This window comes from Magnolia sinica, chromosome 19 (genome assembly GCF_029962835.1).
Source record: "Magnolia sinica isolate HGM2019 chromosome 19, MsV1, whole genome shotgun sequence".
In the NCBI taxonomy this organism is placed as follows: Eukaryota; Viridiplantae; Streptophyta; class Magnoliopsida; order Magnoliales; family Magnoliaceae; genus Magnolia; species Magnolia sinica.
The window spans coordinates 57,024,379-57,096,467 of NC_080591.1; the positions used below are offsets into that span (position 1 = coordinate 57,024,379).

Sequence of the window (72,089 nt, forward strand, 5' to 3'; positions counted from 1 at the left end):
ACTTATAGATGCGAAAACCCTTGTTTTCTCAAAATCGCAACCTATCTCTAGAACAAGCCCCTCGATACCCTAATCCTGTTTTAAACCTATATATATATATAGGAAACAAATCACGCAATTATGTAAAATTATGTGCACTGTCGATCTAAGAATCAATTGATCAAGAAACCCTTGATCGATCGAGCCTCTACATCTTCAATCAATTGAACATGCTCAAAAGTGTCCAGAGAGTTTACATGATTTTTTTTTAATTTTTTCGATCGCTCGAACCCCCAAGGTTGATCGATCGAACATGTCCAAAAACGTCTAGAGACTAATCTGTCTAATCGAGGGTTCACTTGATTGATCAAGCAGGCTGTTCGGTTGATCAAACTCCTCTGTTTCTACACAGATTGAAGACATCCAAGCAACATGTGACATGTGTAGGATCTACCTACGTGGATGGTGTGTGTTCCCTTGACCCCCTCAAGGGTTGGCATGTAGAGCTCCCACCTCTCCTTCATCTCAGATAAATTCGGGAGATACTTCCAAGGATAAAAGATCATTATTGACAAAACCGTGTGTTAGTGCTAGGATGTCAAACAAACATAGGTTGTTAAATTTCATGAGACAAAAGCACTTCAAGATCGGCTTAATGTTCAAGAATATATCAAGCTCAAGATCAGATAATGTTCAAGAGAAAAAGATCGGCACAACTTCTCAAAGAAATCGTCGTCCGAATTCAAGACAAAGTCCAAGACAAAACCCAAGACAAAGTTCAAGACAAAGTACAAGTCAAAGTGACTCAGATGTTTGATATATCTCAGGTAGTATAACCCTAGAAAGACCTTAGGACTAAGTGCTTTCAAAAATCTTTATCATAAGTTTTTACATGTGTTTTTGCTTGAAATTCGACCAACCTAACTTCTGGTTCGGCCAACCTAAGCTTCCTCGGCCAGCCCAACTTGAAGCCAGAAGCAAATAACAACTTTTATTAGAAATTCGACTACCCCAAGTTGAAATTCGGCTAGCCCGAGAAAGTTCGAGTGAAATTCTAGCAACACCATCTTTTGGAATTCGAGAGAATTCGGTCAACTAAACTTGACCTTGGGCCAGCCACGCAATCCGAAATCCGTTAAATAGAATCCAATGAACTTGGGTTAGTCGAAGCCTATCTGGGGCTAGCCGAAGTTCTAACTTCTTTGCCTATAAATTGAGTCTTTCTCTCATTCCGAATTACACAAAAAATTATTATCATAATTCTTCTACAAGAGAAAGAGAAACTCAAGTCCTCGACAAACTATTTGTTGGTATTTATAATTTATTTTAATAGCTTATTCAATTCCCTTTATTCTCAAATCTTTTAAGCTTTAATCTAAGAGAGTAAATTATATTCATCTTTAATATCTAAGAGAATTGAATTAAGTAGCATTTGATTTTTCATAATTAAAATCTATAGAACCCTAGACTCTTTTTATCTAATTGAACACTTCGTCATCTACGTTCAAGAAAGAAGTCCTTCTGCTACGAGCTTCTGATTCGTATTCTACATTTGAAGATAAGTATACCTTCTAAAACTCTGCTTAGATTTTTCTAAGATATCTTGTGAAAATCTCAGTTGAGGTTTTGTTTAAGATAGCCTGTGAAAATCTTATTTGAGTTTTTATTGTGATAGCCCGTGAAAATCATAAGGAATTGTATCAGGTTATTGAGGTGACCCTATGAAAACCTTTTTATAGTGAAGGCCAAAATTACGAGGGTAAGAATTTTGGAAGTAGAGTGGGTGTGACTATTTTTAAGTACCGAACCACTATAACTCCTTTTTCCATGTGGCGAATGCTTTATTGTTTTTTGGTGATTGGATGTAATTTATTTCATTTCAGTAGTGAATGTTGTAATCATTTTTATATACTCTTGCAAGTTTGAAAGATTGATTTCAAAAGTTATTCGTGAAATGAGGTTGTCCTGCCTAATATTTTAGGTGAAGGTTATCATATGAATTATTTGGAATTAAGATTTCAATACTCAAGCAATTGAGATCTTTGTAATATTTACATATTCCACATTTATTTCGATTATTTGGCATTGTCCTATTCACCCCCCTCTAGGACATTGCTAGCTCTCTATTTCACAATGGTTTCTCAACAACTTAAATTAGGTAAACCCCATCATTTAGATTTATGTTTTATCTTATAAAAACTTAGGTATATCTAAATTAGGATCCATGGGGCTTAATATTATAATATAGTTTTGTAAAGTTTTAATTTTATCATGTTTCCTCAAATCCTAACAAAAGTATTATCAAAGTAGTTTTGTTCTTAGATATTGTTCAGTTTTTTTTAATCACGTTAATGAGCATATCTTTTATTATTATTATTTTTTTTAATTATTTTTTATTTTTTAAATGAGAGATATATTCATACCAAAATGGACTTTACATGAACTAGACAGCATTCAGGCTCCCACACAAAAACAAGGGAGCCTATCATATGACTAAGTGACAAAACTAGCCCACTGACCAACCCTTACGGATTCTCTCTAACAGCCCCTAACCCAGTTTTATCCAATAAAATTAACCCTCTGATTTCTCTTGGGAGATTGGCCAAAACAAAATAAGCCAAGTTGCCTTGAGAGGCACTACCTAACCGATCCAATCCATCAACCGGGCCATTTACCTCCCTAGGAATGTGACAAAAGGAAAAGGATCCACCGATTCTAAGCTCATCAATCCTCTTACTCCAATGATCCCAAACCCAACTAGGATGAGATTCCCTATTCACAAGATCCACCACAAATCTCAAATCAGATTCCACCACGATCCTGGAGAGCCTCAAACTCCTACACATGAAGAGGCCATACCATATGGAACGTAATTTCGCTCTGTTGCTTGAGACCACCTTGAACCCCACCGAGAAGCCAAAGATGAGGTCTCCGCCTGAGTTCCTGCAAATCCCACCACCATCGGATGGGCCTAGGTTGCCTCTCGCTGACCCGTCAATATTCAGCATGGCCCAACCAACCTACGGCTCGATCCACCTCACCACCTCGAACACCCCACAAACCCCCCCCCCCCCCCCCCATGGAATTTCTAGCCCTCCAAATCTCCCAAATTATGAGGTTGGGCACCAACTTTCTATACTCTACGATATTGTTTCCACCCAACACTACTAGCCACCATTGTTTAAGCCTAGCTTCAATCGAATGGGCCAGAAGGGCCGGGATCCCAAATGAGTCACCGAAAAATTTCCAAACCTTAGAGGCGAGCACTCCGTGGAGGAAGAGGTGGTCTAGATCTTCAATTTTAGGGCAGCGGCCAGGCTCTTCAATGCAGCAAACGCACATAGAGGCCAACTTCACACCTTCAGATTGGATACGCTCATCCACAGCAAAAGCCCCATGAAGCAATCTCCAGAGGAAAGTGGCTATCTTAGGGGGAAGGTTGCCTTGCCAAACTCCATTAGCCCAGCTCCTCCTCTGAGCACCAGATCTACAAACATCCCACGCAGATTTTATTGAGAAACAGCCGGACAGATCCCACGGCCAGAAACAACGGTCCTGATCGCTTTGACCAACCAAATCATAGAATCCTTTGCGAGGATCGTCCATATAATGTTTTAGTGCCAAATAGATACATGAATTGAAAAGATCCAATACAATCAAATTAATGCATCATCTATGATTAACATTGAATCCATGATTAATTAGGATATATGGAGGTTGTTTTACAAGTTTTTCCTTTTATGGATAATACGTTATGTAACAGTGATTCATGGGTTTGAATGGTTTGCCCGTGCTGATTTGATAGTTTAAATTGAAGGTTGCGTGTTTGTACAATTATAAAGACATGATCATGCTCGATCTTTTTATTTATTTTTTCATGATAAAAAATTACATAATATTCACTTTTATTGGAGAATTTATCTTCTATAGCCTATTAGACGGCCTGAATTACTTGAGACGCATGGAACGTCTATATTACATGTGTGATGCTCACATACAGTCCATTGTGTTTTAAGGGCTGCATATATCCAAGCACGCTAGATTGTATGTGGGGTCCAAGGGATTGTAGTTATGGCCCACACAATCATGAGATCTAGACTATTTAAGGCAGTGGCTCACTTTATTTATTTATTTTTATCATCATCAAGGATCCATTGGACTGATGTATAATTAATTGGGAGCGTCCAGCGCGTTGTAGAGTAAATCTGATGTGGTCGTCCTATCTATATAGCATGCGAATCGCTAGAAAATTGGACCATTTTGATTAACCAATATTGATCAGGCCATATCTCACTAATCATATCGGAAGCGGATTGCGTACAATCAGTTAGTGTCGACAACTCGACTGCTTTATGAGATGGATTGGTTGCATTTGATGATATACGTCTAGATCTGAATCGGATTCTACAAGAATTATTTATATTATTTTCAGCGAATCTCATTCGTTTGAGACCAGATTAGGCTGAACTTGAATACTAGCCCAATAAAGTATGCCGAAGACATTTAATGGCTCAGATCTACCAAGGGTCGAATCTAGGAGATCTGATAAAACAGTTCATGGTTCTCGCACTGCGACATCCAAGCTGCCCATTATTTCCAAGTTTGTTTTGGAGATGATATGTGTGGTTCTATTTGTTCTTGCACTTGGGTGAGGCTCAAGCCAAGGTTTTTCTTTAGGGCCTGACTTGCATTGATCTTGGTTCGGACCAACCGCCTATGGACAGCCAACTATTCACACACGTGACAAATATCTCCAAGATTTTGAAAATCTCTTATTTTTAAATTTCTCACTATTTTATCATGGAATGATTTTATTTTTAATGTAAAAACATTTAGAAGTTAAAATAAATTAATTTATAAATATATGTTTGTATTTTATATTTGCATTAAAATTAATAATTATTTTTTAATGTTGTATTTTCAGTGAATTTTATCCAATAATATCTTGGGAAAAACGTTAAAATATGAAATTCTCTTGAGAAAATGGCAATAAGGAGATTTGGCACTGCGGTTAGGAACTACACACTGATTTGTTTGTGATACAAACCTATTTTAGGGTTACAGTTGTTCCATCTGGGAGATTTTGGTGCATGGGTCGTCTACATTGGGGGCCCATCATACCAATGGTTTGGATCACTTGACCAAGGGCTCCACTTGTAGAAAGTCCCAATCTAACCGTACAAACATTTGGCCTGAGGAAGGTATGATTCATCTTTTGCAAAATAGGTCGCACCCAAAAGGCCGCATGGTACACGTGTAATAGATCCTAGCTGTTTTCCAGGTGGGCCCCGCTAGAAATCCATTATCCAACTAGTTCACTAATCAGGTCGGCCTACTCAACTAGAAATGTACTGCTAAAAGTACTAGTAACCGTCCACATTCAACAAACATGTGCAGTCCAACTGATCGTGGTTCAGGTCTGACTTGAAAGTTAGGATATTCACTGAATGGGTGGGCCACCTGATGGACGTCCTAGATCTCCCATACATGCACCCAATTGTCACATCTCATGCAACTTTAAATAGAGCAATGGATTTTTATAGGATAGGGTGCCAACCACCTGACCAGTAAAAATGTAATGGACAATTAAAATGAAAATTAGTTTATGGTCCGAATAAAGAAACTGATGTCAAACAGATAGTAGATCAGGACCATCCAATCAATATAAAGTTGTGGTTATGGACCAGATCAGAGTAGGTACCATGATTTGGACGACCTAATTTGAATTATCGATATGAAACGTTCCACTCAGCCAGAGAATCAAATAACTCCTTGAATTAACATACAAAATGTAGATCCTAGCTGTTTTCCAGGTGGGCCCCGCTAGAAATCCATTATCCAACTAGTTCACTAATCAGGTCGGCCTACTCAACTAGAAATGTACTGCTAAAAGTACTAGTAACCGTCCACATTCAACAAACATGTGCAGTCCAACTGATCGTGGTTCAGGTCTGACTTGAAAGTTAGGATATTCACTGAATGGGTGGGCCACCTGATGGACGTCCTAGATCTCCCATACATGCACCCAATTGTCACATCTCATGCAACTTTAAATAGAGCAATGGATTTTTATAGGATAGGGTGCCAACCACCTGACCAGTAAAAATGTAATGGACAATTAAAATGAAAATTAGTTTATGGTCCGAATAAAGAAACTGATGTCAAACAGATAGTAGATCAGGACCATCCAATCAATATAAAGTTGTGGTTATGGACCAGATCAGAGTAGGTACCATGATTTGGACGACCTAATTTGAATTATCGATATGAAACGTTCCACTCAGCCAGAGAATCAAATAACTCCTTGAATTAACATACAAAATGCTAACTTTCCTTTCATTAAACAAATTGCCAATGGAGTGACATTGTTAGTGCTATTCAAACATGCAACTTTCAAGCATGTCCTTACCATCCGACGGCCCAGATTGACTCATTCTAGTAAGGGTGCTTGAGATACACCATAAAAAAACGGAATCATAATCACCTAGCAACAGTTTTCATTACTTTCCCTCCAAAAATAAAAATAGCAATAAAAGATAAGGGCAGATTTGGTTGAACCAAATATCATGATATTTCATGAAATAGGGTGCAACCAAACACATCCTTAAACCAAAAAAAAACAAAAAAAAACAAAAAACAAAAAACAAAAAACAAAAAACACTGACAGGATCCCCAGAGTAAATGTCTTAACTACCAATGATCACTCAAAACAGAGCCACGAAGGGCGTGTTTGGTTGTACCAAATATCAATATATTTCGTAATTTATCAGTCTTTATCAATCTAATTTAGTGCAAATTTTCATATTTCATGAAAACAAAATGCAAAACACCCTATCCAAGGTCCCCATAGAAAATAACTGTCATAACTACCATCTTCGGCTTGAAGAAGATGGCTCAGAACAGCCTCTTCCTCGACCCCGATAAGTTGGTGATGCTGGAAGCTGAGAAGTGGATCTCCAGTTATCACTCCTGTCGGCCCTCGAGCCATTTCCTGATTCGTTGAAACCACCATTTCTAACCTGAATGCCTCTAACGGGCACCGAAGTCTGACTGAAACTCTGTTCTTCAAAAGACCCATTTCCTCTGCCTCGGACTCGACCATGCAAATCAATGTCAGGTGGAGTATCCTGCTGCCGGCTTCCACTCCCGTGGGTGCACATAGCATTTCTAGGTCGCCCAAAACTGCCGCTTCTCTCTTCAATTCCCCTAGAAGTCTCTGAACTCCAACCGAAATTCGAATTTTCCAAAGACCCTTTTCCTCTGCTGTCATTCCTACCTGACCCTGCCACTTTCCATGTCTCTCGATCCGACGATGGGTCAGATGAACTGGGTTTTCCAATGTTTACTGTTTCCATCGCATACCTTTGCTGATTTTGCAATCTGCAAAGTTTTCAAACAAGTTAAAACCGATATAACTGAATTTCCAATTTCATTATTTCTTGCAAAAGCATCATTTTGAGAAAGAAAATTCACCTATTTTTCCTCGATTGACCACCATTATATTCATGCCAAAGCATTCTTTGTTTTATATCTGCTTCAGTGATTGTCTGGACCAGACAATTTTAGTCCAGTGAAATTTATACAGATGAATTAGATATGAGCAAAATGAAACTACATTAGATAAGAATCCCAAAATCGAGTAAACATATGGTAATTATGGGCTGTGGGGCCCTCTGTAATGTGCAAGTACTATCAGACTATTGGAACAATAAAATTAAGAAGGAAAAAGAAGAAAGAACGATAGAATTTGAGAAAAGAAGAAGAAATACAGGTGCCAGCGCAATGGAGAGCCATTGCACCGCGCGCAACAGAAAAAGTTATAATATCTGACAAAGATCTATTGCGCGGAGCACGGTGTGTATTTTGCACTCACGCAATGAGGGATAGTTGCGCGGAAATGGGGTTTCGCACGTGTGATTGCCTATAAATACCCCTTCCCCCTCTTTATTTGGTTCGAGCACAAACTCCAGAGCTCAAGGACTAGCAGAAATCCAAGATTCTTCCCAGGTATTCCGTGAGGAGAAAGAAGAAGGAAGAGGTGCCTGGAGACATCTATTGCGCCGCGCGCAATGAAGAACCATTAGTCCATTGTGCGGCGCGCAACAGATCTGTTATGCTTGCGTGCGCAATAAAGTTCCAAAGATCGATTCAAAGCTTCTTTCAAACGGCGATTTCTTGATAGTTCTTTCAGAAAGTTGATCAATCCAAGGGTTTTTGGATTAAAGAAAAGACAGAGGACTTCTGAAGAATTACTGAATCTGCACAATGATTCTTTCGTTAAGAGGAGTGCATTCGAAGCTGGAATGCTGGCGAAATTGATATTTGAATTATAACATTTCATTATAATTGTACATTCTATTTCTACCTTGGAATCAAGGGAAAAAATGAGGATGTAAACAAACTTCTGAATCAATAAAATATTTAATGATGATAGTTCTTTACTTTTCCTTTGTTATTATTGAATAAATTCTCCAATCGAGGTACTTTCATTTCTTGTCAAAACACTGACCCATTCATTAGATGCACCCCCAAATGTTACCCAGTTCCCAAAATATAGCTTGATCCATTACTCAGGTGGGTACCAGAGAAGAATGGGGGAGATTGGGGAGGGGGATGCCCACCACAGAAACTTCCAGATAGAATTTGGGGTCTGCTGTGGCGGTGTATACGTCATCCAACCAATTAATTAGGTATATGAATATGATGTCTTATTCTGCAATTTAGACTACATATATTGAGAAATGTGAAGGCGACCATTAAGAAAGATGTGCTTCATGAATACGATGTACCAATAAAGCTTAGAGGTTATTGTGATACAGGCGGACACCCATCCACATATTCAACTTCAGGTTTCTATTTCAGCCTTGGTTTGGAAAGCACGTCATGGTGAAGCAAGAAGCAAACTAATGTTGCGTTTTCTGCTATAAAGGCTGAATATCGATTCGCGATGCTAGCTACATGTGCAAGTGTGTGATTGATATAACTATTGAGAGACTTTGGAGAAAAAGACTACTATCACATTCCCATCAAGAATGGCAATGTTAACTCGATCATGCTGGAATTAAATCTGACATTTCATGCCCATACGAAGGATGTGGTGGTCCTTACCACTTTATTCATTAAAAGGTCATGAGCAAAGAGGTGAGTTGATGTATAGTCTCTATAGTTGGCCGAGTGCAGAATATATTCATCAAAGAACTCAGTGCAGATAAGTTTGATTTCTTCAAAAGAAGTTTAGGAATTATATATGCAACTCGAACTTAACAATGAGTGGGAATGTTGAGAATCCTTGGTAAGTCATAATTTTATTTGGTTACTTAGTTATTAACCATACTTCAATTGAGTCAAATTAAGAAAGTGGTTAAGAAGTTTCCTTCTTAGAGTTGTGGTTTCAATTGGATTGAGAAATGAGAACCATCTTACATATAAAGGCCTATCATAGTACATATACAACAGGATGTTAGAAAGCTCTCTCTCTCTCTCTCTCTCTCTCTCTCTCTCTCTCTCTCTCTCTTATCTACACCCTCCCCTCCTATCTCTTTCTTTATTCTCCATGGATGCCAAGACCCTTCTCTTCATAGCGTTGCCTATGTGATTTTCTACATGGTAAACCTCAATGCACTTTGTTCTCTCAAGGAACTCCTAGTAACATCTCTCTCACAAGACCCACTACCTAAGCAAGTTTCAGATCCATCCAAAGAATTGTTTCTACTGTACGTTTCAATAGATGTTCTCATTTTCATAAGAAAAGGAATGTATGTCGGATAAATGCTTATGAGAGATAATGTTAGGTATGTAAACGAAGCAAAAACAATGAAAGCTTTGAGGAAAATGATTCTCCTTTTCTTTTCTGTATTTGAGACAACCTTGAAGGGTTGAATATATAGAGTTCTACAACAACTATACAAAGTAAAATGATAAATACAAAATCTTCTATTTATACATTGTCTATTTATAGAATCGGCTATACAAGGCAAGGCATGTGGCCTGTCTAACATCCCCCCTTAAACTAATGCGGGTCATCGACAAGTAACAGTTTGCTAACTAAAAATGAGTGGCGTGCAGAAGTAAGGGACTTCGTGAGAATGTCGGCAATCTGATCATGCGAAGCGACATGTGGTAGCGAAATAAGCCAAGACTGAAACTTCTCGCGGATGAAGTGACAGTCAATTTCAATATGCTTTGTCTGTTCATGGAAAACTGGATTAGAGGCAATCTGAATGACACTCAGATCATCTACATGGAGTGGAGTAGGATCTTGTAGATGAACGCCCAAGTCAAAAAGAAGTCCACGTAACTAGATAATCTCACTACAAGCTGCTGACATTGCTCTATACTTGGCCTCCGTGCTTGATTTGGAAACAGTAGCCTGCTTCTTACACTTCCAAGAGATGAGAGAAGTGCCAAGAAAAACATAGTAGCCAGTGGTAGATCTGCGGAAGAGAGTACAATCGGCCCAGTTAGCATCTGAATAAGCACGAAGATCCAGAGAGGCCGTAAAGGAGAAGAACAGAGATCGATCCAGAGTTCCACGTAGGTACCGTAAGATGCGCAATACTGCAGTCGTATGAAGAGTTCGAGAAGCAGAAACAAATTGGCTGACAACTTGGACCGCGTAGGCAATATCAGGACGAGTCATTATTAAGTAAACCAGACTCCCAACCAAACGGCGGTATAATGTAGGATCTGCAAGGAGTTCACCATCGTCACGGTCATATTGAACATTAGTTTCAAGGAAGTTTGAACTGTCTTCTGATCCGTTAAGGAGGCCAAGGCGAGAAGATCTTTAGTATATTTATGCTGGCTGACCAGGATTCCACATATAGAATGCAAAAATTCAAGTCCAAGAAAGTATGTTAGATGACCCAAGTCCTTCATCTTGAAGGATGACTTCAGAACGTCCTTTAATGCCAAAATGCCAGTATCATCGCTACCAGTCAGAAGTAGGTCATCAACATAAACGAGAACAATGACAATTCCATGCTCAGAGGTGCGTAAGAATAAGGATAGATCATGACCACTTTGAGTAAAGCCAGCTCCTATAACAACATCATGAAAACGTTGGAACCATGCCCGAGGGGCCTGTTTGAGACCGTATAGAGCTTTCTTCAGGCGACAGACTTTATCGGCGGGGATTAAAGAACCAGGAGGAGGTTTCAAATATACTGTTTCTTGGAGGTCTCCATGAAGAAAAACATTTTTCACGTCCATCTAAGTGAGTGGCCAAGAGCGAACTGATGATACATCGTTTCCGTGTTCCTATTTGTATCCCTGAGCGACAAGCTGAGCTTTGTATCGATCTAATGATCCGTCAGATTTGAGCTTCACAAAATAAATCCATTTACTGCCAATTAATTGGTGGTCAGGAGGTTGAGTAACAATGTCCCGCGTATGGTTATCATCCAATGCTACAAGTTCTTCTGCCATAGCCTTCTTCCAACGATCATGACTAGCTGCTTGATGGTATAAAGTGGGAATAGATACAGTATCCAGGGTAGTATTCATGGCAGACATAGAGTATATCAAGCGATCAGGCTGTCGATGTTCACGAGTGGAACGACGTACCAAGATAGGATCTGGATCGGTTACAGGTACAGTAGGGAGAGTAGTAGGTGATGGATCCGTACGTGGTCGTCATGAATAAAACTGCAATGGACAAGGAGGTGGACTCGACGCAACCGGAATGTCAAGAAAACTAGTAAGAGCAGGAGATTCTAGTGTGGGCGAAGGAGGACCAGATGAATGGAAAGCAATATGCTCAAGAAAAACAACATGTCGTGATACTCGTACACGACGAGAGACCGAGTCATAGCAACGAAAACTCTTCTGAGTTTCTCCAAATCCCAAATACATACATTTTACTGATTTTGGGAAAAGTTTGTTACGTTCACGTGATGCCAGATGAACATAACATACACAACCAAAAACACGAAATGTGGAATATGTAGGAAGAGAACCGGTGAGAACAAAGTAGGGAGATTTACTATTCAAAACTGTGGTTAACAACCGATTAATCAAGTAGACTGAATGCATCAGAGCTTCCGCCCAGAAGGAATGAGGAACACTCATAGTTGTCATTAAGGTATTGGCAATTTCAACAATATGGTGATTTTTGCATTCAGCCACCCCATTCTGTTGTGGAGTATCAGAACAAGTGGTCTGATGAATAATCCCATAACTCTGAAGATATGTACGAAAATTTGTGGAGAGAGACTCTCCTCCTGAGTCAGAGCGGAGAATTTGAATTTTTACTTGAAATTGAGTGTCTACCATAGAATGAAATATTTTGAATTTTTCAAACACCTGTGACTTAGAGTGCAAAAAGTAAATCCAGGTGTAACGAGTGAAATCATCAATGAATATAACATAATATCGTAGTCCAGAAAGACATAATTGAGAAAGGACCCCAGACATCCGTATGCACCAATTCAAATATAGATGATGATTTTGTAGTACTTAGAGGAAAGGGAATACATTTACTTTTTGAAAGGCATCAGAAAGAACAAGAATAATCTAAATCACTTTTATTAAGATAAATATTCCCTAACATGCTAGAAGAAAAGAGCTGAATCAAACGATCAGAATGTGGATGACCCAGGCGAAAGTGCCAGAGTTTCCACATTTTATTTGCCGAACAAATATCTGAGGAAGAAGGAAGAAGAAACAACGAGCTAGAGTAACGGATGGGTGAAAGTCCAACACGTACAAACATCCATGTCGCCTAACCTTCCCAAGTACCTTCTCCGTTGCCAAATCCTGCACAAAACAACAATTTGGAAGAAAGATGACCAAACAGTTGTTGGATGTAAGTTGACCAACAAAAATTAAATTTGAGGAGAATTTAGGGACATGAAACACATCACGAAGGGTAAACTAGTGATAGTCAGAAGGAGAGAAAGTTAAGGAACCAACGGACTGTATGAGTAGTTTAGTGCCATATGCAGTACAAATAGCCTGATTGCCAGTGTAGGGACGAGTATTGCAGAGATGTGAGACATCACTAGTCATATGGTTTGAAGCACCGGAATCGAAGAACCATGCAGAAGATGAGGTGATACCTGACATACCGGCTGCAGAAAGGGCCTGCACGATCTGCTGGAGCATCGCAGGATTTAAAGGTGAGGAAAGACCTTCAATAGAACCAGTTGATGCACCATCACTAACAGAAGGCTTGGAAGAAATAGTCGCAGAAGTAGCAGAAAGAGCATGACCACGGCCACGACCTCGACCACCACGTCCACGGCCTAATGAGGATGCGTAGGCACGTGAACAACAGTCCTGAATACCATGACTAGTCCTTCGACAATACGTGCACCAATCTTTGCACTGAGCGACGACATGTCCTACTTTGTTACAGCCGCGACAAATTAAAGTAGTGGAACCACGATTTGGTCCAGAGGTGGATACAGTAAGTGTCAGGTCAGATGGTCCCTGAGATATCCCCTGAGAGAGGATCTGCAGTCGTTGTTCCTCAGCTAATAAATCATTAATAACCGAATTCAGTGAAGGAGTTGGGATACAGTTCAGAAGAGCAGCCCTGCAATGCTCAAATTCCGGACGCAGTTTCATAAGAAACTGTCTAACTTGCGCACTCTCGCGCATTGTGTGGAATATTTTAAAGTCATTTGGGAATTCTGGATCCATCATAGCCATCTCTATCCAAATTGTAACCATTTTAGAGTAGAAAGTTTGAATACTTTTGTCACCCTGAGTAAGGTGAACCAAATCTTGTTCCCGGTATAACCGAGCCGCATTACTCTGTTGATATATTGTCTGAAGATGATCCCACATAGCCTTAACAGTGCGATGTGGCGTGAGGCCAACAGCTATTGATCGATTGACCGAATCAAGAATCCAGGTAATAATCCGTCTATTTTTCATTTCCCAATCAGCCATTTTGTCGGCATCGGTGGAAGCGGGGATAGTAACAGATCCATCAATTACTCCCCACAAACCTCGACCCTTGAGAAAACTTTGAAAGTGGATGGCCCATAGATTGTAGTTGGTGCCATCGAAACTACATCGTGGGGCCTCTGTACGGTAGTCTTTATCCATAGATAGGACGAGATAAAAAAACGATGCTAAAGAAGAAAGTACCTTGTAGCCACAGACCAGAACAGCAACTAGCAAAAGAGCAATAGACCGACAGATCAGGACGTGCAGATGATGCAACAGATCAGGGTATGTTACAGGAGATGATGCAGATGCAGCAGGATAAGAAGAGGGAGTAGGGATTGGATGTAGCAAAAGATAATGCAGTAGGTGCATGCGCAGGGACTTGTAGTAGGGGATGATCGGACGAGCAAGGACGAGCTTCGTGAGGGCTGGATCTGACAGATGGTGGTGCCGGTGATGAAGAAGATGCCGGATTAGGATCGGTATTGCTCTGATACCATGTAAACAAAGCAAAAACAATAAAGGCTTTGAGGAAAATGATTCTCCTTTTCTTTTCTGTATTTGAGACAACTCTGAAGGGTTGAACTTATAGAGTTCTACAATGACTATACAAGGTAAAATGATAAATACAAAATCTTCTATTTATACATTGTCTATCTATAGAATCGGCTATACAAGGCAAGGCATGTGGCTTGTCCAACAAGGTAGGCAGCGCTAGCTGAATTGCGGCATTGGGAAATCACACAAATTTAGACAAGACTGAATCCACCATGACCTTAAGTCTAAGTATTAGTCAAAGCTAGTGCATGATCAAGTTGATCTAATCTGGGCATGATGGTGTTCCAGACAAGAGACTACATGCATCCTCCAATGAAAGTCCTCAACCAAGCCTAAAAAACAAGAACCTACATTCGGTGAAGAAAATGTCTATGAGAGAAAATGTTAGGTAGACAGCTTGGCTAGCTGAATTGTGGCATGGGGAAATCAAACACCGGTTTGGACAAGATTGAGTCCCACCATGACCTCAAGTCTAAGGATTAGTCAAAGCTAGAGCATTATCAAGTCGATTTGATCTAGGCATGATAGGTGTCCTAGACCAAAGACAACATGCAATCCTCCAATGAAAGTCCTTAACCAAGCCTAAAACAAAGAACCTGAATTCAGTGAACACTTACACTCGTAAGTATGGTAGAGCCAAGGCATATCTAATCCGATGGTGGAGACCTTCCATCCCAACTCATCGTTGGTTCCTTCATACAGGATGACTAATGAACCTTTCATAGATTGTACAAATCCGCTACTATGGTAAGGAATTTAAGGTACCATGAAACACAACTCTCCCTTGGCTACTGGTCGTTGTCCAAACTCATCCTCCCCTAAGACAACTAGAGGAATCCCTCACAATAACCCACAAAATAATAGATAGATTAGGTTTCCCAGCCTGATTTAATCATGTTTGTGATGCAGGTTGTATTCACGAGCTTGGACTGGAAAAGGGTACTAAAAGCATGGATTTAACGGTCTGAAGGCACCAAGGCAAGCGACGGACCCTAGGAGACCAAGATCGACAGATTTGCACACCAAGGATCCAAGAAAATCGAGAAATTGAAGCTCAAGTGGCATGAAAAGTGTCCAGAATGCAAGATCATAGGGTTCCCACCATCTGATCAGTTTGAAACTTCATGTGGCCTGAGGACCATAAAGTAACCGTACACGTCAAATTTCAGCCATTGGATCTCTCTGGAAGTGGCCCAACGGATAAATCAGTCCCTTTAATCATTATGTGGGGCCCGCCTGATATCTGGATATGCTTCAAAATTGGTCTAGACAGTCTAAATGATATAACAGAATGGATGGACGGAACGGATTTTTCACGAACATCTCCGTGAGACCCTTGTGTACAATTTGTGTGCACGGTGCACAAGTGCACCGGCCGTGCACTGATGTCCGGTCAAACCATGGACTGACCCGCAGTCCGTTTTCTTTTAAGAAACAGCGTCCGACGCTATTTGCGCCGGGAGATCGTTGTGGGCCCCACTCGCTCCTCAGTTCGACGATCCAAACCGTCCACTTGTCGTGGGAGATGGCCAAGAACAACGCCTAGGTGTCCTTTTTCCACCATGCAAGCATCTTCACGATCCCAGCCGCTCAAACGCAGGAATGGACGGTGGGAATGAAGATCGCATGGGCCACACCGAATCTAACATAAAACCAGCCGAATCTAACTGGTTTTTCAACGGAAATCTAATGGTCGGCGTGGATTTATCCATCACCGTCAATCTTGGACCCCCCTGCCATCACAGCGCGTAAACCGGCGACTCTGTTCGCAACAGGAGGCTGCGGTCGTCTCTGGTGGGCCACCATCATCAAACCTCTCGTTGATCCAAGCCATTCGGATGGAGCAGGAGCGGAAACCGACCGTGCAAAGGAATTTTCTCGGAGATATCCGCGGTAAAGCATCACCGAACACGTTCTTCTTCCGGCTGCGAATCTTTACTGCGTAGGCTCTTTCTGCGTAAACCGAGAGTCCGGCTCCGTTGCAAACGGACTGCGAAGAAGAATTCGGGGCTCGACTCAGCTATCAGGGCCGGAATCCTATAAAGGAAGGGGAGGAGCAAGGCAAGAGGGAAGGGGAGGAAAACGGGGATCAAAAGGGAGGACGACTGGAGTGTGAAGAGGAGCAGCTACGTTTCGGGTTTGGTTTTGGTTTGCCAGGAAGAAAGGAAGAAACGTGAAGACGTTTCTTCTGCTGGAGTGGACGTGAGAGCTGGCAGCGTGGAGACTCTTTTGAAGGGGTGCTCGGTTCTGTTTTTTTCTTCTTCTTGTCCTTTTTATTTCTATTTTTTTTTTTAAGATTTAGCCCATATCATGTGTGGCTAAACCTCTTAGCTAGGGCTAAGAGGTGAAGCCTGTAGCGAGATGGGAGACACTACCTCATGCGTTTAATTTGAATTTCTGAATTGAACTTGGTTTTAAGTTGATTATTAAAAGAATATTTTCTCAGTCTTTAATGGTCTGTTGTGACTGAAATTACAATGGGTTTGCAATGGCTTTGAATATTTCTTTTTCTCTTTTGATGTTTATGACGTCAGGAGGCCCTGTTGTTCATCATTGTTCCATGGGCATGGTAGGATGATAGTACTCTTCCTGACATTCACACATCACTCAGATTGGCTGTGAATTGGTTTGATTTTGTTGTTTGCTTTGTCTCATGGGCATGGTTTTGTGATGGAATCCATTCTAATTCATATACATTTCATCTTTTGAAAACCAGATCAAGTAAGTTCAGTTTGAATCCCATAATCCTTGATGCAGGCATAAGATCTCCCTGATCTCTACAAGTGGATCCTCTGAAACCCTAGTTTCATTCCTCTGAATTCCTTAAAGTTTTAGATAATTATTCCACAATTATTTCTTAAATTCTATTTGGTTTAGATCATATCTTAGTCTAGTTCTATTTCTACCTAGTTTCAGGAAACGTACAAGTTTTAGTCCCTGTGGATTCGACTTCGGTCTTACCGAGTTTATTACTACATCACAACCCTATACTTGGGGAGTGAAAACCTAAGACAACTAGAGGAATCCCTCACAATAACCCACAAAATAATAGATAGATTAGGTTTCCCACATATTTAATTATGGCATACAAGGTGGACACCAAATAAATGTGGCTATCAAGGTACATGATCAAGACAATCATTTCTCGCTTTCTGGGGCACACAAAACTAACATCTTTGCCTCTAAGGCCAAAGAGTACAGCTCTACTCCTTGCAGTAGTGACACAAGGATCCGAAAACCTTTGGAAGGAGAAGTGATCTTGTGCTTTTCCTTCCTCATTTCTCCTAGAAGGACAATGTAAGACCCTCGTAAGATTTTGATGACACTATCAAGGAGATCAAGTTCCTTTCCATCTCAATTCCACGATCAAGCAACGAAGATGAAGGAGATTGCTTGAAAGCCACTATGCCACATTCCCCTCCATCTTCTTCTTCATAATCTAACTTCTCATTTTCTTTTCTTTTTTGCTTTTGTTTTTTGTGACCTTTTGGGTTCAATGAACCAATTGACGAAATTCCGACTAGGGATTTCATTCTCCTTGAGTAGAGACCGCAATATGGTAAGTGGAGTAGGGTGTTTGTTGGGATTTTGGTGAAAAGACCTTACCTGAGTCAAATTTTCGAAAATCAAGAGAATCATTACTTTTGATTTTTGGGCCATAAACAAGGATTTTAGCCTCTACTTGAACCATACACAAAAAAGGGCTACATTGACACTATATTGAAAAAACTAGCTCTATATGTGGGGCTTTGTCCCTACACTGACACATGGTTAAAAAGAAAATGATCAGCAGTCCACATTCAAAGGCCGATATCAGATGATTTGGATTTTTGTATCATTCTTTGGCTTCAACCCATTTATAATGTGCAAATGAAGAAGCTGAACTAGACTGATATGTGTGCATCCCAAACTTACACTGCAGGAATCATCACCAATTAAGAATCGAGAATATTCTATCTAATATGAAGTTTATGATAAAATATAATGAAGAACAAAATAAGTAGAAAATGACTTTTAGACAACTTATAGCAAAACATAAGAATACCTTTTCAGGCATTGTAACATTTTTAGGTAGCTCAGGAATATGATTATCAAACAGTGGGTTCTCGAACATTGCACATCTGCATCGAAGTAAATATTCTATCAAAACATAAATAATAATAAACAAAAGAAAAAAATTCCTTAGATATTATTTCCCTGCACAGGGCAGCCCAACGTCAATGCACACAGAGAGCTGAGTGACAATCCAGCATGTATTTCCAAATTCATGGGATTTCAAATGCCATTTAGAAATGTGTTTGGCTTCCTGCATATCGCCTTGGATGATGGGAGATGTGTGCGCCAATTCATTATGCACACTCAAGCTGACAGAAGGAAACTTACACAACATCATTCTTCATACTGTATTCCATCCCCTTCACAAGAGAGCTGCAATCATCCATGCATGATTGCTCATCACATCTCATAAGAAAACCATTCAAGCCACCGCTACAAGGAAACATCAATGTAATGTAAGTAACACGTCCAATATGCAATAAGTGGGTGTGTGCCTTAGAAAAGAAAAATCATGCTTGGCATGCAAACATAATGTACACAATGCTGGCAAGAAACCTTTTCTCACTGTCAATGGTCATTTTGTTTAAGATCTGCTCATGCCCTGATTCACGCACACATCGGCAACAAAGAGAAGAAACTTGCAATCCTAAATCATGACTGGCCTGAACAAAAATCATTTCATGTGCCACAGTATTCCTTCGAACTTCTTCATCCTACAATGGTTGGAGAAGATAAAACACAATGTCAATATCAAGTACTGACAAAAGGTTCGTGTAGGGTAATACCAACTTCTGAATTGCCGTTAGTCATACTTTTAGTTTGTTTTCTAGTTTCTCAATCTCCAGAAGAAGGCGTTTCACATCAATAAATTTCAGCAGTGACTTAGCCTGTAAGAAGTAAATTTCATAAGGATTCTTAAAGTCCAAATGTTTATGATTGATACCCACGTGAATGAATTAATAACTTTAAAGATTGCATTCATAAACATGTGACTTTAGTCAAATGCCACGTACCCGCTCTCCATCCGTGTCAACTTCGAAATCTGATCCATGCAAGATATTCAAGATGTTAATTACTTTAGGTGTATGGCACATATATACAATGCACGTGGAGTGAGGAGAATATAGAAAAAGAGAAAGGGGAGATATTCAGAGAGGAGGGAGACAGGCAGGGGAAATGTGTGGTAATGGGCTTGTCCATAACACGTTTTATCATAGAATGTAAAACACCCGAACTCTGTGGGGCCCACCATGTTTTGTGTGAAATCGAGGGAAGAACCCTTATGCTTGCACTGTACATCAAAATATCAGCCCGATAAAAGACTGAAATGGTCCCCACCAATGGAAAGAGTGTAAATTTGTGCCTAAAACCTCCTAGTTCACGCATTGTGGCGTGCTTGAGTTTTATTCTGATCTCTGTATCTCCACTTCTTCCTGGTGATTCACACCTGATGAAGGGTTTGATGAAAGATAAACACCATGATGGCCGCATGCACAAACCTATGGTTGGCATTCCCACTGTTACCTGTGTTGAGGCCCAGCTGAGCTATAAATGTCTGATTTTTTGCTGCAGGGCCTGGGATCTAGGAAAGCACCTGATGGACAGAGTGGATTTTGCATAGGCAACATGGTGGGCCCACATAGCTTTAATGTTATACACGCTGCAATGCATGCCATCCTTTGTACAGTAAAATCTCAATTGTTCCCTCCCAACCAGCTACATTTTTATGACGAATTTAGCCTCGCTCAACCAATGTTGTGAGGATTAAATGTCAGAGTAAAATTGTCCAACGGTATTGGCGTTATATATAGTAGAGATAACTAGTAAACTTCAGTGATTTTTTTTGAGGGTCTTACCAGTGGGGTAAAAGTCTATGATATTTGATTCTGAACAAGTCATTAGATTCCTGTATGCTTCTGGAACTGCATGGGCACTGCACCAGAAGATGTTTAGTCATGTCTAATGAAACACAGAAGAATAGAAGAATCCCATAAATGGATGCTTACCTTCTTGGTGAAAGGATGGCCATAAGCTGAGCTAACGGTTTTAATGGAGCTCCCAGCTGAAAGTTTATCCGTGATCCATCAAAGCCCTTGAAATCGGAAGCAAATGGACCAAAATGATGATTGTAAGACCTGAAAGCCCAATATCCAACTTCTTTAAACTGGACAACAGATGAGAAATCTAATCGATGTCTAGGAGAGCTCCATTCAACAACCTATCTTACCAGCTCCACGAGCAAACTCCTTCAAAATAACAGTGTAGTACCCAACATAGGCCTTCCACATATTTTTGGACCTATAAATCAAAATGCAGAAAATTGAAGCAATGAAATCAGACAATGTTAATCAAGGGCTACCACCAACATCCAACAAGCTGATATAGCATTGGGATGGAATAACTATATTAGCTACATAGCAGCGACAAGGACAATGTTTCAATGATGAAAGCTAATCTACCATAAAATTCTCCTAAATTGAGAAGAAACAGACCACAATCAGTAACACTTTTTTATTGAAATTGGAGGTTTTAGATAGGGAAAAAAAAACTATAGATGATAGAGTACTTTATAAAACACGTTTGGTTATATTTAGGTTTCGTAAGCTAGGAGGTAGGTGTGCCCACATGCCAAATGGTCAGTAAGTTGGGGTTGCCAGTCAATAGGTACAATGCTAAATAACAACCCAGCACAATTCCCCAACTCGACTCAAACTTGGCCGAGTCAGCTCGACTTGACTAGATTTCAAGCCAAGTTGCTGGGAAACTCGAATTGCACTCTGAGACTCTTTGAGTCAACTCGACATGACTTGGTGTGACTCGAACCGAGCCTCTCGGTTCCTGAGTGGACATTTCATTAAAAACAAAGAAAGCAGGTAAGTGTTTCATACACCCAACATTACCTAAGGAAAGCAATGCCCTTCACTGATGAGGCATCCATGCTATTGGTACTTTGAGTTATGTCCTATTTTACTAACAATAAATTCAACTATTTTAAATATTTATTTACATTCCCAATATTTTCAATTTAGGATAACTAAATATTGAAATGATTCGGGTCAAGTCTTTGAGGCAACCCAACGCAGAAGAACTTCGAGCTGAGTTTAGGGGTTTTTGAACTATGGTTGGAGGCCACAAACAGCTTGTGAAATTAGTTGCCCACTCAACAACAAGGAGTTTGCTTCATCGTAATATGACTGCTAGATGGGATAATTGTCGAGATGCATATATTTGAACAAGAGTCATTTCTGTACTACAAAACATAATATTTTTATTGATGTGACCATTTTTGCCTGTTATTTATGAAATAAAACACAATAGGTGTCTATTATTCTCAAGCCCCAAAGTTCTCTCCATCCTATTATGTTGTTCAATGCAGTTTCGAAGCATGAAAGCGTGAGTGTTTTTTTTTTTCATAAGCTTTTATTCAATTTGGACGTCTTGTAAGCATTTGGATAAGGAGTAAAGAGTAATTTGTTTATCTATCTATATATCGACATGATATAGGGCACAGGGACATTAGCAATATCCCCAATGCTTTTAAATGATTCGTTGAATCATTGGCGGGGATGTCAGCAATGATCCCAATGGTATTAAATGACTCATGGAATGGCCAAACAAGACTTCAAATGGTTGAACCTATAGTTGCACAAAGCATGAAGTCAAGCTGCAATAGATTGAGGTGCCGGAGCAAGGAAGCACCTGTTTCAAAATGTTAGTAAATATAAACAACTAGGAAGCAAAAAAAGCGCGAGTACGAGTCTGAAGCACAAATTGTAGCGGTGTGTGATGAGTCGACGAACAGGATCAACGGATCAACAAACCCTGGCATTTGATCACAAAATAAAACAAGGGAAGAAAAGGGAGAAGGGAATTCAAGTAACATCAGCTAGTATTTGGATTGAAAATTACAATCCATACACCCACCCAAATTCAAGAGAAGGGGCTCCCAAGCATCTTGCTCCATGAAATAAAATTTTAATCAAATTCAAGCCAAAAGTTCTTTACAACTACTGATGAAAATAGTGATGCCAATCATCCATTATTCCAAGCACCATATGAATAAGTTGCAGTACAAAAATGTTGGACCTACATATACAATACATTGGGATGGCCCCACAGAAGTGCACGCAAAACCTATTTGTATTGGTCAATGAGAATTGTTCTCTGTTGGGTCAGCACACAGTAAGTGATCACCATTTGATTGAGAAATCAAGCCAATTGCAGCAGGATGTTGGCAAAAGAAGCAGAACAGAACAACATTATTTCGAATTCTAACGTGAATGCATCAAAAGGAACACCAATGCACATGACAGAAATGAATGGAACTTCTAACTGCTAAAAAAATCACAGTGAACGAACAGTACAATAATTCAAGGTACCAATGTCCAAATATCAAGGCAGCTTAACATACGATTTCTTCCCGTTTGCTTTCAATTTCATCAGGCTTTTCTACAGAAAATTTCTCCTTATAATATTGAGCTTTCCAACCTTCAGAACCAAGATTGACCTGTAGCAAAGACTTACAAACCCATGATCCATTAAGAGAAACAGAAGACAGTTCTAGCTTTCATGAATTAAAAATCTCATATTACAACCAATACACCACATCGAAAGGGGGCCTAGTTGAACGGGTAGAATCAGCCAATGTAAGAAATTTATGTGATCCAAACCATCCATCATTCCAAAAGATCAGCCCCACATATACAGTATATTGGGATGGGCTGACCTAGGACAATTAAGTAATGCAATTTTCCTGATATCAGGCATTGTATGATTCTTCATATGCATGCAACCCACCTGAAACCAAACGAAACTAACCTTATCTGATTTCTGTTGATGCAATTCCTTTAACTTTCGTATGAATTCCTTGGTGTACTTATAATACTAGAAAACAGGAAAAAGAATCATGTGAATACAATTAATAAGTTAGAACACATCTCTAAAACAATATCTACAGCCAGACTGATAACTGTTTCACAATGATGTGCTGGTCAATATACAATGCAGGAACCAAAACTTGTAAGATCAAGACAGAGACAGACGTACATCAGTTATGGAACATCTGAAACTTGAAAGACCATTAAACTCCACTGAACGGGCATTTGGTTGGTGTTTTGAGTCTTCTTCCTGTATGAGAATGTATTGCAACATTATTTCTGTGACACCATAAATGAAAGGGAATGGTCTAATAGCATGGCGGGTGAAGGATATCCAATCCTCACCACATTATCCAAATCTTCTTCACCCATGGCTTCAAGTGTCTCATGCAGGATCCGATCGAACTTACGCTGCAACACCCAAAAGAGAAAAAAAGCATGGATGACCCAAACTGTTCAAGAAAAAGTCTTTTAGCAAGAATGGGGTTATGTGGTACTGTAACTATAGAAGTTCTACAAGAAACTATAAGAAGATTCGGAAGTAAATGACAGATGGTAATTTTTCTTTTTTCTTTTTTTAAAATCTATCTTTTGAGCTTTACATTGTGGGTTGAAGTGATGCCTTCCATGTCCAAAAGTCTGGGAGGACCCAATTCCACATAGAGTTCAAGCATTCACAAGGACTGCAATTGCAAATAAAATTTTCACCCTACATGTACCAAAAAAGTGGCCCAGTTCTCCTAATATGTGTGTTCGATGTCAAATTGTAATTTCTGCATTGCACTGTCGCACAAGATATGTGGGACCACTACTTTGAGCATGTTGGTATGAGGTGGATGCTAAATGTGTTTATTAAAGATGAGATCAGAGGGTGTAGGTTACAATCGCAATAAATGGAGTGTTTTGAATATAATGACTCCCTTGGCTATCCTATTACGACTGTTGAAGGAGAGAAATAGTAGGACATTTGGTCAAAGAAACTTGCCTGTGGGACTGATTAAATGGCAAAATTACCTTGATGGTTACAAATTGAGATCTATTTAATCTTCAGGGTAATGACCTATATGGAGATTTTAACAAAGTGGAAACCCAGTTTTAAAGATGAAGGCAAAAATCAAAATTTTTGAAAAGAAAATTGCCTAATTCTACTGAATTTGTTCTACCAGATCAAACTATCATTATAGGGTAGACAGTAATAGATCACCACTCGTTCTGCTACAGTTGGAATCCAATAAATTTTGGACCCAATTACTTATAAATGCAATGTGTCATTTCCAAAAAAGATTGACATTGTATTATTTCTATCAGTCACAGTTCTAAACCTCAGCCTCGGCGAGATTTCAAGCCAAGTGTGCATGAAAATCAGTTGCAGGCATTACTTGGCCTCAACCCTCTCTGAATAGACTGAATCAACTCAATGAGTACATTGCCTTAACTCTCCGTAACTTGATGAGTCTACTTGATCACTCCATCGGCTTAACTCAACATGCGACTCGAAGCAAGTTAGTTGCTTGATATGAGTCTACTTGATGACTCCATCGGCTTAACTCCCGACAAGACCTCTAGTAGAGGTAGCACCATCTCTCACTAACAAGAACTGCAATAAATATGCATCTTTTTCCATTATTTTTATATTTTAGCTATACACACAACATTAATTTAATTTTAAAAAATCAAGTTGAGTCAATTAAAGACTCATCCTAGTCTTCAAGTCAACCCGACCTGGCTAAACATACATCGAGTCAAGTAGAGTTTTTGAAATATGCTATCAGTAACAAAAAATTTAAACACATAAATTAGTGCCAGAACACAACACTCCAAGTTCCAACAAAATAGATGAATTGGATAACACAAGGCATCAAAACAGGAGTGCCAAACATGAATCAGCAAAACTAAAATGCAAAAACACACATCATGCAAAAAGATCTGCATATATGGTATACCTTCTGTATCTCTGATCTTTTCTTGAAAATTTTGTCTTCATAAGAACCAACAGCAAGGATAAGCTGTTCTAGTCTTTCAAAATTTATATAGGCAGCATACTCATCTTGCAACTGACCATGAACAGAAGTAATATCAATCAGTATTTTCAACTACTTGAAATCAATTGCATATAGTCCATTAACATTCCATGCCAGAGCACAGAATGGGTGAAAATGTAAAAGTATGCCCATTCAAACAGTGCCACCAAGCATCATAAAAAAGGATTGGAAAGTGCAGAAACCAGATGCAGCATTGAGTGAATGGCAAACTGGTGTGAAATAGAAAGTGGGCTCACTACAGTAAATGGCCAAATTGACCAGATAGGATATTTCAGCAACTGTCCCTACTGCTCAATGCAAATATAGTCATTATCATGCGCGCCTATAACTACAAAGCAGATACAGATCAGTATTTTACTCGGCGTGTATCGATGAGATATCCACCCATGCTTTTGAACTCCTGTTTGTAAACAGCCATTAGCAAATCCATAGCACCCTAAACAATGCAACACAGCATGCCGTTAAATATTCATGAAAAAGGTAAAGAAGAGGAGAAAGTTGACAAATTCAACATTTGACCTAAGTCAGCTGCTTGCCATTTTTCTGCATTTCCACCGTGAAATAATAATTTGAAAGGTTTGCTCGACTACATTCCAATGTATTGCAATGTGATACGTTGGGACTTTAGTCTTTGAATATAGATCGTCTTCTAAGAATCAAAACTGTTTACTCGATGAGTCCCAACTCGTATGGTGGACAGAAAATAAATAAAATATCTTAAACTGGATTATTTCAACCAATTGAAATTTGGCTCTTTTGCTTTCCAAATGGACAGTCACCATAACCCTTGTGTAATCAAGGGGTTGAAACTATTTCGATCTTATAAATTTTTGGGCATCCCCATCCGAGGGAGCCCTATCACATAAATGATCTAGAGTAATTGAAAGAACCCCAATTCCGATGCATAAAGTCCTGAAATATCATATTGCAATACATCGGGCTGTATTCGAGGAAACCTCGCAATTTCATTCATTTTTAACCTCATGAGCAATGTTGAGCGCATTTATTCAATACACGGAGCTGCTGATTTAGAGATCCCCACCTGATAAAGCATGCCTTCTTTCTTTCAATTGGATTATTTTTGCTTCCTCTTAACAGTTAATGTACTTCATACATGCCTGGCCCACTTGATGAAGGTATTGACTAGAATTTTTAAAGAAGCAATCTAAGCAGCGGAGATCGCTTAAAGAGCAGCTCAGCTATATTTACACACATCTAAGCAGCGGAGATCGCTTAAAGTGCAATTAATAAGTTGTATGTGCACTTAAGCAATTGCAGTTGGCATTTCACGAAAGGCATTACACCCAACCTAATCCGCAAGGAACTTCTATACAGGCCCTTATATGAGAACTTGGTACATTAAGAATAGACGTTCAAAATTCTTCTTCAAAATGCATTAGTACCAAAAAAATGTAACTACAGGCTAATATACATACCTCATGAGTTCCCAACAAAGCAAGCTTAGGCACAAAATCATTTCCCAAGAAGAAAGACAGGAAGATGAAATCGTCTATGATTCGCTCAAAATTTATCAAGAAATCTTTGGGAGGTTCAGCAATTGTCATGTCGAGTTCCAAATATTCTCTTAATGTCCAAATATTCAAGAACTGCCGAAATGTAAAAAACATGTCAATAAAGAACGACACTAAAGAGTTCACACTCGCATTCAAAATTAGATGAATTTAGGGTTATGAGGCTCCCAATTCTATACTTGGAGTGGGCCATGGTGATCCAACTTGTTATCTAATGGGCAGGCAGTGTAGGGATGTACCAAAAAACTCCCTGATTGGAGCATCCAATACCTTTGGCTTTTGGTGTTTTTCCTACTAAGGGCATGTTTGGATTGGGGAAAAACAAAGAGAAAGGAAAAGAAAAGTGTAATGATTTTCTAGTGATGGATTCACAAGGATTCCATGGGACTTTGATACATGGATTCCATTTTTGAGAATCTTGGTTGGGTGGCAAGTGGAAATCTCATTTTTGTGAGACAATGCTCACCCGTATCTTGAGCTGGGAAAATTGACTATTAAAAAATGTAGCAATTTGCTATGCTGGTGGTACAATTTTGCTATCAAAACATTGTGAACTGTCCCATCATGGGAAAAGTGCTTCCTTTCCTCTTCTTTTCTTCTTTTCTTCTGTTTTCCTTTAATCCAAACATGCCTAGATGTCAATAGTCAATGTACACATTTTTCTTATATGTGTATTAGGTTAGAGTTCAAAAAGTCACAAACTTCCAATCTGGGAGACATTTAGGGAAATACCCATACATTTGAGGCCCACAATACCGAAAATCAGAGGGTTTGGGCGCCTCATCAAATGATACACATCACATGTAATATTTTTTTTTTTGAAAGTTATAGGAAGAATGAAGCAATGGTATTGTGAGAGAGAGAGAGAGAGAGAGAGAGAGAGAGAGAGAGAAAGAGAGAGAGACCTGATATGGCGTCTTAGCTAACGAAGCACTATCTTTGGACTGACGGAGATTAATAAACCACTCTCTTGATCTTATAGAATATACATTCTGCTTAGGAAGAGATGTTTTGGGGGACAATATGAAGCTTGCTTCCTGCTCCCTGGCAGCCGCATCCTGGTGTATCAATAGTAAAAAAACAATAAACACTCAGGGTTCGCAATAATTCATCTCTAAGAATCCATACCAAATATATCTTTGCAACATGGGTTTCCATAATTTCATGCTCTTGTTGATTTTTCCAGATCTTTTTACTTCTTTCTAATTTCAAAATTTTTTGAATGATTTTGGAACTTGTCCAATACAAGATAAGTCGTATCGGCATCTGCAATACAACTCATTCTTGTACCTTAGCAAGTCGCACTCTGAAACTTAGACCTTGAATTATCAATGAGGGCGTGTCCATATTGGCAGATCAAAATCCAGTCCATAATGGAATTGGATTTGGCACTATCAGATTTCAATACTGGTACCATATACAAATTGGCAGATCAATATCCAGTTCGATTGGGATATCCCATGGGGTCCTGTCAGGTCTAATTTCAAGCACGAATTAGGATATAGAACGGCTTTCAATTCAGAAAGGTTAAGGTCTAGAACCGAATTACAATCCCATGCCAAAAGATTGCCTATGTATAATTTAAATAATAAATATAATTAAATAAAGAGAAAAACAAAAAAATAAACATAAATTGTATATACGATTACCCAATAGGTAGCCAAGTCGTTGACCTGATCCCGATCAGATTTATGATCGGATCAGATTCTGTGGACCTAAATCTGACCCAATTAGTAAATATGATTAGATTGGGTCAGACAGTTCGGGTACAAATGCTTCCGCTTTCACATCCTCCGATTAGCAGATGTCTAAACAGACCTTTAACAAAGAAACCAAGCACTGAGTTATATCAGAAGGTTGTAATTATGGTTAGTGGTTTGTTCCAAACCAATTTCCCTAAGCCATTAGTTTGCATCACTTGCCTACTTGGTCCTCCTAACAAATAGCAAAAATTTTTGACATTATGTGAAGCTTTTGCTTGCTTAAAGAAGAAAAAAGGACATGCAACCCACCAAACTTTAATGTAAACTAGTCACAAAAAATTTGGTTACTCGACATTGCTTACAAACTAGTTTTCACTTCAACATAAGAAAGTTTCTTAAAGAGTAAACACTAAACTCACCTCCCCCAATATAGAGAAATGAACTTCATGTGTGGCTAAAGCCAACATTAAAAGATCCGTGTCCTGCAAGCCAGAAAATTCAGAACTTCATCAGTGAAGAGAGTAATCGCAACTGAAACTAATAACCCATCAAATAATGAGGCGCTCTCTAGTGGTAACAGTACCACCGAAAGCTTACATTTTAACAGGCAAATGTGTGGTCCAGTGAAGAGGCTGAGTGTCTGAGTCACTCTGAAGGACTTTAGCCTCATTAGCAACCCTTACACGATTATTGATAAAATCATAGTGTAGAGGCTCCGCAAGGTGCTTCCAAAGGTTATCTTGACTTCCCAAAGTGCTTTCATATCCGGGAGGCAAATTCTAGATAATGCTCCGGTAGCTCATGAGTGTATTGACTCGTGCCATTGGGGTGGTGTTGAAGGCAATGCTTCCAAGCTTGATTTGGAGAAAGCTTATGATCATGTTGACTAAAAATTTCTTGAATTAGTGTTTCTACATTTGGGTTTTGGGTCTCAATGGAGAAAAGGGGTCCATCCTTGTGTCTAATCTACAATATTCTCCATCCTCATTAATGGTTTCCCCTTTGGCTTCTTTAGAGCTTCAAGGGGCCTTCGACAGGGAGTCCCCTTTCCCCTTTCTTGTTTGCCATTGTTCTGGAGGCTGTCAATAGAATGTTGAGCAAAGGGCAGTTGGTGGGTCTTTTTTGGGGCTTCAAAGCAGAAAATGTAGAGAGTAGGATTTCTCATCTCTAGTTCATTGACGACACCCTTGTTCTTTGCGAGGCTGTTGCGTCTATGGTCAACAATCTGCATAAATTTGTGAGATGTTTTTTTAGGCTGTTTTAGGGTTAAAAGTCAATATTTCTAAAAGTGAAATCCTTGGGATCCACTTCTTTAAGGTCAAGGTGTCTGTCTTGGCTAATATGTTTAGATGTAGGGTTGTGTCCTTCCCATCTTCTTACCTTGGTCCACCTCTTTTGTATCAGCAACCACCCTTACATTGTTGAGAAGTGGAGCCACATCTAGGGCCGCGCACGACCGGTCGTGGAACCTGCTCGACTGGTCGTGGCCCCGGCTCGACCAGTCGTGGACTGGCTCGACTCGAACTCCAGCGAGCATTAAGTTTTTGGGTCCGAGATGCTCGACTGGTCGTGGGGTCCGCTCGACCGGTCGTGCAGTCCCTTCGACCGGTCGTGGTTACGCAGATTCGTTTCCGAATTTGATGAGGATTGCGAAAAATTGTGTCGCCTTTCGCAAGGGTGCGAAAGGGAAGTTGCCAAAACTATAAATTGGGGTCCTTAGGGCTATTCTAGGGTTAAGGTGAATATTGGAAAATATTTCTAAGGTGTGGGCAAGGGATTTTCTCTGTACTTCCAAGGGAGAGGTTAGTATATTGCCTTGTAATCTTTATTCGTTCTTCATAGTGGAAGTTTGCATCCGTTGTTTTTTACCCTAGTTTAGGGTTTTTCCACTTATATCTTGTCTTGTGGTTTGTTTGCATTGCTTTGATCTGTTTCTAGTTTATATTTCTTCTTGTTTATCGTTTGTGGGTGAGGCCTGAGATTGGATCTAGGCTTACTGCGTTGTTGGCGTGCTGCACAACAACTGGTATCAGAGCTATTGGTTTAGTTCTATTGGGAGCGATGATGGAAGAAGGAAAAACTAGAATTGAGAAGTTTGATGGTTCAAACTTTGCCTTCTGGAAGATGCAGATGGAGGATTATCTATATCAGAAGGACCTTTATATTCCTCTAGGAGGAAAAGAGAAGAAACCAGAAAAGATGACAAATGATGAATGATTTTTACTAGATATGAAGGCTTTAGGAACGATCCGACTCTCTTTGTCTAAGAGCGTCGCCTTCAACATATCTAAGATGAAAACTGCAAAAGAATTAATGGAAGCCCTAACCACTATGTATGAAAAGCCCTCAACATCCAATAAGGTTCATTTTATGAAACAGCTATTCAACATGAAGATGTCAGATGGTGGGAGCGTGACTGAACATTTAAACGAGTTCAATACAGTCACGAGCCAGTTGGAATTTGTTGGCATTATTTTTGAGGATGAGGTCAGGGCTTTATTGATCTTATCCAGTTTATCAGACAGTTGGGATGGTTTGGTGATTGCTATGAGCAATTCTTCAGGGTCGACAAAGCTAAAATTTAATGATGTAGCCAGTCTAATTCTCAGTGAAGAATCTTGAAGAAAGGCATCAGGAGTTTCAGGGGATTCAGGGAATGCTCTAAACGTTGAAGGAAGAGGAAGATCGCTGAACAAAGGAGGCAATAAACACGGGCGTTCTAAGTAGAGGAAGAAGTCCAAGGGATCGAAAGACAAAGACGGGTGTTGGCATTGCGACAAGAAGGGGCACATGAAATGTGATTGTAGGGCGCTCAAGAAACAAGAAGGAAGCTCTCAAGGCGGGAATGATTCAGTGAATCTATCTGAGGAGAGTGACACAGAGGCATTGATCTTGTCTCTTGATGTGAGGAATGAGTCTTGGGTTATAGACTTAGGTGCTTCATTTCATGCCACTTCATGTAAGGAAGTTCTATGTAACTATGTATCAGGTGACTTCGGGAGAGTCTACCTGGGTGATGATGAGCCGTGCAATATTGTTGGAAAGGGAGACGTTCATATGAATCAGAAAGACGGAACGGCGTTGAAATTAAAGGATGTCAGATATCTACCTAGTTTGAGAAGGAATCTGATCTCAGTGGGGCAGTTGGCCGATACCTGTTATGTGACGACATTCACCATTCTTGGAAGATGACAAAAGGTGTCTTAGTGATATCTCGAGGCAAAAAGGAAGGTACTTTGTAAGTGACTTCAGGATCGTATAGTTCACTCGCAGTCGCATTAACTGGAGTGAATGGGCAGTTATGGCATCAGAGGTTGGGACATATGAGTGAGAAAGGGATGAAAGTACTATTGTCAAAAGGGAAGCTACCAGGGCTGAAGTCTATTGACTTGGAATTCTACGAGGACTGCGTGTATGGCAAGCAGAAGAGGGTAAGTTTCAAGAAGACGGGACGCGCTCCAAAGACGCATCTGTTGGAGCTTGTACACACTGATGTGTGGGGACTGGCACAAGTATTATCTCTTGGTGGCTCACGTTATTTTGTTTCTTTTATTGATGATGCTAGTAGAAAACTATGGGTCTATTTCTTAAAGCATAAATCTGATGTATTTGATGTATTTAAGAAGTGGAAAGTTATGGTAGAAAACGAGATAGGTAAAACAGTAAAATGTCTCAGATCTGATAATGGGGGAGAGTACTGTGATAAAAGGTTTGAGGAGTATTGTACAGTAAATGGAATCAAACATCAGAAAACAATTCTAGGGACACTGCAACAGAACGGTGTGGCTGAGCGCATTAACAGGACCATCCTTGAGCGCGCCAAGAGCATGAGGTTACATGCAGGGTTGCCCAAGACCTTGTGGGCAGATGTTGTGAATACTGCCGCATACCTCATCAATAGAAGTCCCTCAGCACCATTAGATGGTGGGCTACCCAAAGAAACGTGGACTGGGAAGGAGGTGAACCTTGCACATCTCAGAGTGTTCGGTTGCACTTCATATGTTCACATTGATGCAGAGTACAGAAACAAGCTGGATGCGAATTCCAGGAGGTACACGTTTATAGGCTACGGGCAGCATGATTTTGGCTACAGGTTTTGGGATGCAGAAAACAGGAAAATCATCAGAAGCAAGGACGTAGTCTTCAATGAAAAAGTGATGCATAAGGACAGTGTACAAGAAAATAAGGCTGAGAAAAAAAAATTCGTAGAGTTGGAAGAGTTACCGGACACGGGTGTTACAGCGCCACAGGATGATCATGCACAGGAGCATTATGAGGCAGAGCCGCATACACCGGTTGTGAGGAGGTCTACTCGGGAGAGGAGACCCATGGTCCGATACTCACCCTCCTTACATTATCTACTGCTGACAGATAATGGTGAACCAGAGTGTTTTGAAGAGGCATTACAGTCGGATACATGGGTTAAGTGGGAGCAGGCCATGGATGAGGAGATGGACTCTCTTGAGTCTAATCGTACATGGGAGCTAGTCACTCTACCCAAGGGTAAGAAAGCTCTTCATAACAAGTGGGTTTACAGACTGAAGGAGGAGCATGATGGTTCGAAAAGGAATAAGGCTAGATTGGTTGTAAAAGGTTTTCAACAAAAGGCAGGTATCGATTTCACTGAAATATTTTCACCTGTGGTGAAAATGTCTACGATTCGCATGGTCTTGAGTATAGTGGCTACAGAGGACTTACATCTAAAGCAGCTAGATGTTAAGACAACCTTTCTTCATAGGGACCTTGAAGAAGAGATATATATGCATTAGCTGACAAGATACGTGGCACCAGAAAAGGAGAACAAGGTGTGCGGACTGAAAAAAGAGTCTATATGGTGAGGGTCAAATATTGCATATCGAACCCCATTTATTGCATGGATTTACAAGCATGATACCGTTTAATAGCCTAATTTAATTGAATTTGTGATGCAGGGTGTCTTCATGAGCTTGGACTGGGAAAGGACACTAAAAAGCATGGATTTACCGATCTGATGACACTAAAGCAGGGAACGGACTCTAGAAGACTAAGAGCGATGAAATTATACACCAGGGGTCCGCGAAAATCGAGAAACTGAAGCTCAAATGGCCTGAAAGTTAAGCAGAATGCAAGATCACAGCGTTCCCACCATCCGATTGGCTCGAAACTTCATACATGGGATTGGGACCATAAATTAACCGTACACATAAAAAATCAGCCATTGGATCACTGTGGAAGCGGCCCAACGGATAGATCAGCTCCTTAAATCCTTAAGTGGGGCCCACCTGACATCTGGATATTCTCCAGTTTTGGTCTCAACCGTTTAAATGAGCTGACAAAACGGATAGACGGAGTAGATTTCTCACAAACATCTCTGGGGAACCCATACAGGTAACGCATGTACATGTTATACACGTTCACCAGGCGTACAACAAAAAATCCAAAAGTCGGTCAGCAAACGCTGACCGACTTCATCGTCTCCAACTCATAGATGGAAACAGCGTCCGCCGCTGTCCATCTGTTTTGCGGTAGTGGGGCTCACCTATCATACAAAGGTACGATCTGGACCGCTCATTGTGACCATAAGATGGGTACTATCACATTCATGATGAATCTTTGGTTCCATGTGCCCGATCACAAAACATCTATGTTCAAACTTGGGATGGACGGCCGAATGAAAAGCTCAGTATGCCACACCAAATCCTGTCAGAAACTATCCGTTTTCATCTAAAATTTCGAGCTGAATACAATGAACGGGGTTGATTGATCCAAAAACATCTCTGCAGGGCCCACCGAACATGTCAGCGTGCTCTGTTTATCGCAGGCCCTGCATCCGTGAAAACCGGACGCTGAGGCTGTTCTGTGATCAAGGGGACGGTCGGATCCATGATCCGGACCGTCCGCATGCTCGATCAGGTGGTCCTGACCCCCTCTAAGAAGTCAGATTCCGAGTTTAGACGATCAGTCGTCCAAAATTTCAATCCAAACGCAAGTGCCTCTTGCGTTTTCTGCTGCTGCGCACGCTGCTGCAGCGCCTGGCTGCGTAAGAAGCTTTCTAGGAGCTTTCTGCACAGACGCCAGGAACCACAGGATTGCACCTAAGGAGACGGAAAACGTGAAGCAAAGGGGGGCAGTGGCTGGAAAGAAAAAAGGCTTGGGACAGGAGCAGAGAAGGCTGAGGACGTGAGCACGGCTTGGAGTTTTTATGGCTGGGGAGGATGCACGTGATCGTGGGAGCAGGCTTGGATGATTGAAGGAGAAAACAGGGAATTCCTTTTGTTTCCTTTTTCTTTTTCTTTTATTGATTTTTTTCCTTTCCTTTTGTTTATTTGTTTATTTTAGCCCATTCATGTGTGGCTAAACCCCTTAGCTAGGGCTAAGGGGTGAAGCTTGTAGCGTGATGAGAAGAATTTTATGCCTTTAATTCTAGTTTAAACTGAATGGATTTGGTATTGGGTTGATTGTGAGGGAATGTTTTCAGTTTTTAATGGTCTGTTGTGACTAAAATTACAATAGGTTTGCGATGGCTTTGAATATTCCTTTCCTCTTTTTATATTCATGAAGTCAGGAAGCCCTGTTGTTCATCATTGTCCCATGGGCATGATAGGATGACAGTACCTTCCTGATCTTCATGGCATGTTGATTGATTGATAATTAGATTAATTCTGTTGTTTGCTTTGTCTCCTGGGCATGGTTTGGTGATGGAATCCAATCTAATTCATACACCTTTCATCTCTTGAAACCTATATCAATGGCAGTTCAGTAAAATTCCATAATTTGTGATACTGGCATAAGATCTCCCTGATCTCTACAAGTGGATCCTCTGAATCCCTAGTTTCCTTCCTCTGAATTCCTTAAAGTCTTAGATAATTATTCCACAATTATTTCCTAAATTATATCACTTCTTAGTCTAGTTCTATTTCTACTTGATTTTAGATAACGTACAGGTATCAGTCCCTGTGGATTCGACCTCGGTCTTACCGAGTTTATTACTACATCACAACCCTATACTTGGGGAGTGAACAAGTTTTTGGCGCCGTTGCCGGGGACTGATAGTTACGATTTTCTGAAATTAATTGGTTTTAGGATTAGTTTAAGATTAGGATTTTATTAACCTTAGTTTTTATTTATTTATTTATTTTTATTTGAGTTCAAAACTAACTTGTTTCCTGTTTTATAGGATCTGGATATAAGTTTCTCAATTGGTAATCCCTTCCTAATCTCTCTACTTTTTCATATTTTTAGAATTTTTGTTATTTCTTTCCCTTCTTAGAAATTAACTTTCTATTTTTTTTTTTTTTTATTTTAGTAACTTTCTAATTCTAACACTTTTAGAATCTAGTTTTGTTTCCTAATTTATTTTTAGAATTTTTGATTAGGAACTAACCTTCTTATTTAGTAGGCCTTTAAGATAGAAATTTCTAATTCGGTACACTCCTTCCCTACTTTCTATTTTTCAATTCTCTTTTAGTAATCTACTTTCTAGTTTAGGACTCTCTTAACTTATTTTAGAAATTTTCACTTTCTTTTAGGAATACTTTCTTTTAGAAATTAGCTTACTACTACCTTTATTTTAAAGGATTGTTCCTCTTCTTTTTAGTATCTAACTTATTTTTGTTTTATTTTGCAGGTCTTTAACTTAGGAGCTTCAATTTGGTAATTCCTTTCCAACTCTCCCTCTCTTTCTTTCTAGATTTTCTTTTCCTTTCTTAGGATTAGGTTTTTAATTGAGGACTGCGAGTGTTTCATGCCCAAGTGGGCCCGTGACAACACTCGACGTCTCTTGACTGAAGGAGAATTGGTTGAGGGGTTGACTATCCATCGCAGGACTAGACACTGCTCGAAATCCCCTGAGTTAAGTGAAGTTATGGCTGAAGACCAACCTCCTCTACTTCCACCTAGGGTGGAGGATACCCAAGATGAGAATGAGGTGCAACAGGCACCCCCGCCTCGTACTTTACGAGATTATCTACAACCGGCGGGAGTGAGTACGCCCTCATGCATGATTTTTCCTGAAAATACAGGACAAATGGACATCAAGCCAGGAGTTATCCAACTCCTTCCCAAATTCCATGGACTTGAATCAGAGAGTCCATATTTACATTTGAAAGAGTTCGATGAAATAATAGCTACATTATGTTTTCCTAATGTATCTGAGGATACAATTAGGCTGAAACTCTTTCCTTTTTCCTTAAAAGAGAAAGCTAAGACGTGGTTACATTCACTGCGTCCTAGATCCATTGGCACATAGAACGACATGTAGAGGGAATTCATAAAAAATTCTTCCCACATCATAAAACGATTACCCTCGAAAGCGATCATGAACTTTGCCCAAAAGGAAGATGAAACATTCTTTCAATGTTGGGAAATGTTCAAAGATTTGGTTAGTTCATGCCCACAACACGGATTTGAAACGTGGCGCATTACAAATTTTTTCTATGATGGACTGACATCTTCCATGCGCCAAATGGTCGAGACAATGTGTAATGGAGAGTTCATTAATAAAGATATCGACGAGGTATGGGACTACCTCGATAGTTTGGCTGAAAAAACACAATCTTGGGACTATTACCCAAAGTCGAACACCACGTCTAGGCCGACTCAATTAAAGGAGAAAGGTGGATTATATCTCTTGAAAGAAGAGGATGATCTCAAGTGTAAAGTGACTACGCTCATAAGGAAAGTTGAGGCCATGGAAGGAAAGAAGGATAAGGTCAATGAAATTGTTTGCGGCATCTGTGATTGCAACATTCACACAACTGAAAACTGTCCTACAATACCTGCCTTTCGAGGAGTGTTGAATGAACAAGCCAATGCCGTAAATAACTATCAAAGACCTTTTACTGGACCTAACTCCAACACATACAATCCTGGCTGGAAAAATCATCCAAACTTTAGTTGGAGGAATGGACAAACGGCGACTCCTCCAGGTTTCTTCAATCAAAATCCAAATCAAGTGAAACCTCAAGAGGAACCGGTTCAAAATCCCATACAAGAGCTGGCTCAGGCAATGCGGGGAATCACAGATTTTATGCAAAAGATAGATTCTCGTATGACGGTTATAGAAAAGGGGATGCTTCATGCACAACCTCTCCCCAATCCTAAACCGCAGTACGAGAATAATGATCCCAGCTCTTCAAATCAGATGGGGCATGCTAAATCCATCACCACTCTTAGGAGTGGGAAGATCATTGATAAAACTCTTCCGGTTAGGCCCGAAAAGCCTCAAGAACCAAAAGAGGACAACAATGATGGATCCAATGATGCCCCACAAAAAGTAGAACCAGAACTTTTAGAGAAGCCAATTGCTCCATTCCCCCAACGGTTGGTTTCACCAAAACCTCTCTCTAACTCTCAGGATATCCTAGAGGTGTTGAAACAGGTGAAAGTCAACATTCCTCTACTTGATGTCGTTAAACAGATACCTTCATATGCCAAATTCCTGAAAGACTTATGCACGACCAAAAGACGGAAAATTATTCAAAAGAAAATCTTCTTGACTGAGAAAGTGAGTGCCATCCTGAAGCAAGACGTGCCGCAGAAATTCAAGGATCCCGGTAGCCCAACCATATCATGTGTAATCGGGAACCATCGAATTGATCACGCACTTCTTGACTTAGGAGCGAGCGTCAATCTGATTCCCTACTCGGTATACAAACAGTTAGGTTTGGGTGAATTAAAACCCACCCTAACCACACTACAACTTGCTGATCGCTCTGTTCGTGTACCAAGAGGGATAATTGAGGATGTGTTGGTCCAAGTTGATAGATTTTACTACCCTGTAGACTTTATCATCCTGGACACCGAACCCATCAATAACATGAGCACTCGATTCCCGTCATTCTTGGTCGCCCATTCCTTGCCACGTCAAATGCAATTATCAATTGCGGGAATGGTATCATGACTATGTCTTTTGGAAATTTGACATTGGAGTCAAACATTTTTTCTATAACGGGAGCAACTCAGAGGATGATGACGATTTCCACGACATTAACATGATTGACTCTTTCGTGGAAGATACGACACCTCTAACCTTATCCTCCGACCATCTAGAGACGTGCATGGCCCACTCCCATGATTTTGATGATGACATGATTAGGGAGACGTGCGCCTTGCTTGATACTGCACCGGTACTTGAAGTTAACCGATGGAGGCCACAATTTGAAGAATTACCACAAACTGATGTAGTGCCTCTACCGTCTAACCTCAAGCCGCCGAAGCTTGACCTCAAACCTTTGCCCTCTGATTTGAAATATGCATATTTGGGTCAAGATGAGACATACCCGGTGGTGATCTCTGCCCACCTGGAGAAAGAACAGGAGAGTATGCTTATATCTACTCTCATTGAGCATAAAGGAGCCCTGGGATGGACGATAGCGGACCTCAAAGGAATCGATCCCTCGATTTGTACTCATCACATATATCTTGAGGATAATGCAAAAACCGCTCGGCAACCACAACGTAGACTAAATCCAAACATGAAGGAAGTGGTTAAGGCCGAGGTTCTTAAACTATTGGATGTGGGTATTATATACCCTATATCTGACAGTCAATGGGTGAGTCCAACTCAAGTGGTTCCTAAGAAGTCCGGAATCACCATCGTAGCCAATGCTAATAATGAACTCGTACCAACTAGAGTCACTACTGGTTGGAGAATGTGCATTGACTACAGGAAGTTGAATACCGTCACGAGGAAAGACCACTTTCCTTTACCATTCATTGATCAGATCCTGGAAAGGTTAGCTGGTCATTCCTATTACAGTTTCCTTGATGGGTATTCGGGCTACAACGAGATAGAGATAGCCCCGAAGACCAGGAAAAGACCACATTTACATGTCCCTACGGCACCTTTGCCTATCGAAGGATGCCATTCGGACTATGTAATGCCCCTGCCACCTTTCAGCGATGTATGCTTAGTATCTTTTCTGATATGGTGGGGCAATATCTAGAGGTCTTCATGGACGACTTCTCTGTTTATGGTCCATCTTTCAGCAAGTGCTTGGAAAGTCTTAAATGTGTGCTGAAAAGATGTGAAGAAAAGAACTTGGTACTTAATTGGGAGAAGTGCCATTTCATGGTTCAGAAGGGAATTGTCCTTGGGCATATCATCTCGTCCAAAGGAATCGAGGTAGATAAGGCAAAAATCGATCTTATCTCTAACCTACCTCCACCCAAGAACATCAGAGACGTGCGATCCTTCTTAGGACACGCAGGATTTTAAAAGCGATTCATAAAGGACTTTAGTCTCCTCTCTCGCCCTTTATGTAATCTTCTTCAAAAGGATGCTCTGTACAAGTGGACTGAGCAATGCCAGGAAGCTTTCACCAAGCTTAAGGGCACGTTAACCACTGCACCTATCATGCAGCCACCCGACTGGAGCCTTCCTTTTGAGCTTATGTGCGACGCTTCTGATTATGCTCTTGGGGCGGTCCTAGGCCAGAGAAAAGATAAGAAGCCCTACGTCATTCATTACGCGAGTAGGACTCTAAATCCTGCCCAAGTGAACTACTCGACTACGGAAAAGGAACTCTTAGCTGTAGTGTTCGCCTTGGACAAATTTAGGTCCTACTTGATCGGATCCAAGATCATTATCTACACAGATCATGCGGCACTTAAGTATCTTCTTTCTAAGAATGATTCTAAGCCCCGCTTGATACGATGGATCCTTCTACTCCAAGAATTTGATTTGGAAATTAAAGATAAAAAGGGAGTAGAGAACGTAGTGGCCGATCACCTTTCTCGCCTTACTACCTCGATTCCCTTGAGACAACCCATATCAATGACATGTTCCCTGAGGAACAATTGTTTAGAGTCTCCCATTCACCTTGGTTCGCTAATATTGCTAATTTTCTTATCACAGGTTCTATACTAACACATTGGACTGCGCAAGATAAGAAGAAATTTTTCACCGAGGTGCGCAACTTTTCCTGGGATGATCCTTATTTATTTAAATATTGCCGGACCAAATTCTAAGGAGATGTGTACTAGATGAGCATCAGAGCGTCATCTCCTTTTGTCACTCGAGGCTGTGGTGGTCACTTTTCTGCTAAAAAGACCACGGCCAAGATTCTGCATTGTGGCTTTTCTTGGCCCACTATGTTTAGGGACACTCATGAGTTTTGCAAAGCTTGTGAGCGTTGTCGAAATTGGGAGCATTGTCCGTCGAAATATGATGCCTTTGAATCCCATCCTTATCATTGAAGCATTTGATTCTTTGGGGCATCGATTTCATGGTACCATTCCCCCAATCGTTTGGAAATCTATATATTTTGCTCGCCGTGGATTATGTCACTAAATGGGTCGAAGCGATTCCGTGTCGAAAGAATGACCATCGCACGGTCATTAAATTCCTAAAAGAAAACATCCTTTCTCGATTCGGAACGCCTCGAGCCATCATTAGTGATGGGGGCTCACACTTTTGTAATAGACCATTCGAGAGCTTAATGAAGAAATACGGTATCTCTCATAAGGTGAGCACCCCATACCATCCACAGACAAGTGGACAAGCTGAGATTTCTAATAGGGAGATTAAACACATTTTGGAGAAAACGGTTAACCCTGATCGTAAGGATTGGTCAATCCGATTGATCGATGCTTTATGGGCATACCGTACTGCCTTTAAAACTCCTATTGGAATGTCTCCCTTTAGACTTGTCTATGGGAAAGCTTGTCACTTGCCCGTGGAGTTGGAACATAAAGCATACTGGGTGATCAAAAATCTTAATTTCAATCTGGACAACGCTGGCTCGCTACGCAAACTTCAATTGAATGAACTTGAAGAAATCCGGAATGATGCGTACGATAATTCGAGAATTTACAAGGACAAGATGAAAGCATTTCATGACCAACACATTTTGCGAAAATCATTCACGCCTGGTCAGAAGGTCCTTTTGTACAATTCTCGATTACATCTCTTTCCGGGTAAGCTTCGATCTCGTTGGACCGGCCCTTACATTGTTGTTACTGTTTTTCCTCATGGGGCCGTTGAGATAAGAGATCCCGACAATGGCAAGGAGTTTAAAGTAAATGGACATCGTTTAAAGCCATTTGTCGAGAAATTTGATTCAGAGGACATGTCCATGCCTCTGACTGATCCTGTTTACCAGGACTGATCTCCTAGTCTGATGGAGGTATAGGTAGGTTTATCGCTTTCATAGGATTATGGTAGTTGCTTTATTTGTCTGGCTGAAGACGGTAAACTTAGCGCTCCTGGGAGGCAACCCAGCTCTTCATTTCATTTCGTTTTTATCATTAGTTAGTTCAATGTTTGTGGGTAACATTACTGCAAACCCTCACGAGACTACAACTCGTCCACTAGGGGTAACCTAGGGGTTTAAAGGCTTGTTGCATACGCTAAATGCAATCGAGAGCACCTGCGAAAGTGGTATAGGTAGGATTTTATTTTTGTTAGTTTTGTGTTATTTTCTCTCTCGTGCTGACTGGATTCCATGCTGCGATATCTTTGAAAGTCTCTCATGATTCATCATCCAGGTACTATCTTCCCTTCACTTTTTCTTTACTTTTGTTGTTCTATGCGCATTCCATACTCATATCTTTTACATTGAGGACAATGTAGCTTTTAGGTTGGGGGTGGGAGATTAGTTTACCTAATCAGTATTTTCTTGAGCAAAAATTGTGAAAATTTTTAAATTTTTTCTGGACTTTCTGGTGAATTCAAAGTGATTTGACAACCATCTTTGATTTAGAATCACAGGATATGGAATGTTGGTGATTTACTGCTCTTGGATTCAGTTGCTCGTTAGATTTCACAGTTAAGTTTAATCCATGATTAGAAGTTGTAAACATTGATTGAGTCATGATTTCACATGTCACATCTCGCTTACACATTAAGATTTCAGTTTGAAACTGAAGGGTTAATTTGGTGATCAGTAAGCATAGAAGGAACCAACTTGAACAATTGCCCGTCAAGATCAATTAAAAGGAAGAGATACCGTTGAAAAAGGTTAGGCAAAGAATCTTCACTATAGGTTTGCTCCCTATAAGTGTGGACTTCATTCCCCTTCTTAGTTTTAAAAAAAAAAAAAAAAAAAAAAAAAAAAAACTGAAGGAATGAAAAGATGATCTTTGAGGCAAGCTTTGGTTATTATGAATTCTCTTGTTGATTACCAACGATATCCTGAAATAAAGAATTGAATATTAATGTTGAAAGTTGGGATTACACTTTACATCTGTGGAACTCAATGTTTAGGATTATTTCTAATTAAGGGACTAATACTTTGAATGAAGTTTACCGTGTATTTGAGTCTAGGAGAGAGTAAGGCCCAACATTCATGAATTGTTGAATTCTGAATATCTAGATTGTTTTCCAAAATCACTCGAGTTCATAGAAATTCTCCTGTAATTATCAACTTATTTTTCGCATACTTTGCTCGGGACTAGCAAAATGCTGGTTGGGGGTTATGTTGAGGGTCAAATATTGCATATCAGACCCATTTATTGCATGGATTTACAAGCATGACACCGTTTAATAGCCTAATTTAATTGAATTTGTGATGCAGGGCGTCTTCATGAGCTTGGACTGGGAAAGGACACTAAAAAGCATGGATTTACCGATCTGATGACACTAAAGCAGGGAACGGACTCTAGAAGACTAAGAGCGACGGAATTATACACCAGGGGTCCGCGAAAATCGAGAAACTGAAGCTCAAATGGCCTGAAAGTTAAGCAGAATGCAAGATCACAGCGTTCCCACCATCCGATTGGCTCGAAACTTCATACATGGGATTGGGACCATAAATTAACCGTACACATAAAAAATCAGCCATTGGATCACTGTGGAAGCGGCCCAACGGATAGATCAGCTCCTTAAATCCTTAAGTGGGGCCCACCTGACATCTGGATATTCTCCAGTTTTGGTCTCAACCGTTTAAATGAGCTGACAAAACGGATAGACGGAGTAGATTTCTCACAAACATCTCTGGGGAACCCATACAGGTAACGCATGTACATGTTATACACGTTCACCAGGCGTACAACAAAAAAATCCAAAAGTCGGTCAGCAAACGCTGACCGACTCCATCGTCTCCAACTCACAGATGGAAACAGCGTCCGCCGCTGTCCATCTATTTTGCGGTAGTGGGGCTCACCTATCATACAAAGGTACGATCTGGACCGCTCATTGTGTCCATAAGATGGATACTACCACATTCATGATGAATCTTTGGTCCCATGTGCCCGATCACAAAACATCTATGTTCAAACTTGGGATGGACGGCCGAATGAAAAGCTCAGTATGCCACACCAAATCCTGTCAAAAACTATCCGTTTTCATCTAAAATTTCGAGCTGAATACAATGAACGGGGTTGATTGATCCAAAAACATCTCTGCAGGGCCCACCGAACATGTCAGCGTACTCTGTTTATCGCAGGCCCTGCGTCCGTGAAAACCAGACGCTGAGGCTGTTCTGTGATCAAGGGGACGGTCGGATCCATGATCCGGACCGTCCGCATGCTCGATCAGGTGGTCCTGACCCCCTCCAAGAAGTCAGATTCCGAGTTTGGACGATCAGTCGTCCAAAATTTCAATTCAAACGCAAGTACCTTTTGCGTTTTCTGCTGCTGCGCACGCTGCTGCAGCGCCTGGCTGCGTAAAGAGGAGTGCGTAACTCCCTCTCCTGGGGGGGCGAGAGGACTATAAGGAGGCTTGGAGGGGTTGGTTTTGAACGTAAGGAAGAAAATGAGCGACGGTTTGGTGAAAAAGAAAGAACGGAGAAGACTGGGGGCGGCTGCTGCTGTGCACGGCTGAGAAAAAGGCAGGGAGCAAAGGACGTGGAGTTTGACTTGGAGTTTTTATGGCTGGGGAGGATGCACGTGATCGTGGGAGCAGGCTTGGATGATTGAAGGAGAAAACAGGGAAATTCTTTTGTTTCCTTTTTCTTTTCCTTTTATTGATTTTCTTCCTTTTCTTTTGTTTATTTGTTTATTTTAGCCCATTCCTGTGATCGGCTAAACCTCTTAGCTAGGGCTAAGGGGTGAAGCTTGTAGCGTGATGGGAAGAATTTTATGCCTTTAATTCTATTTTAAACCTGAATGGATTTGATATTGGGTTGATTGTGAGGGAATGTTTTCAGTTTTTATGGTCCATTGTGACTAAAATTACAATAGGTGCGATGGCTTTGAGCATGTTTCTATGTTCTTTTAATGTTTATGACATCGGGAAGCCCCGTTGTTCATCATTGTCCCATGGGCATGGTAGGATGACGATACCCTTCCTGATCTTCATGGCATGTTGATTGATTGATAATTAGATTAATTCATTGTTTGCTTTGTCTCCTGGGCATGGTTTGGTGATGGAATCCATTCTAATTCATACACCTTTCATCTCTTGAAACCTATATCAATGGCATTTCAGTAAATTTCCATAATTTGTGATCCTGGCATAAAATCTCCCTGATCTCTACAAGTGGATCCTCTGAATCCCTAGTTCCCTTTCTCTGAATACCTTAAAGTCTTAGATAATTATTCAACAATTATTTCCTAAATTATATCACTTCTTAGTCTAGTTCTATTTCTACTTGATTTTAGATAACGTACAGGTTCAGTCCTGTGGATTCGACCTCGGTCTTACCGAGTTTATTACTACATCACAACCCTATACTTGGGGAGTGAACATCTATAAAATAAGCAGGCTCCGAGGCAGTGGTATAAGAAGTTCGGCAGTTTCATGTCGGGAAACGGTTTTAGGAGATGTCATGCAGACCATTGTTGTTATTTGAAGAAGTTTGATAAGTCGTACATCATCCTTCTTCTGTACATTGATGATATGCTTGTGGCCGGTTCAAGCATGAAGGACATCTTAGATCTCAAAAGACAACTGTCTAGAGAATTTGCCATGAAGAATTTAGGAGCTACAAAACAAATCCTAGGCCTGAGGATAAAGCGTGACAGGGAAAACAAGAAATTAGTTCTGTCATAGGCAGAGTACATAGCCAAGGTACTTGATCGATTCAATATGGGAGGTGCTAAGCCAGTTAGCACTCCATTAGCCAACCACTTCAAGCTATCTAAGGAGCAAGGGGCAAAGACACAGGAGGAACAAGACTACATGGCTAAAGTCCCATACACGTCAGCTATTAGGAGTCTCATGTATGCTATGGTGAGCACGAGGCCAGACATTGCTCAAGCAGTGGGAGTTGTTAGCAAGTTCATGAACAACCCCGAGAAGGAACATTGGGAAGCTGTGAAGTGGATTCTTAGATACCTCGTAGGTACTAAGGATGTAGGGCTGTGCTCTGGTGGATGGGAAATCAAGCTAAAAGGCTACGTGGATTCAGATTTGGTGGAGATATCGACAGCAGAAGAAGCACTACAGGTTATGTCTTTACTCTGAGTAGTGTTGCAGTCAGTTGCGTCTCTCAATTACAGAAGATAGTATCTATCAGTACGACGGAAGCAAAATATGTTGCAGCTACAGAAGCATGCAAGGAGATGGTGTGGATGCAAGGTTTCATGGAAGAGTTGGGTAAGAAGCAAGCAGATTGCAAGCTATACAATGACAGTCAGAGTGCAATACACTTGGCTAAGAATTCAGTCTTTCATTCAAGGACCAAGCATATTGCCATCAGATATCACTTCATACATTCGTTACGGAAAGATGGATCGATTGCTCTGGAGAAGATTCATACAAGTGAGAATCCTCGGATATGCTAGCCAAGGCGGTCACACGGGAAAAGCTAAAGCTCTGTTCAGCTTTGATTAGTCTTCAGGCTTGAAGACGAAGAGGTGGTACACTCCGGATGAAGAAGACGAGGTTTATGGCGATGTGTCTCCAAGTGGGAGATTGTTGAGAAGTGGAGCCACATCTAGGGCCGCGCACGACCGGTCGTGGGACCTGCTCGACCGGTCGTGGCCCCCTGCTCGACCAGTCGTGGACTGGCTCGACTCAAAGTCCAGCGAGCATTAGTTTTTGGTTCCGAGGTGCTCGACCGGTCGTGGGGTCCGCTCGACCGGTCGTGCAGTCTGCTCGACCGGTCGTAGTTACACAGATTCGTTTCCAAATCTGATGTGGACTGCGGATTTCTGGGTCGCCTTTTGCAAGTGTGCGAAAGAGAAGTTGCCAAAACTATAAATTGGGGTCCTTAGGGCTATTCTAGTGTTAAGGTGAATATTGGGAAATATTTCTAAGGTGTGGGCAAGGGATTTTCTCTGTAATTTTAAGGGAGAGGTTAGTACATTGTCTTGTAATCTCTGTTCGTTCTTCATAATGGAAGTTTGCATCCATGGTTTTTTACTCTAGTTTGGGGTTTTTCCACGTATATCTTGTCTTGTGGTTTGTTTGCATTGCTTTGATCTGTTTCTAGTTTATATTTCTTCTTTTTTATCGTTTGTGGGTATGGCCTAAGATTGGATCTAGGCTCACTGCGTTGTTGGCGTGCTGCGCAACATACACCTCTAGGATAAGGTCATTAAGTGTATGGAGAGGAAACTCTCTTCATGGAAGAGCAGAAACCTAACATTAGGAGGAAGGATAACGCTAATCAAAGCTGCCCTTTCTAATCTCCTTATTATTTTATGTCATTGTTTAAATGCCCAAAATATGTCCTAGGTAAGATAGACAAACTAAGAGGGGATTTTATCTGGCAAGGTGCTTTAGCCAAGGGTAAATTCCATTTACTTCATTAAAAGGAGGTTGCAAGCCTTATTGTGAAGAAGGTGCAAAGATTAGAAGCCTGGAAGACGTCAACGATGCCCTTTTAGGAAAGTTGATTTGGAGGTTTGATCTAATGAGGATAGCCTCTAGAGGTCCATTATTGATAGCAACTGTGGTGTTTCTAATTTAGGCTAGGGGTTCAAGCCATCCTCTCTTTATAGACCGTCTTCCACGTGGAAGGCGATCGCCCAATTGGATGGGCGAGTGGTTGAGGGGGTTGGTTTTTCCATAAGGGAAGGTACAATAATTCAGTTATGGGTTGATATTTGGTTGGGTGAGGTCCCTTTGAGATCGGCGTTCCCTAACTTGGCTGCCCTTTCCCTCGACCTAGATATCTCCATTGCTCCTTTTGTTTTTGGTCTGGTTTTGATGGGGTTTGGGTTCCTTTCTATAGAAGAAAACCTTTTGATATTGAGATGGACGTGTTGATGGGCCTTGTTTAGTTTCTTCATGGTGTCTCTCCGTCTCCAGGTTATCTAGATACTTTGGTTTGACACAGATAAATCTGGTTGATTCTCTGTCAAGTCACTCTTTTACCATATTTCTAGGGTTCTTCTTCAGTTTGTTGTTCTCAAACTAGGCATTTATGGTTTTACAGTGCCCCCCTAAGGTTGTGGCTTTCGATTGGCTTGTTGGGAGGAACAGATTCCTCACAGCTGATAATCTAAAAAAATGAACAATTGTGCTTCCTAATATTTTCTTGCTCTACATGAATGGCATGAAATCCATGGATCATCTTTTCATCTTTCATTCTTTTGCAAACGAAGTGTGGGTTCACATTATGGAGGTCTTCAAAATTTCTTAACTTATGCCAAGTTTGATTGAGCAGTTGTTCTCTTTTTGGCATGAAGGTGTCCTAGGGTCTTCTCTTAAGAAGAAATGGAGATTGTCCCTACTTGTTGATCTTTGGTCTATTTGGGATGAAAGGAATAATCTTTGTTTTAGGAACAAAGTGGTTCCATTTTAAGGGTTTCAATAATAAAAAAAATTGTATCGTAGGGAGTGGCTCCTTAAGTGGTTGGGGCAGTGTTTGTGTTGGTTGGGTGTGTGTATTCCAATGTTTTAAATATCGTTATCATCTAATGTATCACACCCTTGGGATACGGATACATATCGGTTATCGCATGGGATATATCGGTTGTATCGCGTAATGTATCACTGTTGTTGGGAAACATGGGAATATTGGGAAATTGGTCAATTTTTTCAATGAAACTTCAGGAATTGTTGAAAAAGACATCAATACGCACATAGAAATCAAAACATTACAAAAAAAAAAAAAAAAGTTGCACGTAAAAGGGGTTTCCTTTGTATAGGGTCCTAATATATGCGCTTTCCAATTGAACTGATGCAAGTATATTCAAAGTCCATTCATATAATTTATAAACGTACGGAAACACAAGTAATACATTCAAACGCAAAAGAAGAATCATTAGACCAGGTTACACACATGTTTAATTTTGTGTTTGGATACAAAGATTGCAACTAATTTGCAAGAAATTGAGAAATTTCAATTTTTCTCAATTTTCCGCAATTTGACCCATCTCCCCCAAATTTCAAAATCGAATTGTCAAATCCATGATTTTTCATAGAAAACATGAAGAATCATTGATTTGACACTAATTTAATGTGATATACAACAAAACAATGGATCGAAAATTGAAAATGCTCATAGGATCAAATAGGTGGCATATATCGGCACTACTTGTGCGTTTTGTATCGCATAGGTGGGATACAAGATATATCGTGAGATATATCGGCTGATATCGTCAATATTTAAAACAATGGTTTATTCTTTGCCTTCATACCTTTTCAATAAAATTCTTTATTTCCACTTTAAAATTTAAAAATAAAAAAATAAAATAATAAAATAAAATTGATGTGTTCACAAAATCTAACCCGCCATAAGATGCTTCATCTCAAAAACATCCAAAGCCCATAAATCATACCAATCCAAAACATAGATGGGCCACAACACAAGGAACACATTGAGAGATAAAAATGCCCACTATTGATATGCATAGGGGACACATCGTGTTGTGAGCTTATGGGGGTACCAGAACCACTCGAGAGCGCCCCTCAAATTTGTAGCTCATTCAAGTAGCACTAAAATCAGTCATACCAAGCCATACACGCAGTGACGAGTATTTGGATTGTATCCATCACGATTCCGTTGTAGCCGTATGAATGACATAATCTTATGCTCTCCCTCACCAGGAACATTTGCATCAGACAATATAACCTAAGAAAAAAAAAAATCAGACATAATGGCCATATGGAGATATTTGAAGGCGAACAATGAAGATCCAATTCGGAAATCCTACTCTCACCACATCCCAATGACTGTTTAACATCCAGGCCGTTCAATGCATTCATCATGCGTAAATGGGATGGAAAGATGGATCATCAGGCTGGCCACAAGTATAAGAAAAAAAATGCATGATACGGCCCACCCGATGACCTGAATGGCCAGAGTTCCAAGCGAAGGAGCAAACACGACGTGGTCCATTGGAAGAACTGCATAGACCTCATAGAGTAGATACATTACCACAAGAACCTTAGGACCCATTTGGATGCAATTGCGCAAAAAAGGGGTTTCCAGAAAAGGAGTTTCAAGCCTGCTTTTACCATCAACTTGACAGAAATCAATTGGATTGGTTTTTGTCAAGTCGGCATTTTAGAGCCTATTCTGTCGAGTGAGATGATGAAACAGGGGTTTGCAAAGTGCATCTAAACACAAACCAAAATCCCCCGGTTTGTCTCAAAAGGGGTTTTATGCCTCAAATGCTCCTTTTGATGGTGCATCCAAATGGGCCCTTAGTAGGGCTCATTCAAACAATCTCTTACCAACAAAGAGTCCTGATTATTTCAAAATTTGACGCTTTAACAGTTATTAGTAAGAAAAAGGAAATACATTACAGTTCCTAATACTATCTATGTAATTAAAAAATAATTTTCAATGTAACTCATCGTTAAACCTTGATGTCTTTCCAACCCGGGTCATTGTTCAGTCTCAAACGAATGTAGCATTTAAGCACCTTCGACAATCTATCCATGAATTCAGTTCCTGCTGTAATAACACTTGAATCCGAAACCTCGCACGGAATTTCTGGAAGATCCCCCTCAGCTTCCTAAACAACAAGAAAACTAATTTAAGATTAAGAACACATGCAGAGAAAAAAAAATAAAATCAGTAACACCTTTTGATCATTTTCCTTTTTGGCTTGTGTAAGGAAAAATAACATCAAATGAGTGTAGCTTTTATGGGGAACTCAAGAAAAACACACCGTAAGTTCTTTTAGCTTTGCAGTTGCGAAGCGCCCACATCTTTGCTTCCTCATTTTGGCTATTGTTGCTACTCCATCTAGATGTAAATTTAAGCCAGTAAACCATTATAACATGTACGATGTCAATAAATGAAAGCTGCAAGCGGTTCCTAAAAGAAAAGACATTATGAAGCATAGAAATAGGATATTGAAAGAAGTAAAGAAGTGTAATGGTGACCATGAGATGATGAGTGTCATTACAGTAACTCTGCAATTACATAAGCAAATAAACAATCTCTTGTAGATAATAAAGGAGAAGAATAGGTGCTTCGTTCTGAAGAAAAATAAAGAAATTACGGAAAAGGATTTGCTTACTAGTAAGAAATGAACACGACTTGCAAATTTACCACTAATATAGTAAGAAGTCAAGTTTGTTATTTAGGTAGTTAAAAATACACATTCATCTCAAATTGTTGCTCTCCTATTTAATTGCAAATTTTTGTCACTACATAGGCAGTTTACTTGTTACCTCCCATGGAGGAATGCTGATTGCACACAACATCTAGCATGCATTCTTCCACATGGGTACTCATGGGGACCGCCAAACTACTCAAACAATGGCCACAACAAATATGAGCCATGCCCAATAGTCAATTTAGCCAGAAAATCCTAAGAGCTCAATTTGAGTAAGGTACATAGACACCCAAAATTTTATTTTATTTTTGCCCTTTTTATAACTACGGGGATTGGAGCATCCAATCAGTCTGTTTTTGTGAGATATGGCCCCTTCATGCCCTGGCCTATGGATGAGCGGTCCTGATCTCTTGAAGGTGCCATGTGTCCGCATGGGGACTCATGTGCCAAAACATCTGCAAAAAAAGAAGTGTGCACACTTGGCATTCCTCCTTCCAAGTAAGCCTAACCATTAGGACACAATCTTGTTTATAAGATCATTTATTTTGGAGTTTTCACCACCATCATATTACACTTTTTGCAGCTCTATTTAGGCAAAAACCACTTGATTCGGATTGTAAACTAGTCAAATCTTAAAATGGCCCCCATATATTGCATTGCTCATTTATAAAGATTGGAAATTGGCCAAAGATATAGGTGAAAAGACCACTTTTCCCTTAAAATGATGTCCCTCACCCAACATGCAAAAGACCCATTTATCTTCAGGGAGATGCCAATTCACCTAAAGCCAAGGTGGTGGGCCCTCATTTCCAATGGTTCTGAAAGGCAACGTAGGAGTGGTGGCATCACCGACAACCAACTCATCAATTTCTCTTCTTAGGCACCAAAATAACCTTGTTGCATTGTTAAATTTACTAAAATAACCTTACAGGCTGAAATTGTTGTTTACACCGTTGATACTGAAGAGTGAATATAAGGCAATATCCCAGAGGGGGTGAATAGGACTTTTCAATTATTTTTACCTATTTAAAGTCTTGATTGCCTAACTTAAATAATCATTCAATTTTAACCAAGTTAGGCAAAATAACTCTAATGGCTTCCAAGCCAGATAGAGGATCCAATCACACGGCTATAAGGGATATGCAGAATATAATGACTAGCCTAGTGTTGTGAACTTGTGTGTTGAATGTGCTTCCTATCAATCCATAGCATTCATTCAATCATGTATACAAATTTAAACATTTAAGCATATATAAGCATGATTAAACAGATGAGCAAGTAACGATTTCAAACACAAGCATTTATAGTGGTTCGGCTACATGCCTACTCCACTCCCGGCATCCACACTCAATCCTAAAGTGCACCGGATTTCACTATCAATGATTTTAAGTAGGTTCACCAATAATTTTTACAGTCTTACACTAAGGATAATTTATGCTCTCCGCAAGAGCAAAGGTCCCACACCTAGAACCCACGTATAGGCCCACCGGCCAAGATCCCACATAAGACACCTACCATTTAGGCCTATCGGCCAAGGTCCCACATAAGGTACCTACGTTTAAGCCCACCGGCCAAGGTCCCACACTAGAAACCTAATTGAGTTTGTTGATAGCAAACTTTTAGCTTCAATCCTTGATGTAGAGTGGGTCACGGATAGCTTCATGGCCAAGATGGATCAGAAAAGGCCCGGTCGACGACAGAAGTGATCCGGACCGTCGGACCTTAGATCGGGTGTATCTCACAATCCGGAATGAGTTATCGGGCGTAAAATATATGATTTTGGGGTAGAAAGAGCTACTTTAGCCAACCAACCCTGCTATGCCGGGGTTGCGCAACCCGGGTTTGCGAAATACCCCTGGATCCACAGTCGTTTCCTTGTTTTAATTTCGTTTTTACTATAAATAGTAAGTTTTAGTTTGATTATAACTCTTCATCCGTCGGGCTTTAGGAGTTGCGTCCAACGTGAAAAGAGCTTAGAATAATTAGGAGAATGGTTTGGTGAAGCCAAATAGGACACTTACTATTTTTGGCCGAAAACCTTGCGCACTAGTAGACATCACGACTGTCTATAAATAGTAAGTTTACTATTTATAGTAGGTCGTAAATGCTAGGAGTTTTAGTTGTAGTTTGCTTCTGATTTCTCTCCCATTGCTTGGTATCCCTATTTAAAGGGTTGTGAACTCGTTTATTGGAATTAATTAATCAATTTCGAATTTAATAGAATTTATTTCTATTTTCTGCTTTCTTTCCTCATGGATTCAAGAAGTCTCTGTGAGGAGTCCAGAGAAGCTCCGTGGATTCGGAGTAGTTATCCTCTTGAGGAAGACGGTGATCGACCTCATCATGTTCATCCCTGTGTCAATCCTACACGAGGAAAGAGACTAAACTTTTGAACTCTTAAAATGACACTTACTTGTCAAATTGAGTTCTCTCTTATAGCTTGTCTTAGGTTGCTATATCTTCGCGCTCTCAAGCTTGAATCAGCTTCCCGGTGCTCCCCTGATCGCTTAGCTTGGATTTACCTGTTGGCTCAGCTTCACGATCAAAAACCTTACATAAGATGTACTTAAAAGGTGACCAAGGTTATGCGAGTTGGTTGAATCTCCTATTTAGGATAATGAGTAGATTTCCTAAGGGATTCAACCTATGGACGCTCTAGAGTATCAAAGAACCAAGGATATTCCTATTGGTTTGGTCTTTGTACTCTAGAGAAGGCACAAGTTCATGTTCTTCATTAAATAGGAGCTTTGAATGCTCATAGAAATAAAGGATCATAATGAAGAGAACATGTATAGATAGAGTCTAAATGGGCTAGGATAAGCTTGGGATACACTAGAGACTCTATGGTGCCTATTTCCACTAAAATTTTGCAAGTTTCTACAAGCCACTTTTATAGATAAAAGCTTCCAACAGATACAAAACGGCTATAAAATGGCTAGTTTACAATGCTACCGAAGTCACTTTCGATATTACCGAACTTGCTTCGGTGGTACTGAAATATCATTCAGTAGTTCTAAATTAATCCCTCAAGTTGTTGTTCAAAATATGTCCATTTCGGTGGCACCAAACATTGTTCGTCAGTGGCAGTCGGTGTCACCGAATCATCCAATCGATGATACCGAATTAATGTTGTAACCTTGCTCGACAGTTTTGAGCACCTTCAGTAACATCGAAGGTATCTTCAGTGATACCGAAGGTGACATTCGGTGACACCTTCTTCCTACTGAAGGTAGACGGATTTTCTTGATTTTGTCCTTTTAACCTTTCAACAACTTGGGATATGCAAAAGCCAAGACTCTAGGATATAAAATATGAACTTGGGATTGGCTTAGAATAGATGACCTAAGTAGATATTCCTATTTGGGTTGGGATCATCTATTTGCAAGGTCATGATTGCAGAAGCATTTCTTCGTCTTCAATGTGGCTTTGATGCTTCTGATCCAGTTACGTCGCCGGTCTTCATTTGTCAAGAACTCATCCGACCACAAGACACAACTAGTCACGTAATTGATAAACATGGGTGCAAATAAGTGCACTAACACAGGTAACCAACTCATAGTACCATGGCCCCCATCTATATATGCTTGAAAGCTAACCATGGTTTTAAATACCAGTCGAAATGGCCAATACGTAGTGTATCAGTTGTGAAAAATGTGATACTTATCACGTACAAAAGAAAAATCACTAGAAAAATAACAAAATACATATCATATTATTTACTTAATCCTTAAATAAAATATTAATGTCATTTATCAATCTATAGAAGTATTTTTAATTGAGAAAACAAACATATAAAAGAATACAATATAAAATATTAATTCTATATTTTTTTACCTTTGAAAATTTCAAACTGATGCACCCAATATTAATTGAAAATTTTTTTTATATAAGTGATACAATACACATCGTGTCAAGAATCAGTGGTCACTGATACGGATATGATAATTTAAACCATGATACTAACAACTCTTTCTCATTTGCAGCATGGAAGCAAACTCCTTAATTTTAGTATAAAAAAACATTTTTCTAAAGCAAAATCTCACATTTCAGTATTGTTTCAAGAATTGATGTAGAGTGGGTCACAAACACTTTCATGGCCAAGATGGGCCACAGAAGGCCCGATCGGAGGCGGAAGTGATCAGGACTGTTAAAACCTCATAATAGTCATATCTCGCAAATTGGAATGAATTTTTCGACATACCATATATGATTTTAGGGTGGGAGAAGCTACTTTATCCAACCAATCCCGCTATGCTGGGTTGCCCACGCTGGATTTGCGAGATTCCATCAGATCAACGATCATAAGTCTATTTTATTTCCGTTTTTACTTTTAGTTCGATCACAACTTTTGATCCTTTGAGTTTTAGGAGTTGTGCCCAACATGAAAGGGCATAGAAAAATTAGGAGAATAACGTGGTTAGGCCAAATTGGACACTTACTATTTTTGGCCAAAAACCAAGAAGTCTAGTAGGAATCATGCTCGTCTATAAAATAGTAAGTTTACTATTTATAGTAAGTCACATTTTTAGGGAGTTTGAGTCTAAAACTCCATCTTAGGTTTGAGTTCACTATTTAAAGGATTGTAATTTCATTTTTATTTTTTAATCATCGATCAATTTATTTCAAATTTTTAGAAATCATTTCTATTTTCTTCCCTCGTGGATTCAAGGAACCTCTGTGAGGAATCTAGAAAAGCTTCGTGGATTCGGATTAATTATCCCTGAGGAAGACAGTGATCGACCTCATCACGTCCTTCCTTGCGTCAAGAATCTTTATAGAAAACATTATGCATTTACCAACCTATAAAGTGAGTGACAACATGAAGCTGGAGTAAGAAGAATGGGAGCAACTCACCAATGGCCATGTACAATAGGGTCCTTGGTCTCACTATGCGAAAGAGACGATCTATCTCTTCAAAAATGCTATTGAAGACCTCGTCGCATGTTTTAGGAGGAGATGGCTGCAACAACACAACCAGAAACCAAAAATAGCATCTCAATACATGATTTTCTCTTGTCAACAATTGCATATTGTATATATGCAAACTTGCATGGCTCGAACTACACATACATTATTAATTCCCTATTAACAATCCATGTCTTTCTCCCATTTTAGGTGACGGTTACGACTATTTGTCCCAGAACGTATCTCGCCCATTTGGGCCACACCTTTAATCCTTAATCATAGATGGGTCAAATGAATGATTGGTCTAATCTTTGTCATCACTTAGTCCGATTAGGTCATGTTGAAAATCAATGGCCTAATTAGACCAGTAATGAAGCTGAATGGTCCAATTTGGACAATAATGATGGTCAATAGACTAAATTGACCAATTCAAAGATGATTAGATTACCAATAATAATAATAATAATCAACCATCTAATTGAACTGATATTGAAGACAACATGATATGATTGTGCTGAAATTGGAGATGAATGGTCCGATTAATAAACAATTTGAAATTGGAGATAATCGGTTTGATTGTGGTGAAATTGGAGATGAATGGTCCAAAGTTCAAAGGTCTTATTTGAAAGATACTAATAAACAGTTTGATTTGACAAATATCAAAGATGAACAGCCTAATCAACCCAAATTGAATATCCACAGGTTGTTGGACCTTCATTGAAGATGGATTATCTGATTTGGTTGAAATTGAAGATGAATATTCCGGCTGAGCCAATATTAAAAATCAAAGACCTGATTGAACAATGACGAAATCAAATGGTTTGATTCAAATGATACTGATCAACAACAATATGATTTGACCAATATCATAGATGAGTGGCCTTATTAGTCCAAAATTAAAGATCGACAATACAATTGACCAATATTTAAGCGAACAATCTGATTGTGTTGAACTTGGAGATGCATGGTCTGCTTAATCAAATATTGAAGATCTACGATTTAACTGGACCAATGTTAAATCCGAATGGTTTGGTAGAATAATGTTAAAGATCAACAGTTAAATCAGCTCGATTTAAAAGATGAACAATCTGATTGGTCTGGAATTAATAATGGATCATTTGATTGGGCTGACCTGATAGTGAAAATAAATGGTCTAATTAGACCAATGTCAAAGCTGAATCACAACGTTGACCTTCAATATATATCATCCCACTCAGACCATTCATCTTTAATTTCATCCTAATTAGACGGTTAATAGCATTCCACTCTATCCATTGATCTTCAATGTCATTCAACTGAACCATTCAGCTTCAATATCAGTCTAATCAGACCAACCTTTAATATTTGCTCAATCGAAACATTCATCTTCAATTTCAACACAATTGGATTGTTAATATTCAATATTAGTCAAATCGAACCATTGATCTTTAATTTTAGTCAGATCTGACCATTGATCTTCGATATCACTCAAATCAAACTATCGAATCAGACTATCAGCTGCATCATCAGTCCAATTTGGTGTTGATTTTCAACATTAGACCAATCAATAACAAAGACTACACCAACCATTTTGTGGGCACATCTATTTATTTATTATTATGGATCAAAATGTAAACCCACATGGACTTGGACAATCAATCCGCATACAACACAGAGAGAAACAAGTCCCGGATATACTCTTCTACAGTATATATGGACTTTGGAGTATCAATCATTTGACGGTTCTGATCACATAACCAGGGCCCCACTTTCACGAATCAGGAAAAATGAAGGAGAGAGAAAGAGAGAACCTGATAATCGCCACGGAAGCAGGGATGGATGATGCAGTTCATGTCGAGATAAAAGTTATCAAATTCTATTCCATTTGGATTGGGCTGAGTGGTGTCAACAACACCATCTTCTCCTCCTTTCTCTTCCCATGCTTTCATCACTATCTTTGGATACTTATTTATCAACCACCAGAAGAATGATGGTACTCCCATTCTCTCTCTCTCTCTCTCTCTCTCTCTCAAAGCCACAGCCACGGAATCCAACTAACACACTCGTTCTTCCTTGTCTATAATATTCCTATCCTTTATAAAGATGATGGATTTATCTGTTTACTTGGTTTACTTAGTTGAGAAGGAAAAGCCACAGCAACTAAAGTTTCAATATTTAACAAGAATCCAGTGTGAGTTGAATCACATTCAGTATATGGTATCAATTCCATGAAACGGATCTAGAACGTCCAATTACTGGAAAATATCTTGAATGATCCCTGGCCCAGAAAGTGTAGCTGATCAACTGTTCTTAGCTACTTCTATATCTCAACCATCTTTCACTCTCAATAATGCTTCAGCAGTTTACAACGGTCACTCTATTAAAAACTCCCTAGGGCCCACCGTTATCCTTTTAATTTCTGTCCAACCTGTTGATTGGGTCACACAGACATGGATGAAGGGAAAACATATATATCAGCTTCATCCAAAACTTTTGTGCGCCCTAATAAGTTTTTAATGGTGGGCGTTCAATCACTACAGTTTCATATGGTGTAGTACACCTGAGCTTTTGAAGTGATTCAGTTTTTTTATCGTGCCATGAAATGAGCTGTAAAAACGGATGAACGGCGTGGATATAAAATACATGCATAAAGGTGGGCCCCACCTTCACAGATCCACTGACCTCGGTGTTCCCGGATCCACCGACTCTGCGACTTCTTCTTTCCATGAAAAGCAGGAGATTCCACGACTGCTACTTTATAAGGAAGCAGTTGGGTCCTACCCCCGCCTGGACAGAAACGGTTCACACAAGGGTTATGTGAGGCCTATAGTGATGTATGGATTTTATCCGCTCCGTTCATACCATGATGTATGTGTGTCACCCATGCTGTCCATCTATTTTTATATATCATTTTATGGTATGATAAAAAAATGAAGTATATCTCAATCTCAACTGGATCACATTTCATGAAACAGTGTTGAATGAATTTTGACTATTAAAAACGTTTTGGGGGCCATAAAAGTTTTGGATCAAGCTGATATTTATTTTTTCCCTTCATCGGGGTCTTTATGACCAAATCAACATATTGGATTTCAAATAAACATTATAGTGGGCCTTAGGAGGATTTTAATTGTGAATATCCATTCATTATTTTTGTCCTGTGGTGTGGCTCACCTAGGATTTATGTCCCTATTGTTTTTTGTATCAAGCACTAAAATGATCTGTAAAAATGGATGAACGGAATGGATGAAACATGTAGCCATCTTGGTGCTGGCAGCGCAGATGCTATGCAAGTCTAAATATCATTTTCTCGCTCGAGCATGTTTCCAAAGTTTCGGATGCGGATTGGCTGGTCCCCCCACTAGTAGCTCCTAGGCTGGTTTCCTGCTAGGCGCGATAACATTGGTGTGTCAAAGTGGGTCCCATCATGTCTATCGAGGTAAGCGAAATGACCGTTACAAACGACGTTAGGGCCCATATCACCCGAGTACCTGCTCGAGACGAGAAAACATCCGAATTCTCTCCCGCCTCTCCCTCTCTCAAATCCAACAAAAACCCAAATTCTCTCCCGCTCTCCCTCTCTCAAATCCAATAAAACTGGTGTGTCTTTGCTGCATCTCACGGAGTGCTAACCCTAATGCATGAATCGGAGTTTGAATCCAAAGCCTCTCTCAAGCACACCATAGGAGCCCTTCATTGTTCGAGAGAAACCCAAACCCTCCACATCAGGTCTGCTGATCTCTCTCTCTCTCTCTCTCTCTCTCTCTCTCTCAATCTTATTTGCAACAGCATGGAGATTTGGAGATTTCTCATTTTCGAATGTGGATTTGGTCATTTTTCAGCTTTGTATGTCGATTTTTAGGATTTGGGGATTTTTCAACTTCGGAGGTAGATTTTAGAATTTGGGGATTTTCCAACCTGAATGTGGAAATTAATTTGGGGAATTTAGCATCTTCTTTGGGATGCCTAATCTAGACTTGGTAAGGAGTAAGGAGTCTGCAAGCACTGGGGATGCATGGTTCGACTTCACATTCATATTCGACGAATAATGGAAGGCTCAGCCGAACATAGATTACAATCTGTTTAGAGACCAAATTCGTTGTTAGACTTGAATATGTTTGAAAACTAGCCCACCCTTTTGGTGACGAAAAGCCAACTTTTCAAAGTTTTCTTATTGGTGCAATTCCATGAGCAGAAGATCTACTGAGAATGTCTTGAAAGTTGAAAATTCAAGTGCATCAGACTCCTGAAATAGCTACCAAGTCCAGCAAGTTTTTGATGGGCCTGTTTGGATGACCTTTGGTTGGCAAAAGGGGCACAACGTGTTTCCACCCAAATCAGCAGCTATACTGCATTGATTCTTTGGAAATAATCACCATCAGTACTATCTTCATCATAATCATAGCCTTTTCCCAATCACCATCAATATTGTCTTCATCATAATCATAGCCTTTTCCCAGCTGGTCGAAGTTGTTGTGAAAATTTATAATGTGCTTAGAAATATAGAAGTAGAAAAATTGGGGAAACATAGGGAGAACTCCAAAGCTTGTTATATTTTATAACCAAGTTTTACATTGCAACACTAACAAATTGAGGTTTGGAATGTTTCATTTTACCCTCCGTCATTGTTGATTTGTGTTAACGTGATTTGAAAACTAGTTTTCCCTTGTTGACACAGCGAATGTATGCATGTTAGTTGAGCTGTTAGTGAATCTCCTTGCTAGTGGGATGACCTAGGCTTCACTCCCACTGATGTACTACTAGTGATCATCAAATCCAGGTTGAATGAAAGGAAAAAAAAAAAAAAAACTGCCTAGAGAGATTAGGTTGGGTTTGATATGGTATTGATGGTAATTACACAAGCCTATAAGAAGCCCGGTAGGCTTCTTAGCAGCAGATGCTTTCGATGATAACTAGTTCAGGTATATAGACTTGCAGCTAGGCTGTCAACAGGGATGCAGATTGCGTGCGGAGTTACTCAATGAGCCCACCGTTATGCCTTCTTGACTTATCATGAAGTATGTAACATACAAGGGTGACTCTTTGTGCATGCATGTACACCCCGCAGATTTTTTAAAAGGCTTTTGCAAGCTTGAAATTTTAAACGCTCAAAGAGGACTGTTGTGATAAGAGCATCTGATGATTTTGGGCCAAGAGTCCCAGTGTCACATACAATCCATATTGCATCTGTTGCCTACAACACCTTTTTCCTTGGAGAATTCATGCAGCCTGATTGGGATATGTTTCATGTAAGCTACCATAATTCTGTTTCCTGATAGCTTTATCTTTCAACATTTGCTGAGTTTTTAGGAAATCATGATTGGTTATTTGGTGATTGATGTCATTCCTCAGAGCGTTCACCCGATGGCTGAATACCATGGAGCAGCTCGTGCAGTTGGAGGAAATTTTGCATAAAGCTATGGTAACTCTTTTACAGCTCATGATTAGTTTTCTATAATGCGGAAATTTTGTATAAAGCTATGGTAACTTTATTTGCAATGTTTCCAGTTTATGATGTAGCAAAACGAGACACATTTACAAATCTTGCGGATATAAGGGCTAAGGAAATCGATCTCTACTCAACTAATCAAGATGCTTGATGGAAACAAAGTTGATAAGGTAATTCCTACAAAGGTTTACAACAACTATACCTCCATTCTCAGAGGACTTTTCAATGCAGGGTGGCCTCAGAACTTCTATGCTGTGAATGTGGTTTAAGTGCACTTCCAATCACAGCCTTATTCTTTTGAATTACATATCATAAGATTCCCACAGTTTAAATACAAGATATGCATCTCGATATTTAATTTTGCAGGAAAGTGGAAGGGTTGTCACGAAGAAAGAGGGAATTGATTTTGCTCGGGAGTATGGATGTCTTTTCCTTGAACGTAGTGCAAAAACTCGAATTAATGTACAACAGTGTTTTGAAGAGCTTGTTTTAAAGGTGCACGCTCTGTCAACATTTATTTTTATTTTATTTCAGGATGATCATGTGGACATGGAAAAAGTTGTCCTTGGCATTTGTGATGGAAGAGTGGTCTGACGGATCGATTTCCGTCAGAAAAACCGCATAAAACAGATAGCCCACTTGTTTCAACTCATAGTAGAAACCGAGTAGAAATGAGTGGAGTCAGTTATTTCAGGCCGTTCAGCAGGAAATAGAGAGCCTAGTACTTGGCTTGTCATTACTGCAGCATATATATCAGTTTTTATTTATTCAATCAATTAATCATGTTCTTCTTTCTTGCAGCGAATTTTGGGTTACTGATTTTTAAGATCCAGGTGAAAATATGGTGACACATCTAATGGATGAGTGGACTGGATGAAAATTCTCCACCATGCAGCTATATGCTTAACTATGTTTGTTAGTTCCTTAAATTCTCGTATGTATGTGTGGAAGCTGCTTTAGTGCTGGATTTTTTTTTTCTTGTTTGATATGCATGATGGTAGGATCATCCAATCAGTCCTATCAAAAAAAAAGTGTGATTTTACACTGTGGGAATGAAAAGTTGGTGGTCCACATCAGTTGATTTGTATGTTCAGAGGTTTCTAAAAGCTAGCATGGCATAGGGAGCTTCCCTACCGATCCATCATCATAGTATGTAGAATGTACATGCCTGCTTGCATAATGCTACCACCAGTATGATTTTCTTTAACTGTAAACTCCAGGATGCAGGAAATTGTCTACTCCAAAGGGAGAATTTTCATCTTCGCTCCCTGTCCAAGGCTCCTGTTGGCAAAAAGAAATTTGATTTGTTTTGTATACTTCCTTATCCAATCATTTTCATGATGGGTTTCATTTTTTAAATTCCAGCACTTTTCGGAAGTATCTTTTCATGCAGTGTGATTTTTTTTTCTTCTTGTTTGATAGATGATGAAATTAGGGGTGCACATTCAATTGGTTTTTTTACAGGAATTGTAATTAGATTCTTCTCAGCATGTTCACGCTGCTTCCTCCAACGCTACTCTGAATCAACCAACTACTCTAATGGAGAACACATAATCAAAAGTGAAAAATAAGCAAGAGGAGCCCAAAGCCAGTAAGATGAAAGTGGCTGGGGTTGGACTAAAAGTTAGTTGGAAATTTGGTCAAAATGCAATCCTATAGGCCAATCTTTCTGCACAAGAGAGTAGTAATGGTATGGCCTTTCTGATGATTTTATAGGCTAGAACATTGGTTTGCTATGTTCCACTGTGGATGGACTCTGACATGCTCTAAAAATCTACTCAGCCAGATAATCTTAAAGTTTTTATTCAGGAGAATCTCGACCAGAAGGTTTCACATGTAAACTCCTAGAAGCCAAATCCTGTTTTTTAGTATCTAAAACTTCCCTGCCATTATTTCAAATCACAGGTGATGGACCACAATTTGTGGGCTTGATGTTTGTAATCTAGATGTAAAATACCTCTGTTATGAGTGGTGTAGATGTTGCACAAGTTGATACTGGTTTGTGTACTGCAAATTGCCTCTTCAATCTCTCCTCATGCCAGTCAACCTAGCATTTCTCATCGAGATATTTTCAGAAATTGACCTTTTTTTTGGAGATTTCTTTTTTTGGATTTTTTTTTTTTTTTTTTTTTTTCAATTTAAGGAATTGCAGTGAGTTGTGAAAAACCATGGTGGATCTGTTCTTATTGGATGCTTGTTTTGGTCTTTTGGATATGCATGTATTGAATTTTTTTAACAAAAACATGATCTTTGCACTAACAATAACATGCTTTATAACTTGGCTATGGAACAAACTTTTTGGGAACAAAATTATTGGAACTTAGTGTTCTATGTTTTGGGAACAAAAACTATTTGGCTCAACATTATAAATCCTACTCGGCCAGAAAAATCGAAACAAGGGAGCTTTACAAATCATTTTCCACCAAAAAGATTCGAAAAGAGAATCTCACTTCAGTGGTGAGATGACGTGGCAAGATTTGATCGATAGGGTCGCATGCTTATAGATACCCAATAGTGTAAGAATGGGCTGCTACTGTCTCCTATCTTAAGGATTTTGACTTCATGTTTTTAGGCTCTTAGTTTCCCTTTTCTTTGTTGTTCTCTGCCACCTCAGCAGTTTCTGTTGTATTTCTTTCGGTCGCATGCTTATAGATACCCAATAGTGTAAGGTCCACCGATCAAATCTTTCCACATCATCTCACCACCCAATTTATGTATTACCTCAGAAAATATCTAATCCATGACTACGTGTATGAGACCATAGATGATGAAATTAGTTGAATGCCACACAACATGGATACCATTTGATATTGAATTTGGACCGTCAATAAATTTTTCATAACTGCTCATTTATTTTGTCCTTGTGTGGCCCAACATGTCTTTTCTGAAAATTTGTTTGTGGGAACGCTGTTTGGAGCATTAATTCAGTTTTGAGTTTGTTGTTTATTTCATGCAGGAACCTGCATCAGAGATATAGGCCAAAATTTTATTTATGATTAATAATATTTCAGCTTCAAATATGGATGTGAAAGCAAAAGAATTTACTAGTGTCCTGAAAGAGCAGTACTATTCATGGTTTGCTCAGTATATAGTGATGAAAAGGTGAGAAAAATCTTATGAATAACCTTTTAGTTTCATCAGCTGATTTTTACTTTACTGGGACATTATATTTGACAGAGCAAGCATTGAGCCAAAATTTCATGAGCTGTACTTGAAGTTCTTGGAGAAAGTTAATTCAAGAATGCTGAATAAGGAGATTGTCAAAGCTACTTATGAGAATTGCAAGGTGCCTTAGCAAAACTTTTTTGTTACCCCTGGTTGTCATTGTCACCATACACTTTTTCCAATCTCCCATAGACACAGACGAATGAGATCCAGCCAGAGCTTCTACAAGGGATTTTCAAGTGCTTGGAATGCAGTTTTGTCATCAGGAACGTCGAACAACAATTCAAATACACTGACGTGCTTTCGACTCCTTTAAAAAACCAACCATCCACTCTTTTTTTCAACTTCCACAAAAAGAAGTGTGGCTGTAAGCATGCCAATGACTACTAAATATTTTTGAGGAAGACAGTTGCACTATAACTGAATAAAAATTTCTGCAACCAGCCATAAGGAGGTGGTGGTAGTGGTAGTGGTGGTGGTGTTGGGCCAATTCAACCCCTTCTTCTAAAAATTGATCATATCAGATAAATGTGACAACACATTGCTCAATGTAATATTTTGGTAACATAGCCGATCATGCTTCTGGATGTTTCGGTTCTCATGTTTAAGCAGCCGCCTTGGCTTTAGACTTCTTTCCTGTTCTGGAAGGGAAGGAAGGCAGTACCCATGAAGGGTTGTAAAGGTGCTAGAATCTCAATGCCATCTTCCTTTTGGTAATTTTCAAGAATACAGCAAATGGTCCTTTCTATTGCTGTGAGGGTAGAGTTCAACAAATGACTGCCTGTTTTTTCTTTCTTTTGCGGAATATTGCGGAGTCCACCTGCTTTCATGAATTACTAGGAAGCTAATTTTGTAATTGTAATTGTAATTGATTGAATGAAGGATTGGAATTGAATGAAGGATTATAATTGAACAAAGGATTGTAATTGAATGAATGAATGATTATATAGTCCTTGAGACTACGGTTATGGTACGGACTAGAACCGTAGCCATATATCTGCAGATAAGTCCTTAAGAACTCCGATAAGGTTTTTGCAATTTTAGACTTTGGTTGCTAGTCTTCTGTTTCTTTCAAGGAAAGGTAGAGGAGCACACTAGTTGAACTTTGTTAATATGGCATAAATCTATACTTGAATAAGGAATGCATTCCAATGTTCTTGCAAAATATGGTGAGCAGTTTGGCCCCTTTTATTCGGAGAACGTACCCATAGCCTTCGTAATAATCCTGCTTACCTTCAAATAAATATCTGGAAAACTTACATATTTCAATGCGTTCATCATATTGACAAGGCTAAAGCAACAAAAAGAACTTGATTATTTGCCAACAACGCATTTACATTCAGTTACACATGCAATCCACATTCAACTTGTTAATCATTCAATTGCATATTCAATCCACATCTAAATCATATATTCAAAATCCAAATCCTGCCCATATTGATATATACCCATTCTTTCTTCTTCTTTTTCTAAAGGTGGGAAGCACACCACCAAGATTATTGAGTGGAAATGCTCTATACAACTATTCAGGCGGACGCCAACAAAAAGGGCAGCAGTCACGCCTATCGTTTAGAGCACTTGTACAAAAAAAAAAAAAAAACCAACAACAACAAAAAATTATACAGGGCTAAAAAAATTAAAAAATTATAACAAACCCACAGAACAAGCCACCAATCTGGCACCCCAAAATTGATCTAAATCTTCAATGACACCCACCAACTACCATCCCTACAAACTAGCTGCACACCACAATAAGACCACACCAAACCCACAACAACCCAAGACAAAACAACTGGGGTAGCTCCTATCCAAAACTTGCACAACACCAACCGCAGGACAACCACAGGGAGCAAAAGAAGGCCACATTGATTTGAAAAGAACATGTTGCTTCTGCTGCTACATATCGGGGGTCGAGCAGAAGTTCAACTCCTGAGTTCCAACGCATCACCTATGCAACATGGATAATGATGATTAAATGTTGTCCGTGTTAGTGCACTAAACATGAGTGGGATTATACCAAATCAGCATATCATACCCTAGAGACAGTTAAATTACGCAAGCGAAAAACCATGATAGGTATGTATAAAACATATAAGTGGTGGTGCATCTCCAGAGTATAATCATATTCCAGGTTAAACAATTACATGTATCGTTTCAAAATACAAAATATCAAAATGTGTAGGTCCGTCTACATCATGAAATCTCTATAGCCCGGACGATTAGAATGCGGCCTACATGAACCCGCCAAAATACTGCATATATGAGAACTCCTCGTCGTCATAAAGATCAGGCTCCGCTTTAAAAGCTACGCCATCATCTGCAACTAAGATAGAGTCTGGTTGGTGTTTTAAGATGCTGTCCCAGAGTGGGAGTGAGTGATTAACTCAGTGGAACTATAAGGCAAAGGTTAACATGTTATCAATTCAGGTAAGTAGTAATGATAAAGCAGTACAACAATCATGTCCTAGATTACTCTTGTTAATGCAAGAATGGTATGCGATAATGATGCATGCCCTCGCCTACACTCCCTCAGCGACTTCATCTCACGTTCGCGCATGGCATCCTCCCGAAACGTGCGCTTCCTCGCCAAAGCACATGCAGTGCGGTGCATGATCGTGATTAGTCAAGTTCTTAATTAGGCATATTCATACAGCAGGATTGGGAAGCTAAGGTACCTCCCTTCATATCATTTACCCAAACATTGATCCATCTAGGGTCGTCAATCCTAGTTAATCACATACGAAGAACAGTTCCAGGTAGCTACGGAGCGGCTCGTCACCTCGACGCAGGCCTAGTTTATACTCGAGGTCACTACGGAAAAGCTCGTCGCCTTAACGTAGTCTTAGAGTATACTCGAGGTCACTACGGGCTCGTCACCTGATCGTAGGCCAACAGCTTGAATACAGTGTCCCATACCATCGTATTCGGCTCACGAGTCTGGGTTGCTCATTGGACACTACGAGGAGGCTCGTCGCCCCAGCGTAGGCTGACAGCTCGACCACGGTGTCCCATACCACCATGCCCGGCTCATGAGTCTTAGCGGATCGAGGTACCAAGGTTAAACAGGCTTTTCACTGGTAAGTTGGTACCTTAGATTCAAGCAGTAACGTCCATACATGGTGAACATACATTAGGCCAATCAGGTTGCTTGACGAGCTCGACTGGTATGAGCGTACGTTGACTTGATCGACATAGAGTGCATAAGCATTTCGCGTGGCCTAACTACCGTCGACAAACAACGTATGACTTGGATTCATCAGGCATATCTGTTGTGGCTAAGCAGCATGGCCACCAATCGTAAACCATTACCGATTGCCTGGACTACATGTCATCATACATAGGCATTCATCTAATAGCATCCACATGTGATATTCCAAGACAGCATGTGACAACCAAATCTAAACATAAATCTCATTCGAGCATTTCAACAAACACATACCACACATGTCATCGTACATAGGCATTCATCTGTAAATCACATTATAGTAAGATAGATTGCCTAAAGGAAACTGTAACTATATATAAGGGAATTGAGAATCCTATCTCAACACTCTCAGTAAGTACATTACATCAAGCATTTTCTCATTCAGGCATTTTTTCAAACACTTAGACCACACATATTGCATACAGGTAATAAATTCATTAAAAACACATACTATAGCTAGTCCTTTCACAAGGAGTAGCCACGTATACAACGATCATGTATTAGCGATCAATAATCATAGCAAGCACAAATCATAATTCTATACTCATTCAAACATTTTTACAAACACTTAGACTACACACTTCAACATACATGGTGTATGTTGGTCATAACATGTATTAGGGCAAATCCTTTCACCAAGGAGTTGTCACATATACAACAATCATATATCCATGACGGATAATCATGGCAAGCACGAATCCAAATTCCTTACCCAATCAAACATTTTTACAAACACTTGAATTACACTTTATTCAACATAGTTCATATATATCTGTAAAGCGAGGGAAACATCATATCTAGCATGAGAAATGACAACCAAGTTAGTTATAAATCATTAACCGACATTGACAGCCTTGAAAACCATAACCTAACGTTTATAGTCCGCACCTTTCGCCGGTAAACTCGTAACGGATTCAGTTTGAACACTCTCGCCTTGTAAACTAGACTTTGAATACCTAATCAATAAAATGAGTTAGCTATTTCACCGATCTACGTATTTGAATCCCTAAAATAGATTAGGGTTAGGATTTCTTACCCAAGTATGGAGTTGAAATCGCCGGTATAGTGACACGGAAGCGGTAGCTAAGTACGTGGAGTGGTGGGATTGAATCCTAGGAACAAACCCTAACTCTCTCTCTCTATTCTCCTCACTTTCTTCTTCTCTTTTCTCTCTTCTCTCTCCTAGGGTTTTAAAATTCGTATGGCAAGGGAGAGAGAGGGTTTAAGGCCCTTATATAGGCCCGGAACTGATGAGAAAGGCCCCAGGGCCATGGTATACTTAGGTTATAGCCAAAAGTTGGCTGATTCGGTCCAACGGAGCACATCTGGAGGCCCCTTTCTGCATACGGTCGGGAGTAAGCCCCCTGACAATGGATCGACGCCAGATTAAGTTTTTGGTCTAATTTGATTTGCAGATCAACCGCGGAGGACCAGTTTCAGTTCAACGGTCATCGCCACTCGATCAGGGCCACAAGTAATCTGACCTGTGTTGGGAAATTTCCCTGATCCGACGGTGTTTTTGGGTCAGGTTCTGACAATCTGAAACCTTAGAATTTTCCTTCAAGCGAACGGCCCAGTTTACTTAAATCTGAGTACATTTTCTAAAGATATTCGCGTTTCTCACACACTTCGCTCCGGGCTAAAGTTGTACGTTTCTGGATACTATCTGGACTTGATTTCCGAGATAGTCGTCAAGCCCAGTAAGGTGGTCATATTCGTATAGTTTCGCGGTAATCGGACTTTCGACGTGCGGCACAGGTCCGATACGGAGTTTCGGTATGCTCCCGAGAGCAACCGAGTTTTGAGATTGATTCTAAGTTTCAGGGTAATGTAGCGTCAACGATTCTACACGTTTTGGGTCTTGCAGTTCATATTTAAAATGGTTCAAGCTAATTTCACAGATAATTTAGTTTAACACTTGATTAATTTTCGTCTAATTTCTAAAGGATTTGGTCCTGAGCGATTTCTGTCTGAGGTGGAACTCGGGTCTTTGTACGGATTTTTTTTTCAAGACGTTACAATCTACCCCCCTTAAAGAAAAATTTCGTTCTCAAAATTAGTACATTTTCGTACTCCTCGAGAATCTGAGGGTAGTTCTTACGGACCTCGGCTTCTGTCTCCCAAGCAGCCTCTTCCTCAGTGTGATGCATCCATAACACCTTCACCAACGAGATAACCTTACTACGCAACACCTACTCCTTCCTGTCTAGGATACGCGTCAGCCGCAGTACATAAGTAGCATCCTCACACAACTGTACCTGCTCCCATTTGATGATGTGGGAAGGATCAGGAACGTATTTCTTCAGCATAGATACATGAAATACGTTGTGCACGCCCGCGAGTGGTGTGGGCAAAGCAAGGCGGTTCGCAACCACACTCACTCGGTCTAGTATCTGGAATAGACCAATAAATCTCGGCGTGAGCTTCCCCCTCTTGCCAAACCGGAAGACTCCCTTCATGGGGGAAACCCTAAGAAATACATGGTCCCCAACCTCGAACTCTAGTGGTCGCCGTCTCGTATCGGCGTAACTCTTCTGTCTGCTTTGCGTTGCAAGAAGTCGACGCCTGATAATGTCGATCTTTTCTGAGGTCGCCTGTACTAACTCGGGTCCAATCAAACTTCTCTTGCCAACTTCCGCCCATCAATGCGGTGCTCTACATGGGCGCCTATACAGTGCTTTGTAGGGAGTCATGCCAATACTCACCTGAAAGCTGTTGTTGTAAGCGAACTTGGCATAAGGAAGACAGTCATCCCAACTGTCCTTGAAATCAAGCACGCAAGCTCGCAACATGCCCTCTAACACCTGGTTTACCCGTTCCGCCTACTCGTCAGTGGAACGCGGTATCGAACTTCAACTTCACACCCATTACTTCCGGATACAAGTCTAGAAGATAGATGTGAATCGCGTGTCTCGATCCGACACGATCTCCATAGGCGATCCATGCAAACCTACTATCTCCTTAATGTACAGCCTGGTCAAATCGTCTGCAGAGTTTGTAACTCGGATCGGAGGAAATGAGCCGATTTTATTAATCGGTCCACAATCACTCAGCCACAGTCATCCCTCCCTGTCGGAGGCGAAGAAACTCTCCCTCCTTTTCATTATGGTAGGTGAGAGGGAAATACTTCTCATTAAAACGCGTTTTAAATGCATTCCATGTCCACATGTAACCAGCAGCCACAGTCCTAAGGATGCGGTCCCACCAGAGACTGGCCTCCTTCTCAAACATGAAGGTGACCAACTCCACCTCCTCCGCCTCAGTGTAGTGCAGTGCAACAACTTCAGAATCTTAGAGATGCGGTCATGCCAATACTCGGCCTCCTCGGGTCGGTGAGTACCTATAAAGGTAGGAGGTTGCAAGCACTAGAATCGCTCAAATGCACTGCTGGTACTCGTGTTCTTAGTAGGGTGCACTGGTGGTGTAGGAGGGATCGCGTGCATATTCTAGGCAAAAGCCCCTACTATGGCAGCAAAAAACTGCTGCTAGTGCTTCAGCCGTTGTTGCTGCATTAGTAGCATCACCTGCTCCAACCTATCAGGAGGAGGAGATAACTGTGGCATGTGAGGCGTCGAGATAGACGCATGATTTTGCTCACGAACCGGGGGTGTATAAGGTGGCGGCCCAGTAGTGGGGCCAGTGGCCGGTAGTGAGTCCGGCATCGTATCCATGTCGGGGCCCAAGCTGGGGTCCGTGCAGCTATCGCTCAGGGGAGGTACCCCTTCAAGCAATCCACAGAGGGCTAAACAGGTAGTGTTCCGAGTAGTCCCCGGAGGCATGCCCTATACGCAACACAGGGTGCAACATGTGTTAGATTTAGCATAACAGTACTCAATTAGTCAAGTGGTTTACACATACCATAACAAAAGAACTTCATGCATTTCATTTAACCAAAATTGTCACAATACATGAGATGCCTTACATGGATCACGACAGAAGATGCATGTGAACTAATCTAAACAACTTTAAACACTGGAGCACACAACCTACTCTACCATACAACCAAACCTAGTAAGACCATACATAGAAACAAAAGAAACCAGCAACAAGGCATACTAAAAGACAACTACATATATGACTAGTCGTCAGAACCCGGTGATGGTGGGGGTGCACCCTTGTCCTGCACACAGCATAAGATAGTCCCTGGGGTGCCGTAGGGGTGCGGGGTCCACTTTGGTTCCCCCCAATTTGCATCGTTTGGGCCCCCGACTCCATTTGGGTCGTTTCAGGTCCCATTTCGAGTATATTCGTACTTTTCGATTTGTTCACGTATAAGATCTGTCAATTCATCATCTAAACCCGTCGGTTGATAGTCTAGGAAAGATCTGGGATCACCACGCATGATTTCGGATGTGTACGAGCCCTGATTTTAACGATAAGTTTCACCTCACGGTGAAACTGGGAGTCCTATGATCATTTC

General features: G+C 40.2%; 1 protein-coding gene, 1 long non-coding RNA gene and 1 other non-coding gene across 5 annotated transcripts; 1 reads left to right on the forward strand and 2 right to left on the reverse strand.

Moving 5' to 3' along the window:
* Positions 1-6,796: 6,796 nt before the first annotated feature.
* Positions 6,797-57,879, reverse strand: LOC131234836 (5'-3' exoribonuclease 3-like). 3 transcript variants are annotated; one of them, XM_058231815.1, is made up of 24 exons: positions 57,662-57,879; positions 55,821-55,926; positions 50,574-50,650; positions 50,265-50,417; positions 49,409-49,528; positions 29,063-29,125; positions 27,846-27,998; positions 26,845-27,015; positions 25,767-25,844; positions 25,310-25,420; positions 23,712-23,777; positions 23,536-23,616; positions 23,308-23,373; positions 22,901-22,996; positions 20,717-20,787; positions 20,496-20,624; positions 20,346-20,422; positions 19,503-19,531; positions 19,302-19,376; positions 19,045-19,202; positions 18,817-18,921; positions 18,479-18,554; positions 7,453-7,526; positions 6,797-7,359 (listed from the first exon to the last, which is right to left on the reverse strand). In XM_058231815.1, exons 1-24 carry the CDS (start codon positions 57,851-57,853, stop codon positions 6,846-6,848), a joined length of 2,841 nt encoding a protein of 946 aa, XP_058087798.1. In that variant the 5' UTR covers positions 57,854-57,879; the 3' UTR covers positions 6,797-6,845. The 3 variants fall into 3 exon arrangements, 2 of the variants coding, with proteins under 2 accessions (XP_058087798.1, XP_058087799.1); XR_009165797.1 differs by having other exon boundaries at positions 7,295-7,359; positions 18,479-18,573; XM_058231816.1 differs by having other exon boundaries at positions 7,216-7,526; positions 18,479-18,573.
* Positions 36,924-37,028, reverse strand: LOC131235849 (small nucleolar RNA R71). Its single transcript, XR_009166368.1, has one exon. It is a non-coding gene; the product is annotated as a small nucleolar RNA R71 (small nucleolar RNA).
* A 2,769-nt stretch (positions 57,880-60,648) lies between the features above and the next one.
* Positions 60,649-62,075, forward strand: LOC131234998 (uncharacterized). The gene is made up of 4 exons (XR_009165878.1): positions 60,649-61,099; positions 61,203-61,272; positions 61,359-61,553; positions 61,666-62,075. It is a non-coding gene; the product is annotated as an uncharacterized LOC131234998 (long non-coding RNA).
* The last annotated feature ends 10,014 nt before the right edge of the window (positions 62,076-72,089 follow it).

Coding starts and splice junctions, on each gene's coding strand:
- LOC131234836 (XM_058231815.1), bottom strand. CDS start 57,853: ATGGGAGTACCATCATTCTTCTGGTGGTTGATAAATAAGTATCCAAAG. Junction 25,421..25,766: donor ATCTCATCGATACACGCCGA/GTAAAATACTGA, acceptor GTTCATGGTCAG/TTGCAAGATGAGTATGCTGC. Junction 22,997..23,307: donor ATCAACAGAAATCAGATAAG/GTTAGTTTCGTT, acceptor TCTTTGCTACAG/GTCAATCTTGGTTCTGAAGG.